A 72,089-nucleotide genomic window follows, 5' to 3' on the forward strand; every position below is an offset into this window, starting at 1 on the left:
TTAGTTCGAGTGTTCGACCCCACACAATCATATCGTAAGCTTGACATGACATGAGAGTAACATCATTTCTAAAACTCAACGATTGAATGACAAGCTAACTTCAATATCTAAAAAATGTTAATATGGCCAACCAACATTTCACAAAATTTGGTTTTTGGCATCTATGCATGAGCCCAACTTTTCCTTGGCCCGTTTAATAACAAGGTGTACTACTCATAACCTTGTTCGTGTTCAATTTAAACTAGTTTTGAGCTGAGTCAATATATGGTAGACCAATCTAGTTAAAAATCATGAATTTGATTTTCTTTAGTTGTGTAAATACATTTTACATATATTCCTAACAATTATCGAGTCTATTTAATTTGGATATTGAATGCTCGAATCAGTTGGACCAAAATCAAAATTAGAATTGAAAAAAGTCAGTTTTTGACAACCCTACCTTCCCTCCTTCTAAAGGACAAGTGCGTATCAACACCCGAACAAAAGGCGCGTAGCAATACGTGAACACTACTTTGGAAATTGAAATAGCCGGGAATACAATTCATATGAATTTCTCTTTCTTTCTCCACTTTATGTTCTTCCCTACAAAATAAACTAAAGTGAAGCATAGCGCAGTCAAATCTTATTATCTGCATGTCATTCATTTCATAAACAAACATAAAAATATAAAAAACATTGGGTTTTTCTTTTTCATTTCATTCTTATTCAACAAATTATTGAATTCAGAGTTCATCAGATTCTCAGAAAAAACTACTTTTCGGCTGCACAAAAACTACTCAGAGTGTATGTGTGTGAGTTGTTGCAGACATTAAACAATGGAAACACCCCCCCCCCCCAAAAAAAAAAAAAAAAAAAAAAAAAATTGACCTCCTCTTCACAAAGGCACATGGCTACCTCTTTAGCTTTGGTTTTATTATTACTTAAATTTTCTCTCTCCTACTTACAGATTGGACTTAGTACTACTACATACATACTTAATTTATAATTATATTTTTATAATATAATGTTTTATTATTATTAATATTATTATCTTTGTTAATCCTAATATAGTTTTTTCTCTCGTTAATTGACTGATGATTTCAAGACATGTTTATGACAAACTCTCAGATCTAACACAACCCCCCTTATTCATATTCATATTCCTATTAAAAGTCTCTTCCTTTTCTTCTTCTTCTTCTTCCATTATTTCACCTGCCAACAATATTATTAATTCTGTTTTTATTTATTATATTATTATTATTGTTATTATTATTATTACTCTTCCTAAATTCATAAACTTTCTCAGATTTTATTTTGTGTCATCATTTATCCCAATTCCCAGGTTAGATTCTTCTTACTTTTTCTCATCTTATTTAATTCCTTGATTTCTTGGTTTTTATTTTTTTCTGGGGTGGTTCAGTACTCATCAATGTCAACATATTTGGTGGGCAATCTTCATTTTTTCTTAATTATATGATTATGTCATGATTCTAGATTCATCTTAAATTTTTGCAGTTTTTTCAGTATCAATCTTGTAATACTTGTTAATTTTGTCAACTTTTTTTCCATTGCTCAATCAATTTTCCATTATTTACATCAAATAATTTGATTAGTTTTCAATAATGGTGGGTTTAAGTTATGCAGTATTTATATGGATTAAACAGTCTGTTTCAATCACTTTGTTGTTTCAGTTTAAGTGGGGTACTTTCATCCCAATTTCCCTTTTTCGTTCTTTTTACAAAAAGGGGAGTAAAGTAAAGCATAAAATAAAATTATAAATATTTACATGAGCTGATGATTATTTTTTATTTCTTAAAGAATGTTTACTATATTGATTGTTATTATACTGCAAGTAGTTTAATTTAATTTGATGAAATTATGTTGTTGTTTGATGTGTTGTGACAGCAGAATTCTGGTTGTTTTGTGTTTATAATTGGATCTTGGTGGATTGAAAAACCCTTTCCTAGGAAAAGAATGAAGAAAGACAGTGTATGTTGTTGTAAGAACAGTATTACATTGAATTGAAACAAGGGTTTATAAAATTGTAAAGTAATAGTAGGGATTATTATTATTATGGAGGATCAAATAATAGTGGATGACCATATGGATGTTGAGGAGGCCCTTAATCCGATGTGGCCGGATAATGTAAATGAAGCTGGGAGTCAATTCAATGTGGATTGGCCGCAGGAGGATCAAGATATGTTGAAAGAAGTAGCAATTAACGCGGGGGAGCCTCAAGAAATAGATTTGGAGCGTCTCCATGACATGACAGTAGACAGTGATAAGGGTGGCTCTCAACTGGCCTATCTTATGAAGCATTGGGAGTATAAGCAAGAGAATGCTGCTCGTCTCCTCAGAGAAGAGCTTGATCGCCTCAGCAAGCAAAGAGAGGAGGTTGAGCTTAAGAGATTGGAGATTTTAGAGGAACATCGTTTTGAGGAAGAACGAGTTGGGGCTGACAGATATTCTGTTTCTGTGTTGGAGGAGCTCTATGATTCCTACAAGATTGTTCCTAAGAAAAAACGCGATTCACCTGTTGAAAGTAATAAAGGACTCGAAATAGATGCTGAGTATGATACCATTGTGTATTGGAAACAAAGGGCTGTGATCCTTGAGAATTTGCTGAAGGAAAGCAGTCAGAGGGAGCAGATTCTCTTGGAAAAGCTGGACGAAAGCATCAAGAATATGGAGCAACAGTCCACACCGGTGGAAGAATTGTCACAGATGCTTAAAAGAGCAGATAACTTTATTCACTTCATTCTTCAAAATGCACCTATTGTTCTTGGTCATATGGTAAGGCTAGAAATGGTATACTATATCCATTCATTCACTTCTCTCGGACTGCCCTTTCTATGTCTGGGTGAGCAATTGCATTGATGCTTTCATCATGTGCATTTGTTTCAGGATAAAGAGCTGCGCTACCGTTTTATCTACAATCACTACCCAAGTTTTAAAGAGGAGGTAAGACTTTGGTGTGCTTGTAAAATTAGTGCCTTAAAGCTAGCTTCGTCCTCAATAATTCTGCACCCGAGGACTGTGTAATTCTATCTTCCCTTTTGTTTCAAAGCATCTTTCGTAGGAAAACGGTATGGCATTCCTCAACTTACCTGATTTTTTCAGGATATTATAGGGAAAACGGATACAGAGATCTTTTCTGGTGCTGGAGTGAAGGAGTCTCTAGACTTCAAGCGAGAAGTCTTAGAACGTGGACTACCCGGAAAGAGAGAGATAACATTTGAAACTGAACTTTTTGGGTCAAAAACCTTTTTGATATATGTAGAGCCTGTGTTTAATAAGGCAGGAGAGACCATTGGTGTCAATTACATTGGAATGGATATTACAGATCAGGTCAGGTCTTATTTCAATATTATGCCTTGAAATTTTGGTGGATACAATGCACAAAAGGCCATTACAAGTAATGTCTGAATAGGGTGTCCATTTTTTTAACAGGTCAGAAAAAGAGAGAAGATGGCAAAGCTTCGAGAGGAGATAGCTGTTCAGAAAGCCATGGAGACTGAACTGAATAAGACTATACATATAACAGGTTTGGTTAATTTAAGTGATTCATGAGTTATAGCTTCTCTTTGGCACATGGAGTTAACTAAAAGATGCTTTCTATCATTTTTTAGAGGAAACTATGCGAGCTAAGCAAATGCTTGCCACTATGTCTCATGAGATACGGTCACCATTATCTGGTGTTGTTAGCATGGCCGAGGTTCTAGCCACCACTAGGCTGGACAAGGAACAACGACAATTGTTAGATGTCATGATTTCTTCAGGGGATTTGGTCCTTCAGCTCATCAATGACATCCTTGATCTCTCCAAGGTTGAGTCAGGTTTGATATTGTTGACCTTGATGTTAATCAGATTCTACAAGGGCTGGTTTAAGTGTTTAATTGTATTGACTGCTTTCTGTTATTTATTTTTGGGTTATAGGTGTTATGAGACTGGAAGCTACCAAGTTCCGACCAAGAGAAGTTGTAAGGCATGTACTCCAGACAGCTGCAGCATCTTTGAAGAAAATGCTGACGTTGGAAGGATACATAGCAGATGATGTTCCGATAGAGGTGAGATCATTTTCTTACCATGAAATTAGAAATTCAGCTTGTGCTCTGCACATGACATACATTTCAACTCTATGTGCTTATCTAAGTAAAGCACCTCTCAAAGTGATAAGCTGTTCAGTCTTCACACTGATAAACCATCCCTGCAGTTTGTGGGTCTTGATCAGATCATTTGTAAATTTGTGCCAATCTTCTCCAATAGTATTTCTCAAATTTCATAAAGATCCTGGCTTAAACTCAATAATAAAGTATAGGAAGATTTTGGATTCATAACTTTGGGCCCTGCAGTGCTTTAATTTTACCATGCTATTTCAGTCCAGGTTTCCTGATGTCAGAAGTTGAATTAATCAATTCCGATATACAACAATAAACACCATGTGGTTTATATAAGCTGCTTACATTGATGCATATGATGTCAATCAACCCACTCACCCTGTCCTAAGCTGTAGCCTTATATAGAGGCATCTGGTTTATATTATTGTTAAATCTGCTGACGCGGAAACTTTTGGCTATTGTCAAAAATTTAGAACAATCTCATATATTTCATGTTTGCATGCAAACCGTCTGACAATACTTTCTTACTGTATCTTTTTCAGGTGATTGGAGATGTTCTTAGAATTCGACAAATTCTCACTAATCTAGTCAGGTATACAGAGAATGCACCTTGCGCTATCTGTCATTTTTTCTCTGTTCAGCATACAGCTTCTCTGGTAGATTAAAATCGTGTCATATTTATAGCTCAAAAGACACATATTTCTAATTTTAATCTGTAATTCTACTGCAGTAATGCCATTAAATTTACGCATGAAGGTAAAGTTGGCATAAGACTTTATGTAGTACCAGCGCCTTATTCTGGAGAAGAAGATCTCCATCCTGTCGAAAGACTCGAAACCAATACTGCCACAGATGAAAAAGGTGATTCTGATCATCCATATGGAGATGATCCTTCTGAAGCTCATAAAAATTCGGATGAGTCTGGAACGCCAGTCAAGAGAGGAGAATCACAATCAAAAGATGAAGATAGGCATCCCATTATATTTCCAACAACAGTATGGATACGCTGTGATGTATATGACACTGGAATAGGAATTCCAGGTTTGATTATTAATTCATTTCGTAACCACTTAATGTCAGTTTTCAGTTTCCAGCAGTAGTAGCCAAGGGTGTACCATTAACTCATTATATGTAATATTGACTAGAGCTAGAGCTGTATAATAATTTTGTTTCTTATTTGATCTCGTGTGTGACAGAGCACGCTTTGCCCACTTTATTCAAAAAATATATGCAAGCCAGTGCTGATCATGCTCGTAAGTATGGTGGAACTGGACTAGGCTTGGCCATATGCAAACAACTGGTAAATTTTGCTACCACAGTACATTTATAACTATCTTTCCTTTAAAGTAGTATTGATATTTTCGTGAATCAATTTCAAGCTATTTAATTATTTGGGGAAGCCCTGAAACTGTTACTTTAATCCCACTCCCAATAGTTATAATTCTGATAATTTGCAGATACCCAGAAAATTGTTGATTTGTTTTCTGTGCACAGGTTGAGCTAATGGGTGGACATATGACGGTATCCAGCAAAGAGCATTGTGGATCAACATTCACATTTGTTCTCCCATACAGGGTATCTCCTGAATCCGATGACCAGTCTGATGATCCTGATGAGCTTCCAGATGCTTCTACTCATCATGATGCAACAGCCACTGATGATCATACAGCTGGATTTTTCCAATTCCAGCCTCGGACATTGAGTTCATCTATGTTATCCCTCAGTGGAGAAAGCAGGAGCCAAAATATATTACAAAATAATTACGGATTTAGTATGCCTGACATCAACCCAAATTTAGCTTCATTGTCTCCTACTCATGCCACTCCAAAGGAGTTGGAAACTGAGCAGGGATCACATGAAAGTTCTTCGAGGAACAGTGGTGATAATGCTGCTGCTGAAATAAGTGGTAGAAATGATCAGTATGTTGGAGAGGAAAGGAATATTGGTGAAAACCTAAGATCATTGGATATGGAGGCTGGGTCTAGTGTAAGTGGGGGGCAAGTGGAAAAGACATTAAATGACCCTCAAGATGAACACCGGATGATGCAGAATCGTGATACAAGTCTGCAGAGTACTGCAAGCAGCGTGCCTGACGTACAGACACCTGAGAAAAAGCCTAAAATACTCCTTGTAGAAGACAATAAGATCAATGTGGTGGTGACAACATCCATGATGAAACAATTGGGTCACAGAATAGACGTTGTTAATAATGGAATTGAAGCCATTCGTGCTGTTCAAAATCATACTTATGACCTTGTTTTGATGGTAATGTAACTCTGACTTCTTCTAGTTGTGTCTTCTCTTCTAATAGCATTATAAAGATTGCTTTGTCGTACTTTCTTTTTCTCTGTTACCCTTATAAAGTAGGATGTGTTGCTCTATGGATAGATCATATAAAAAAAATTGCACTGTTCCTAATTGCCAATTGGTAGGTAAAGGAAGAAAAAGAACAAGGGCAGAATAAAGAAGAAAATCACAAAAGTAATATGTATTCCCATTCAATAAATAGTATACAAGGAACATACATCTAACAGTATGTTGAATCACATCAAATAGATCTATTCATTATTCTGTTCATTTTAGCATTAGTAGTCATTCTTCTTAAGAAATAGATTATTGTAATATAGCTAGAGAGTAAGTCCAATAATTGCAAAACACAAGTTTTGTTTGATTGACACAAGCAATATCTGCAGGATGTCTGCATGCCAGTGATGGATGGACTTCAAGCTACAAGGATCATTCGATCTTGCGAAGAGTCTGGCAGTTGGGATGCTGCTATGGAGGCAGGAATTGATCAACCTATGCATTTTCAGGATTCACCAGTGAATTTTCATTATCCACCGAAGAGAATTCCAATTATTGCGGTAAACATTTGCAATTTCAACTTTACAAGGTCCTTGAAATTGCAATTTAGTATGTTCTGTAGAGTGTAGAGTACATTGCACCATTTTCTCGTAGATCATTGTTGCTAAAATGAACCTTGTATCATGATTTGCAATAATAGATCTTATCTTTTAGTTAAAGATTTTTCATTTTGAAAAACTCCTGGTAGGCTTATAGCCTCATAGATTTGCTTTATTAACTTTTCACCAAAAACAAATAGATGGACTTAAATATACTGAGAAATGTAAAAGTATGACCTAACTAAGGGTTGTAATGAGTCTATTCTGTTAGCAAGCTACTCGAGCTCAGGCCACTCAGAATTCAGTCCAAGCTCGGCTCTAAACTTAGCTGAAATCAGCTGATTGAGCAGAGCTTGAATTTCTAGCATGCACTGGTTCAAATAATGTATTTGTCAAATGAAAATAAAAAAGTGACTTGTGATCCTGTGAGTAATAATACGAAGTACATAGTATAGGTCAGATATATGGGTATCATAGGTGGAGTTTTTTCTGAGTCACGAGCCAGCCCAAGTCTGAAGTTTCTGAACTGAAAAATGAATTTGACTCATTTTGAGTTGAGCAAGCTACCCAAATCTCTAGCTCAGTTTGGATCATTGTCTCTCTTATGCAGGACTTGAACCATGCAGTTTTGAGATGAAATCACATATTAGTGTTTCTTGTTGTAATTAGTTGTATTGCAGATAATCATTTTAATTATTTTTGATTTGATGAGTGCAGATGACAGCAAATGCATTATCAGAGAGTGCAGATGAGTGCTTTGCGAATGGTATGGATTCGTTTGTGTCAAAGCCTGTCACACTCCTAAAGTTAAAAGAGTGCCTTCAGCAGTATTTGCCGTGATGTCTTCTTGTATATTCATTCATCTGTACAGAAGTAGAATGTCTTTCTTTTTAGGAAAGTTTTGTAACCAAATGTATCATGTTTTTAGGAATGAGCATCTTTGTAAAAAAATTTTGCCAATTCTTTTACTGGTGGGAAAGAAATAAAAGTTTGCAGCTAAGCTGAATGGGTTGGAAATAAAAGTTTTACCTCGGAAAAGTTTCTTGTTTAGCAATTAATCAAGTAGCCAATAATGTATGCGACTATGCATTAGGATTTAAGGACTAAGGATGAGCCTTTAGGAAATTCCTACTAGCCAAATAATGCTTGTAAGGGAATGAACATCTGATATATCGTGATATTCATTCTTAAGCCCTTTTCTCTTCATCTTAAAACTGCTTTACAATGTTTGGTAAAATCAGATTTAAGTTAGCTATAATATCAAAATCTTATCTGTAAACTATGCTCAACAACGTACATTAGTTTTGACCAATAAACCAGTTTATTAGTGAAAACCAGTTTCAATCTGTGCAAATCAGTTTGATCAGTTCAAATCAGTCGATATGTTTAAGTTCAGTCTTTAAATGATAAGCAGGCAATAAAACACAAAGCCTTAATGGATTTACTGTACATATTAAAGCGTTTGAAGGAAGGACCTACGAATCCAAAGCCTTCTGCCTTTTAATTAGGTGGAGGCATTATATGTTTTGAGGAATATTTTGTAAAGAAAAGCTTCAGATAGGGGGTTTCATCGAAAGCAGTAATTTGTTGTGGGAAACTAGTTTTGATTCATGAAGATCCTTCTGTTTTAAGAATCCCTTAATACAGGAAGCCTCTTGAAACCTTACATAAGACCCTTTGCTTATTAGCTAAATCTGTAAGAATAGGCTGCAACTGTTGAACAGTTAGCATAGAAGAAAAAATGGCGGTGTAGCTTTGAGTCAAGATAAACACTACAAAGTTCCAAATGATCACAACAAATCTGTCCAAGCTAATACATCACTCCTGCAAACAAGGGACAACAACCTTTAAAATTAATTTATACTAAATAACTCATATTTTCATTTGCATAACAATTAAAATTAGAGATGTGAAGTTTATGCTAACTTGCATTTACCTTTCTGTAGTACAAGCCTGCAAAAATACAAAATTAACCACTCTTGATCTAGAAGATTAGACAAGGACTAGTGATCAATTTTCGACGACTATGACCTTTTTAGCATAGTTAGTTGCTGAGGTCCTCTTAAGCTAAATCAAGTTGAGACGTAATACAGTTTGACTTTTCATTCAAATGTGTGTACATTTCAAATATAGGACAATAACTATGGAAGAGGCTTGATTTTACTTTGCTAGTCAAATGCTTTGATTCTTCCATGGGACCAAATCCAACTCATTTTAAATCTTTCTTTTCGTTGAAAGCGAAAACTGAAACTATATGCAGCTGAAACTGATGGAATATGCAAACCAAAATACACACAATATGAATTTCCTTTTTTTCTTTTTTTGACAGCACAAATTGCTATTTCTAGCAAAAAAAAGCTGACATAAGCTCAAAATTAGCTTTACTGATTAACCCTTCTTTGTACTTCCTTAGTAATAGTGATATCTCAATTCTTAAACATCAAAGATTTTTATTTTACCTGTGCCTCTGGTCCTATCTTTGCTATTTTACGGGGTAGAATCGTTTTAGATTTAATTGGTAAACTCAGCCAATTTTGAAAGAAAAGTTGCATAATCAGGAAGAAGGCAACTGCACTATCATTAACTTTTACGGTCACATTATATAGGAACAGGAGAAATGGCAGTAAAACACTAACAAGAACAATAATCCAAAGCATCCAAATAGACCATTTTATTCCTTTCACTAAAGAAATGGCTGTAAAAAATTCATGTCATATTGCACAACATGTTTAAAGATGAGGTCATGTGCAAAGTCTAAGTATATCCTAGTTAGGCAGATAAGTAAGAACAGAATCGTGTTTACATTAAATAATGATTATACATTTTCATCGTACTTTACAAGTTTACATGGTCTCTCCTTGCATACCTAAATGAGCTACATCAGTCTATGCTGTGTATAGGTTTGTGCATCTGAACTCGACTTGAGCATGTTAGTTAGCAGTAACCTTTACATCTTCCAAGTTAACATCTGTTTTCTCTGGCAAAGGAGTTGGTTGTCCTTCATAATTATCTAAACCTCTTTCTGAACTATTCCAATACCTTGAAGGACTATTTGATGGTGTACCGAGAAAATTTTGATCTTGTGTTGTACTTTTTCTGAAAGTATGGGAGCTGAGATTCTTTTGGTCATAAACCCTCATCAATGTTTTAGCTCTAGTCCAAACTGAGGCACTACCATCAGTCCATACATTTCTATGCTCTTTAAGGAAGCCTGACAAGGATATGATGAGAGCAAACAACGCTGCAGCCACTGCAATTGTAAATAAGCCCCAAAAACTGTCAAGACCAAGGCTAGTTGAAGACAATGATGCACTCAAATCTTGGCAATCTGTATCCTTAAACCACTTCTTCTCCAATGCTGTCATTTCTTTTCCCTCTGTTATAGCTAGCACTCCGCGGGAAACATCTGATCCAAGAGGAGAACCTCTGGGAAAAACCTGCGGGCAAGGAGCATAAAAATCAACATTCAAGCAAATGAGAAAGACACATACAGATTAGGTAGAGAAGGCGAGTGCAGGCTTACAAATCCAAAGCCATCTGTCTTATATGTTGGTGGAACCATGGTATATTTAGAGCCATATTCTGCAAGAAAAATCTTCACATATGGAAGTTCATCAAATGCTGCTGCAATGCCTCCTTTATGTGTTCCCTTTTCTAAAAGTTCATGCAACTGCTCTGTCGTATTATAGGGCTTTAGGTTTGAGGGACTAAAGTTCATCTCTCTTAGAGAATCCTTAACAAAGGAACCTTCTAGAAACCCTACCACTTCCCCTCCTTTTATCAGCTCCTTAACGTCTTTAATGGTGGGTTGAAGCTGTTCCACTGTCAGCAATGAAGCCAAGTTTGCGGTGTAGCTTTGTATAAGAATGAGCACCACAAAAACCCAAATAATCACCACAAACCTTGTCAGGTTGCTGAACACATTAAAACCTGTAAAGTTGCAGAAAAAAAGACTTCACTTCCTGAAAACTTATTCAGTTCAATAGTCAATTTGAAAAAACAATTAGTCTTCACAATAAGTTGTGATCCAAGCAATATCTTCTTCTAGATGATTTGTAAAGATATAAATTTGTGAATTGTGATGCAAAACATGGGAAGATATACTGACTGTGTGAGAAAACCAGTGTTGAGAAGGAGTAATATAGACTCGTTCCAGCCTGATGCCCTGGTGGTCCCCTGAAATCTTCGTTTATTCGATGTTCAAGCACCCAAACTACAAATGCAATGAAGATAAAGGAACAGAAGGTTACAACCCATAAATCCCGTGTCAGGGGTTTAACAAAGAGCCAAGCCCGTATTTTCTGATTGCTTTTCATAGGTACTACCATTACGACACCAGAATCAGTATAAGGCAACGTAAAATCAACAAGCGGTGACCTTTTTGCTCGGATTGTTACATCTCCTACCACTGCATCAAAGTTCTGCATACAGAGAACATCATATATTAGCAAATTATGCTAGCATAATACTCTACCAAAACGAAAAATAATGCTGAGTCCCAATGATTAAAGGCTATTCCTAAGTCATATTTTTTCAGCACCATACAAATGTTGTACATTACCTTAAGGTAGACTTGTGAAACCAGTTTATCATAGCTATTAGTAGGTTCACCTTCTTTCTCCGTGTAAGGCACATAGTCGTATGGTACATAGTATGGCAGTGTTTTCATTACTGCATCAAAAACATCGATGCAGTATCCTGTAACTTTTGTTTTATTGGTGGCAGGATCTTGACTGACATTCACAAATTGAGTGAAGCCAATCTTAATTGGAACACCAATTTTTAACCTTTTACCATTTGGTGAAACTACCCAACCTTTGGGAGCAGACTTAGAGCCCCCAGGCCATACGATGGACTCAAGATCAGCCTTTACAAGGGCATGTTTACTGCTGCTTTCTGAAGTCCATAAACTAATTTCCTTCTCTTGACTGCCCCATACATTTATAAGCTGATAAGTTGGACATTGCAGCTGCCCTTCGTCTAGATCAAAGCTTCCTACAAGTCCCCTAAACCTCGACCTCAGTATCGATTGGAGTAATTCAGGACCAAACAACGAAACTCTTATATCAGAGATATCAGTTGATGAACTGGCAGCATTATTGTCAGCTCTCTGAAATGTAAAGTTAGAAATACCAACTTCTTCCACAGCTTTTGCAAGGGCAATAGTTGCATCATAAGCCCGAAGTCCATAAATGCTCATTCCTACATTTTTAAGGACAGGATTTTCTTGCTGAAATTTCATTTTCCATCTAGTAGTAAAATTGTCCAGCTCTTTTGTTCTAGCTACATAAGTTTTCACTCCCAGTACACCCTGCATTGACTGAATTACTAGAGGATCTAAAGACTCCAAGACATCGGCCACTACATTCGTGATGATCCATACATAGTCTTTGCTCATCATACCCAGCTTTTGTGCTTTCAAAAACAGCCGAGATGCCAGAGAAGCTGCCATATGGACTATAAAGACGCGATGAGACATAGATTTGAGCTTGTACAGCTCTAATTCTATTCGATCATTGGTGGCAGAAGATGGAATGACACTCCTATAAGGAATGTTTGTCCCAATCTCTTGCAGTTTATCAGCCAAGAAAGGTATGATCCCACCACCAAATTCATTAGCAACATAGACAGGTACAACTTCTCTCCATCCGAAAGATTGGATAAGGTCACTGATGGGTTGTACTTGGCAGGAATCATCCTGTGTTGCTCGAATGAAATACGGGTTTTGCGTGGGAGAAAGTGAAGGGCTTGTAGCAGAGTAGGAAACAATTGGAACTCGAGCTTTCTCCCCAAGATTGACAACAAATTGAGCCTCAGGAGATGTTTCTGGACCTATGATTGCTGTCACTTGGTCATTCTTCAGTAAATCCAATACTGCATTCTCAAAACAGGACTATTGGTATCAAAATTTAAACAATGGCTAATGTTACTTGTAAGTTCATTCATTCATGCCATATCAACTATGATAGGATATCACATACTCTTCCTTTCTTTTTTACTTGACCCGCTTTGACTTTTATACTATTCACCACTCCTCTTTTGACCGTGTTTTGTGAATAATTTGTAAGGAAAAAACATGTTCATGTTATAAGTAACTTTTATAATATTTATTTATGGAGAATTAAAGTTATTAATCGTTGAAGTTTCGCATTGGCAAGCGTGATAAAAGAAACAGGTCAAGTGAAAAAGAACAGAGGAAGTACTTCGTATGATACGTACTACACATGTATGTCACACTGTCATGTATCACTAAGTTATGTATTCGTATTCAAAGAAAAATTAATTTTAGAGGTTATTGTATCCATAGTCTTTCTAGAGGTTATTATACTGTAAGACTACACAACGTCAAACTTGAATTAATTTTGTTTGTTTCGTCAACAAAATTAGACCAAATGGCATAAAATTGTAGCTTTAATATGTGGTTCAACACTAATTCAAGACTTTTCTTCTAGTCAGGTATTGCGAACGTATGTTGTATGTATCTACACATCAATACAGCCACAACTCTTAGCACGCAATGCTTGATTGCGAAATATCCAATTAAACACACCCTTTGGCATTATACACCTCGTCAATTCATACTATATAATACTCTATCACACATTATTGGAAGTTAGCAATTAAATTATTGGAAGTTAGCAATTATGATATGGTCAACTCTTTCATTTAAAAAAAAAAATAAATGAAAATAAAAAATGGAAAATCGAGTCAACTCTATTAAACATTGTTAGATAGATTGTTCCTCCTCCATCCATTATTGAATGTTAAATTGTTGAAACAAGGAGATAATTCTAGATAGATTAAGGGAAAAATAAAAAGAAATTGATGAATAAAACCATAACGACAGCATTTAATAAACTTATAATTTTGCTATACAATCTTAAGTTAACTCTAATTTAAAGTATATCTTCCTTCAAAAAAAAATTTAAAGTGTATCTATACTTATTACTTTCGTATTTATAAACACAAATCATCACCGACATTTGTCTCATCCTCCTTTAATCTCACACCCCTCCTTTTTTAAAGCAATCCTATGTATCAAACTCTTTATATATTGCTATTTTCACATTTTCCATGATTTAGTATCTTTAATTAGGATAGTTTAACATTCATTTCTATATATGAAGTACATATTGTAGGTAATAGTGTTTGAGTTAACTTCATTATGGTCATCATAATTTGCCAAACTTGGATTTTGAATATTATTTGTTTTAGATTATGTTACGAAATTCGGGATTTGGTTATATTTATAATGGCTACGTACGTATGTACTGCCAAATGGGTGCAAAGAAATTGTCAAACCAAACATTTATACAAGTATTTTTATATAAGAATAAAATTTTGTGTTTTAAGTTTTAGTGGTATATACTTACTCTTAACTTGTATATTCGGTTGATATACTAGTCCTATACTCATATATTCTAGAAATTGGAAACTATCTAGGAATCCTAGGAGTAGAGGTCACAAACTGGTTTCGATCGGTATGCCTTTTTAGTCTAGTTTTGAATCGGTCTAAATTTATTAAACGTGGGTCATACACTCATACTACGTACAATTCACCTAAACCGTTCATCATTTTTGCTACTATTTACATACCAATGTTAGTCAATGTAATTCTCAATGATGGTAAATTAGGTTCTCATCAATTTTTATTTGGGATTATTAATCAAGTTTCATAATGTTCTTTTTTTTTTAATTTTTTTTTTTTAAAAAAAGAAAAAAAAAAGTTTACACCTAAACTCTTCATCATTTGTGCTACTATTTACATACCAATGTTAGTCAATTAAATTCTCGATGATGGTAAAATAGGTTCCCGCCAATTTTTATTTGGGATTATTAATAATGTTCTTTTTTTAAAAAAAAAAAAAAGTTTACCAAAAAAAAAAATTCTTGATAATAATTAATAATTTTACTTTAAAAATTAAAAGTAAAGAATCAGGTAAGTAGGAATTTAATTTTAATCACAAAACTAAAACAATCATGTCCCAAGTCCTAAACATAAACAAGTTTACCAAAAAAATATTTTCTTGATCAAAAGACAGCAGCAGGTCAGCAGGTTTAACTTTGAAGTCATGTGTTAACTCTTTTCATACTAGTGTCACTTTTTTACTTTGGGGCGAAAGAGTCCTGTACATTTGCTACTCATAACTGTTGTATATCTACTTATCTCTTTACACACACCTAAAGGATTTACACCAATCTTAATAAATTCACATTTTCTAACAATAGGCGTTCTTTACCTTTTATACACTCGTGTGTACCTTTTAATACTAAGCATATGTCCGTTAGCAGGGCTCTATAGAATTTTCTAGCCTACTTGAATTAATATCCATTTTCTCCGAAGATGGAGTTGATTGTTCTTCATAAATATTGAAGCCTCTTCCCGAATTGTGCCAAAAGCTCGATGGACTTTGTGGAAATGGACTGCTTGATGGTGTACCAAGAAAATTCTGACCTTGTTGTGGACTGTTCCTAAAAGTATGAGAATTGTGATTCTTTTGGTCATAAACTTTCATCAATGTCCTTATTCTAGTCCAAACTGAGGCACTACCATCAGACCATACGTTTCGATGCTCTTTAAGGAAGCTTGCCAAAGATATGATGAGAGCAAATAATGCTGCAGCCCCTGCGATTGTAAATAAGCCCCAAAAACTGTCAAGACCAAGACTATTTGAAGACAATGACACACCTAACTCAGGACAATTTGTTTTCTGAAACCATTTGTTTTCGATATCTGTCATTTCTTTTCCCTCAGTTACGTTTAGCACTTGACTCGAGACATCTGATCCAAGAGGGGAGCCTTTGGGGAAAACCTGTGGACAAGAAGCATCAAAATTAAGCATATGATCGCGAACTATATACCATTGATAGAGGATGAGATTGAGGACTTACAAATCCAAACCCATCAGTCTTATATGTTGGCGGTATCATGGTATATTTTGAGCAGTACTCTGCAAGAAAGATCTTAATAAACGGTAGTTCATCAAATGCTGCTGCAATCCCTCCATTTTTAGGCCCCTTGACAAAAAGTTCATGTAACTGATCTGTAGTATTATAGGACTTCAGGTTTGGTAGACTAAAGTTCATTTCTAATAGAGATTGCTTAACAAATGAGCCTTCTTGAAATGCAACACTTTCCCCTGTCTTTATCAATTCGTTAACATCTCTGATTGTGGGCTGAAGTTGTTCTATTGTCAGCAAGGACGCCAAGTTGGCTGTATAACTTTGTATAAGGATGAGCACTACGAAGACCCAAACTATGACTACAAATCGCGTTAGGTTGTTGAACACATTAAAACCTGAATGATTGTAGAAGAAAAAAAAAAGACGGTCATTTCATAAATATGTAACATTTCAAACTACTAGTAAAATACTGAGTGTGAGATGGAGGAAGAGTAACTAACTGTGTGAGAAAACTAATGTTGAGAAAGAGTAATAGAGACTTGTTCCTGCCTGATGCCCTGGTGGTCCTCTGAAATCTTCGTTTATTCGATGCTCAAGCACCCAAACCACAAACGCAATGAACATGAAGGAACAAAAGGCTGCAACCCACAAATCCCATGTCAAGGGTTTGACAAATAGCCAGGCTCGAATTTTCTTATTGTTTTTCACAGGTACAACCATTACAACACCAGATTCTGTGTAAGGAAACGTAAAATCTACTAGCAATGACCTTTTTGCTCTAATCGTTACATCGCCTACCACTGCATCATACTTCTGCAAAACAGTATACAACACCATCAGCAGCTTTCTAAGCTTTGTACTATTCTACATCAGAAAAAATGAACACAAAGTACTTGGGATGTAAGTTATTGAAGCAGCTTATGAATAGTGTGCATTACCTTGAGGTAGACTTGAGAAACCAGTTTGTCATAGCTGTTTGTCGGTTGACCTTCTTCCTCCGAGTAAGGGACATAATCATAAGGTACATAATACGGCAATTTTTTCATTACAGCATCAAAGATGTCAATACAGAAGCCTGTAGCTTTTGTTTTTTTGGTGGAAGGATCTCGAGTGACAGTCACAAATTGTAGGAAACCATTCTTGACTGGAACACCAATCTTCAACCTCCTTCCATTTGGTGAAATTACCCAACCTTTAGGAGCGATTGTAGAGTTTCCCGGCCATAAAATGGACTTAAAATCAGCCTTTGTAGCAGTAAACTTACTGTTGGATACTGAAGTCACATTTTTAACAAAACCAGTAGACGACATCCAAAACATGATTTCTTTTCCTGTACTGCCCTGCACATTTATAAGCTCAAAGGCAGAAGATTGTAGCTGTCCATCGTCTAGAACAAAGTTACCGCCAAGTCCCCTGAACTTTGACCTTAGTATCGACTGCAGTAACTGTTGGCCAAAACGCGACACTCCAATATCAGAAATATCAGTAGAAAAATTGGAAGCTGCATTGTTATTAGTTCTCTGGAATGTGAAGTTTGTAACACCAACTTCTTCCACAGCTTTGGCAAGGGCAACAGTTGCATCATAAGCCCGAAGTCCATGAATGTTCATATTCGCATTAAGAAGGGCAGGATTTTCTCTCTGAAACTTCATTTTCCATTTAAAATTAAAATTCTCTAGCTCCCTTGTTCTTCTTACATAAGTCTTCACTCCCAAAACACCCTGCATCGATTGTATTACTAAATGATCCAATGACTCCAAAACATCAGCCATTGCATTCGTGATGATCCATACATAATCTTCACTCATCATTCCCAACTCTTTTGCTTTTAAAAAAAGCCGCGATCCTAGAGAAGCATCCATGTGAACTACAAACACACGAGGAGACATAGATTTCAATTTGTATAGTTCAGCTTCTATTCGATCACTAGTGGCAGCAGGTTGGATTGCACTTCTATAGGGGATTCGAGTCCCAATTTTCTGCATACCATCAGCCAGAAAAGGTATAATCCCACTACCAAATTCATCAGCAACATAGACAGGTACAACTTCTCTCCATCCAAAAGCTTGGATAAGGTCACTAATGGGTTGTACTTGGTAGGAATCATCTTGAGTTACACGAATGAAATACGGGTTTTGTAAGGGAGAAAGTTAAGGGATTGTATAGGAGTATGAAACAATGGGAACTTGAGCTTTCTTCCCTAGGTTAGCAACAAATTCAGCATCCTTAGATGTTTGTGTCCCGATTATTGCAACAACTTGTTGGTTCTTTAGTAAATCCAAAACTGCATTAAGCAAAGTGAAAAGAGGGTTTATTACTTATTAGTATTTATTACAAATTAATTTTAATTTCATATTGTCCTAGTTAACTACTTGTATATGCTAACGAATATTGGTATATTGTTTCTGATAATGAGCCTCACATTGGTACAAAAAAAAAAAAAAAAAAAAAAAAAAAAAAAAAAAAAACAAAAAAAAACAAAATAAACTAGGCTTTAGCATCTCATCAATGTAACCATGGCTGATTGGCTACCAAAGTACCAATATAATACACGTAGCTCGTATATTCCTCATAAGCTAAGACGCTAAGTGTTGTACACATATAACATTATATCAATACATATGATGCACCACCCAATTACGTAATATAATCATATTAACTTATTAGATTAGTCTTGATACATATTTTTCAAGATAAACTTTTACACGAAGTTACTCTTATCATCATTACACAATAAAAGATACAATTTTAAGACAATAAATTCTACTCGAGTATTTAAGTGTCAATGTTGCACACGTTAACACATGCCTAGCTAGTCAAAATGACAACATGCAATGAAAATTGGGGCTTCCTCTTTATTGGTACACCACCAATGAAGGACTACGTAATTTTGATTTTTTTTTTTTTTTTATTATAAAGAATAGGAAAAAAAAACCTTGATTTCAATTTTTTCAACCCTTCTTGGCGACTTTTCTTCTAGAATTCTAGTCAATAAGGACGAAACTCTAATCCTTAGATTTTCTTCGTCAAGATTGTACACGTATTAATTAGTATTATGTACAATGTACTACTTTAACAAAAAATCACTCGCTATTACCGCCCTTTTGACGCTAAACCGCCAATTAAGGTATCACTTACAAATTTATATATAGAGCTAACTTGTGTTACGGAGTAAGGACACAGTCAATAGTACACTATCCCTATAATATATTATGTAGTCAACTCTACTAAACTTTGAATATATTTTCTGTTAATACACTACAATGTCATTAACAATAAGTCAAAAATACAAAATTTTCTTTTACTGATGTAATATATTGTAATTAATTACCAAGTATGATTCTTATAGGGTAGTTAGCTATTGTTGTAAAAACTTTGAAACACAATTAAAAAAAATAAAAACAATGAGAATAAATATTGGGAAAAATGGAAACCCCAACCTTTCACCGATCTTCCCTAAAAAAATCCAACCTTTTAATTATCCCATAAAAATCAACGATAATATTTGCTTCATTTATGCATTATGTAAGCACTACTATTTATATCAAATTGTAAATTACATAATTATAGTAGCATCCTTTAATTTCTAACATGTGAAGCTGCATTTATTTCCCGGCAAATTAGTCAAATTCCCGGCGAGTTGATTTTTAAAATTTGTACGTATTTAGCTTACCCCTTACTTTTCAATACTGTTCTGTACATACATTAATACATATAGCTAGTCAACTCCCATTGGCCATTGCCAATAATACTCCCGTACCAATCGAGTATTTTAATTTTAATTAAACTAAACATCATGATAAGACCAACTAACAAAACACCAAGAAAAGGCCAGTTAACAATGAATATCAATAGAAAAAATATATATACAATTTCTCCATATTTTTCTTCAAATCACAACTTGAAGATAGTATTTAACTGTGTACATACATATATACATGTTAACATGTACAATCTTCCATGAAAGAAGAGAGTTCTAAAAAGGAACGCATGTGATAATCAACACGAACACCAAGATTAAGATAGAGAGAATCATTTCCCAAATATAAAGAATTACATGACAAGAATTAAATTAAATATAGAACGAATGAAAATCTATGTTCATAAAAATTAAAAAAAAAAAACGAAAAAGTATATTATATAACCTCATATATGCATAAATGCATACGTACCAGCTTCCGTAGACATAAGAATATGATGGTGGTTGGAGTCTGTAACATGAAGAACAACCTTGGTTTTAAACTCAGGATGAGCATCATAGAAATCCGAAATCGCCATGTTAATGCAGCTCAATCCTATCTTCCCTTCCATGCTTTCCATGTCTAACACAACTCCTATCTTCACTGCTTGGGCATCAGCAAATACCAACCATTGTGGTTTCAAGGAATTGTTGTTTTGAAAGAAGTTGATGATCATTAGATAAAACAAACTTGTTATTACTATTGATATTGTTTCAGTTGATTTATTGTTCTTTGCCATCTTTAATACTTTTCCCCAAAATTGTAGTTTTGGATGAATGAAATTTGTTTCAAATAATTTAATAAGGTGTTAGATGTATTTATAGTGGCTACCACGTATTAAGTACAAGGAAAATGTCAAACTGGATGTGTATTTTTTATTAATAACTTTTCTTTAGCTTTATTATACAACTCGATCCCTCTGTGATTTGAAAGCTATATTGATTCAATATAGTCCCTCACTCCGAACTCTTTCCCAATAAATTGCTTAATTAAAAATAAAATAATTTCCTAATTGTGTCGGTTTAAAAACTAATTTCCTGAAATTTTCTTCTTGGAGGCGTATGCACCATGCTTGGTGGCTGGTGCATACGGATTTTTAATATTTTCTTTTATTTTTTTTTTTAAAAAAAGGTAGATTGAACATATATAGTTATTTTATAATGAACATATATATATATATATGTTATGTCACTTGGACTCTTCATTTCACCTCACGTACCCGTGTTAGACGCTCGACTCTCGGACATGGATAGTATGACACCCGAACACTTCACTTTTAGTTCAAAATCTTGGAATTATTTTACAAAATAGCCGAGTCGGACGTTTGGACACGTACCTGTGTTGAACATGGGTCCCGAATCCAAGTAACATAGTATACATGTTTCATCCATGTGAGAGTGGTTTGATTCTCACCCCAAGCAAGTGAGATCCCTAATTTCTCCTCTACTTGCAAAGGAATAATCCTTACCTTAAAAATAAAATAATAAATTGTATAGACTAATTTGATCTTGTAATATAAACTAGATATCATGCATTGACAACTGTACTTTATAATTAGTGTTTATTACGGAGTACAATTACAAGCAATAATAGCGTACTCTCTTATTACGAGTACTTTCTACGAAATTGAATGTCAAATGATACATTATACAATATACATCACTATTCTCTCTCTCATTAAATTTAAATCGCGAAATAAGAGTCAATTTTGCAACTATTAACCCTAGAATGAATCAACTCCTCAAATTTAATTTATATAAACCCTAATTTCATTTGAAAAACCCCCTTAAGATATTAATCCAACTGTTGGTAGTATTGTCAATAAAATTAGTATGGTCTTGTGCCAATTCGGATATTGAATGCTAAGTAGTAAGCACTGAACTGCTTCAAGCTTTCAATGTTGCAACTCACCAATTCAAGACTCAATGGCTGCTGAAAATAACAGAAAACACAGCCATAACAAGCTAAGACCAATTAAGTTAAATTAGTCTGTATCATTATTCATTAATTTGTTTCTCTAAACAAAAAAAAAAATGCAACGATTATAGATATCATTAATCTTTGGTCTTGTGTTATTATAAGTTCTCAACAACAACAACAACAAAAGAAAAAAAAAAATCAATCTTAGCTTGAAATTGATTACAACCTTATATCGACTAACATACTAGATCGACAATAGGGACAGCTGTGTTTTCCTGGAAGCCATTGGAAGATGCAGTCGCGATGAAATACATGGTTGCAAGTTGCAACGAACCAAGATTGTAGTATCTTCAGCCTCACTTGTAGAAATCTTCTCAAGGCAAATGGAGCATATAATATCACCATCACCTATAGATTTTGTGTGTATCAACGACTCCACGGTTTGTTTTTGCTTCATAAACACCGACGATAATATATCTTTGGAAATCTCCGAACATTTTACATTAGCGTGAAGCATAAGTTCCGAATAAACGCAAGTACCTCAACATCATCTCGTTCAAGAAATTTATGGTATTCAGGAGGTGCAAAAGGGATTGTATCGAAACTTATATTGGTAAAGGGTAACAATGATAAATTCTTTTGACGGTTATCATCTAATCTTTCATCAAAATCATGCTTAGTAATATACCAGTATTAGAACGGAGTTCATACAAAGACCAACAAAAAGGCCCTTTTTCAGATATTACTATGGTCTATCTCTAATTGGATAAAAAAAAAAAAAAAAAAAAAAAAAAAAAAAAAAAAAAAAAAAAAAAAAAAAAAACTCCTTACTATCTTATTCAGATATTACTTGTTGTAGAAATTATTACCGGGTCACAAAATTGCAACGAACTTGAACAAATTTCACTTCGAGGCCTGAACAAAATCAGTTTCCCAAAGTAATATTTCGACCCTGATTAAACACACCGGGTATCACGAAATTACCAGGAGATACAACGAAGACAACCACAATAGTGTGTAGTATATTTGTGGTCAAATGTAAAACAAAAATCAGATTTTATGATGATGAAAGGTAAGACTTTGCAATTGCTTTCAAGAGAAAATAAGAACAGTAGAATATTTTCTTGAATTATCTTTCATCATATGAGAATATCATATATATATATTAAAGCAAAGAAAACAGCCAAACCGTGCGAATAACTGACGAAAAAAAACCGTCAATTTGACGTTGTAATGTCGCGCCCGATCGGGCCGGCCACCGCCCGATCGGGCGGTTATGGGTGAGAAATTTTGTCTCCTCTCGCGCCCGATCGGGCGGTGGTGGCCCGATCGGGCGGTAAAATCCCAATTTTAGATATCTGCTTTCGCGCCCGATCGGGCGGCGGCTGCCCGATCGGGCGGCGGAGCAAAATCCCACATCCACCCTCGCGCCCGATCGGGCCTCCACAACCCAAACCGGGCAACAACTGGGTGAATGCAAATAACATCTTCTTCCTCTATACCGAGAGCTGCCATGCTTAATCAAGTTAAGCTTTACCCCTCTTTACAGAGTTTGCACTGTATTTGCTATATTAATTGCTTTAAAATTCTTTGTTTAATTAATATACAACACCTTATCCTAAGATATTAATTAAGCAACATGAAATAGTCTACAATACTCTAAATCATTCAACAATCCTCCCCCATTTAGAGTATAAGCCTAAACTCATTGCAAGAACATCATCATCATAAAAAACAATTTTGTGCATAAATGAAAGTGTACAAAGACTTGAACTCCCACTTAGTGCAATACACATTCCAAGAATACGTATCCATTCGGTGTCGTAAAACGATTGAACCAAAAGCAATACATATTGAATTCATGAAGATATTACACACACAAAATAAATTACTTGATTACATTTATACTTGACACGTAAAGCCATGTGTCCCTATCTATTCATAAGTACTTCAAAACTATGCCCAAATAGCTCCTTGAAGCGGCTAAACTTCGTACTTATATAGGTAGACTTCCAACATGCTCCTATGACAAAGCACTTAATCAGGAATTCTATTAAGTTTAAAACAACCTCTTTTCATCATAGTAAACCGAAACTTTACCTTGGATGATTAAACAAGTTCCCAATTACCAAATAAGAAAGTTAATCTTATTGAACTTAAGACCCAACGTCTTATTGGGCGTTAAGTTAAGACTCCCTCATTGGTAATTAACTAGGGCTCCAATCCCAGGTTGATTGTCATCCTTTTATTCACGTCTCTAGCCAATGCGTTGGTGAAACAATCGGCTAGATTGAAATTCGTTCGAACATAATCAATAGTGATCACACTATTCTTGATAAGCCCTTGGATGTAGCTATGCCGCACTCCAATATGCCTTGACTTACCAATATACACTTGGCTATATGCCTTAGCCAAAGTAGCATTATTATCGCAATGTATCACAATTGGCGGTATTGGCTTTTGCAACAAAGGTATCTCATGCATTAAATCCCTTAACCATTCTGCTTCTTTACCAGCGGAATGTAATGCAATAAATTCCGATGTCATTGTAGAATCAGCAATGCAAGTTTGCTTCTTAGATGCCCATGAAATGGCACCTCCCCCATATAGGAATACCCATCCACTTGTGGATGAATGATCTCTATTTGAAATCCAACTTGCATCCGAATAGCCTTCAACAACCGAAGGGTATCCACTATAGCACAAACCATAATCCATGGTTTTCTTCAAGTACTTCAACAAACGACGAATCACTTGCCAATGGAGCATACTAGGATTACTAGTGAACCTGCTCAATTGACCAACCGCATAAGCGATATCCGGCCTAGTACTTGTCATGGCATACATCAAACATCCTATAACTCTAGCATATTCCAGTTGTGAAAATGCATTACCTTCATTAGGTACCAACTTTATACTAGGGTCCATAGGTGTTGAATAAAGAAAGATCGAACTTTCACTAACATTAAACTTCTTGAGCACTTTCTCAATGTAATGAGATTGTGACAAGATCAACTTCCCGTGTTCTCTCTTTATTCTTATGCCCAAAATGACATCCGCTTCTCCCATGTCTTTCATGGAAAATTGAGAACTAAGGAAAGATTTTGTCATTTCAACTTGTGACAAATCCGTTCCAAAGATCAACATGTCATCTACATATAAACAAATTATAACACCTTGACCGTTGTCATCAAATTTGCTATACACACATTTGTCAGAATTATTCAACTTAAATCCATTAGACAACACAACCTCATCAAATTTTTGATGCCATTGCTTAGGTGCTTGTTTTAGCCCATACAGTGATTTAATCAATTTGCAAACCTTTGTCTCTTGGCCTTCCACAACAAACCCTTCCGGTTGTCGCATATAGACCTCTTCTTCCAAATCTCCATTCAAGAAAGCAGTCTTGACATCCATTTGATGGATCACTAGATTCTTAATTGCCGCAAGTGCAATTAACAATCTAATAGTTGAGATTCTAGCTACCGGTGCATATGTATCAAAATAATCAATACCAGGTTTTTGCGTAAAACCTTGTGCCACTAACCGGGCCTTGAACTTTTTGATTGCAACGAACTTGAACAAATTTCACTTCGAGGCCTGAACAAAATCAGTTTCCCAAAGTAATATTTCGACCCTGATTAAACACACCGGGTATCACGAAATTACCAGGAGATACAACGAAGACAACCACAATAGTGTGTAGTATATTTGTGGTCAAATGTAAAACAAAAATCAGATTTTATGATGATGAAAGGTAAGAGTTTGCAATTGCTTTCAAGAGAAAATAAGAACAGTAGAATATTTTCTTGAATTATCTTTCATCATCTGAGAATATCATATATATATTAAAGCAAAGAAAACAGCCAAACCGTGCGAATAACTGACGAAAAAAACCGTCAATTTGACGTTGTAATGTCGCGCCCGATTGGGCCGGCCACCGCCCGATCGGGCGGTTATGGGTGAGAAATTCTGTCTCCTCTCGCGCCCGATCGGGCGGTGGTGGCCCGATCGGGCGGTAAAATCCCAATTTCAGATATCTGCTTTCGCGCCCGATCGGGCGGCGGAGCAAAATCCCACATCCACCCTCGCGCCCGATCAGGCCTCCACAACCCAAACCGGGCAGCAACTGGGTGAATGCAAATAACATCTTCTTCCTCTATACCGAGAGCTGCCATGCTTAATCAAGTTTTTGCACTGTATTTGCTATATTAATTGCTTTAAAATTCTTTGTTTAATTAATATACAACACCTTATCCTAAGATATTAATTAAGCAACATGAAATAGTCTACAATACTCTAAATCATTCAACATTACTACTCCGTACAATTTATTTTAGGTAACTATAGGATATTATAAGATTCTTTTGTATTCCTTAAATAAATAAATTAATAAAAATCGTATATGATTTTGCAGTAATGGTTGGCCAAAACACGACATTCAAATATCAGAAAAATTGGAAGCTGCATTGTTGGTTCTCTGAAATGTGAAGCTTGTAATACCAGCTTCAGCAACTGGCATTAGCAATGTTCAGATTATATAGGATTGTTTGCGTCCTGAAACAAAGATTGCAGTACATTGACAAACTTTGATCTGATCATTAAAGAAAAAGAGGTTTGATAAAAATAACATAAAGGTCAGGAAACAAAAATAGTACAGAAGCATTGTAATTTGATGAGAAGCCAAAAAGAGTTAATTGTCACCCACTACAGGATGTAACCAGTTCGTTGATACATGAGAAATTGAGAATACAGTATAAGTTCCAAATGCAGAAGGTACACGTCTAGTAGATTTGTACAACAGTTCGTCGATTAAAAACTACACTAAGTCATTCATCTTTTGAAGCTGGATCCATCCCTGTTGAAGGGCTGTCGGCAAAATACTCCTGGTGCTTCAGGTTCACCCCATACTGTGAAGATGCATCCAAATTATATTAAATTATATCAGTAATTCCATCATCAAGCAGGAGTAATATAATCAAATGATAAACACGTGTTTAACAGACTAAAATAGGGCATGTCTTGAAGCAAAGGTAATTTATTTCAACATTCAAATTAAAATTCAGGATCTCTATCACATGTTCAAAATTTCATCCAAACATGCTGATGAATCTCAAGACTAATGTTACAGAAGAATCAATGTGGGGATTATTAGCAGTCAAGCAAAATACAAGGGCATAGGCAGCCAGAATTAATAAAATTGACAGAAAGTACCCCTGACATAGAGTCAAAGGGTAAAGAGCAAAGAGAAGAGGAAAGCAACATGACATTGGCTGGATATGAGTCATGACATTTTAACTTGCCAAAAATAACACCATATAGCAGCATATATATGAATATTTTCATATAGACTTCATTGAGAAACCTTTTGTGCAGAATTAATATCTTTTAAAAATTAAGTCACACAGAAAGTCCTAGTTTATATTTTATGAAAATAAAAATACATACTCCGTATCATATTAGCAATTGTAGCTCATTTCTGCTTGTACACAACCTATGTGTTCCTTTACGTTGAGATTCTCATCCTCACAAGTATCACGACATTGGACCAACCATATAGCCATATATATATAAATTACAGAAGAAATCCATTATAGGTTGCCTCCATTTCTCCTGAAGTTGTCAGAATTAGTCCTTTTCTTTACTAAACTACCACTTTCTGCTTGCTTTCTAATCCTTTTTGTTTGACATAAACTGCCTCTCTAGTTCTCCATGAGAAAGATACAGAAATTCGTACATTGCGAAATTCCTTCAAATGATCGATAGGTTTCTTTATGTGGAAAGCCAAATTCGATGAAAGTTGTATGTACAGTTTAGAGGAAGATCTTTCATATCACCAAGAACTCTAATCTTATAATATTTCTTGACCTCACACCCACATTCTTTAATCACTGTAGGGGCAAAGACCGCCAGGTTGCTCCACAGAACACTTTTTTCTTTTTCTTAATGTTCTTAAGGAAGTAAATAGTAGACTACTTATTAAGATTCGATTGCAAAGGTCACCCGGGCTTGGTCACTTCCCAACCCCTTTTGGAGGGGGCACCCCAAAATGAGGATCCCAAATTGCATGAGCAAGGTCTTAGTAGGAAAATTGAGTAGCTAAGGTCATCCAAACTTATGATCCTATGAGAATTAGCTATATAAAGAGAAACTACGAGTGAAAGAAATAAACAAAGAGTTGTCCAAAGCATTCTTTGAGAGAGAAAAAAAAAAGTAGAATAATGAAATGCCCAACGTCCAAGAAAATTGCATCAAACTCGGAAACTCCATGCTACTACAACGAATACTCCGTAAAAACTTAATATCAATGACGCTGCATAAACGTTTAGTTTTCTTCAATAAAAAGACCCTATACCTCCATTGCCTTAAATCAAATGTTATATGATCATCCAAATCCAAATTTCTTACTATCAATTCTTAAGACCATCCATCCAAGTTATCTCCGACATCTCTTGATTACATATAAAACCTCCACAAAACAAAATCTCCACATTCCTTAGCGCGTCATCTTCCAGTAACTACAGTTTATGCTCAAACCAACATTAATATTCTCCCTTATCCTTACATCCAAAATTCCAACTTTCTTACTATCATCCAATTCTATTCTTTAAGGTGATTAGTTGATTACTCAAATCCATCTCAATATACACATCTTTTGCAACACCCTCTCTAAGTTCTAACATGATCCTTCCTAAATTTCACAATCTTTCCCAAATCTCCATAAACAAAAGGCAATAAGACTGAGACTGCAAAATCTTTATTGGTCATAAATTCCACAATCCAGTCAGATAAGTAAATACAATTTGTAAGGTAGGGAATTCAGCAGCCGGAAGCTCATTTCGCAACTAGAGTACTACCTCCACATGGGGTTGAACATGCACTTTTAAACTCTTACCCTCATGGTATTGTCGCCTTGGCAGAACATGATTAACTAAATTAAAAAATAATCCCTATCTTCCCTTTTGGAAAAAAAAAAGGATGTAAATCCAATATTCTTGACAGCATAGTAAAGCCATGCTTTAAGGGTTCAACAAGAAAGTCAAGTCTTATCGTCTTCAACAAATGCATTGTGAATGAGAGAAGTTTTTTTAATAGAACCATGAGAGAGAATCCTAGAGAGAGAGAGTCCCCCTCCACCTCAAAGAAACCCCCTGATCCACCACCAAAACCATCCCCTGCCTTTTCTACCACCCTACCTCCACTATTTTCCTCCTCAAAATCACCCCTCTTTCCCACAGCTTCAAACCCCTTATCTTTCAAACAAATCTTGCAAGGCGCCAAAGAGACACCCATCCATTCTTCTTTCCATTTATTTCCAGCCACAAAACCACCTCCCCAATTTGATGAGAACTCTGAGGTTTTCATAGCAATCTCGGAGGATGAATATTCCTCACTCTGCTCTCCTTGGGCATCAGCCATAATATCAAAAGCATCGGGGAAATCGTTTTCAACGGATTATTACATTCAAAATGTCCGGAAAATTTGGAAACCATCAGGGAATTGCAGCACATTCCCAATTGGAAAGGGTTTTTATGTCACAAAATTTGATGTCAAGCAGGACTTTGAAAAGGTATTAAATGGAGGCCCTTGGTTTCTAAATGGATGTTTCTTAGCTACCCAACAATGGAAAGCGGGCTTCAAGCCTTCGGAGGAACGATGCTCTGTTACACCCATCTGGGTTGAATTACCGGAATTACCGGTGGAATTCATGTCGGAAGACATTCTACGGCGAATTGGTAACTCTCTTGGCACTTTTGTCAAAACCATCAGCAAATCGATGGAACAGGGGAACCTAAGATTTGCAAAAATTTTGATCCTTATTGATGAGACGAAACAGAGAAAATCGTCTATTTGGTTAGGTGGAATAAGGCAAATGGTTGTATACAAAGTCATTCCTTCCACCACAGGTACAGCGCCCGGAAAAGCAGGTACGACGGAGGATTCCAACGCCGTCGCAAATTCAGGAACTCTTGTAAAACAGAGTGATCAGACGTGGCAAGTAGTTAGAAATAAAGGGAAAAATATTACCCGCGAAATAAGAGAAACAAATGTGTGGGACCTTCCTCCTACAACTGGCAATCAAAATCTCTTACGAAATCTACCAGAAGGAGAAAATCCTTTTCAAATTCTTTCTGAAGACGCGAATATTGAGACAATGACGTGTCTTACTCTAACTGACCCTTCCACTGCTACTCCCTTGCCTTCCCTCTCTCCTCAACCCAAGCAGTCTTTTCGCTACCTCTGCAACACTCCTTCTCCTACCTCCCGCCGCCTATCTCCCTCTTGTCTCATCACTAGCCCCTTCTCTTTTCCAATAAAATTTTCAGACATGGGTATTAACCTAAACTCACATCTTTCCACCATTTCTCTAACCTTTCAAATTCCAAAAATCCTTTCTGATAATGACGAACCTGTCCCTGAACGACTACCTGAACAAAATCATCAACTTCGATCCCGACGAACTCCAAGATCAGGGGGGTTTTCTCCGCCCACCGATCACCCCTCCGTCGGTGATCACCCTACAACTCAGTTCAGCCAAAAATCTGCTCACAAAAACCAAACCGATAATGACTTACCCAGAAACAATGATAGACTTGACATCCTACTATGCTCAGGGTCTATTAGGAGAATGGCATGCCATTACTCCACGATCAGTGAGGAGCATCCTGCTCGACCCAGAAAATGTCTATCCCCTGTTCTCGAACCTGAAAATGGCAGCGCCGGACAACCCCTTCCAGTTAGTCCCGGCACATATACCATCACTTCAGGATGTGGGGTTACTCTGCAAACCTCTGGAAGTCCTGCTAACTTGGTGGGTGAAGAAGATGGACAGGGAATACTCCCTCCTGATAATCCCGTGGGAGTTGCAATTCCTACTAGATCCGGTGCCCGTTCTTCCGAGCGTAAGAAAGGCGCTGTCGATTACAGAAGAATGGCTGGTGCTCCAGTCAGTGTCAGGAACAAACAACGTCAAGCTGATGCACTTAGTTCAAGAGGCTCAGCAGCTCCACCTATCAATCGGGTGGGGAAAGTTGAAAGGAGGAGAAACAAGGATGTCGGGAATCAAGATAAAAATGAACACGACATCAATGTTCAGCAACTACCTGGGGAAGTATGTCGAACTCAACAACAACGCGGCTTATGCAACCAGAAAAGAACTCTCGAAACTACCAATCATGAAGCCGGGAATGAATATCCTCCTATGGAACGCTAGAGGAATTGCGAGGGATGGTTTCAAGAGGAACATTCGTCAGCTAATCCATGATCACAATCCTGACATCATAATTCTCACTGAGACCAAAGTTTCAAAATTAAGCTGCGAAGAAATTGTCTTAAACCTTCCTTACAACTCTCATGAAGTGGTGGACCCAATCGGCTATTCTGGGGGGATTCTTCTCTTGTGGAACTCGGGATGTCACAACATCTCAATTGTCTCCAAAGAACCTCGTGCTATACATACTGTAGTGCAGGTAAATTTTGCCCACTCCTTTCTTACTGCCCTTTACGCTTCCACTACTTTTAGAGGTAGAATTGAGATGTGGAATGACTTGAAAAATATGAGTGCTTCTGTAAATTTGCCTTGGCTTGTCTGTGGAGACTTCAATGAAATATGTTATGACCATGAAAAATGGGGGGGGAACCCCACCCTACCCATCAAATGAGATGTTTTAATGAAACAATTGATGCTTGTCACTTGGTAGACTTGGGTTATGTGGGTCACAAATACACATGGTTTAATAAACAAAAAAGAAATCCCATCTTAGAGAGGCTAGATAGGTTTTTAGCAAACAATGATTGGATTCATTTATTTCCCAATAACACTGTCAAAAATCTACCTAGAATGTCTTCTGATCATAACCCCCTCCTCTTGCAAACTGAAAACCAAGTTTTGTTTCCTGGTGACCCACCATTCAGGTTTGAACCCTTATGGATTTCTGATCTGGACTTCCTTCCCTTTGTTCAAAACAAATGGCATCTATACCAATCAAACTTGCTTCAAAAGACCTCACTTCTAGCCTCTGACCTCAAAATCTGGGCAGCAGATCATTCTTCAAACAAAAAAACAACCAAAAACAGAATCCTTGCAAGAATAAATGGAGTTCAACTAGCCTACCAAAGAAACCCAACAAACTCCTTCCTTTTTGAGCTTGAAGTCCAGCTACAAAATCAGTTGAACCAAATTCTTGACCAAGAAGAATTATTCTGGGCAACAAGAGCTAGAACTGATTGGCTCCTCCATGGGGATAGAAACACAAAATTTTTCCATTCATCAGCTATCCTGAGAGGGAAAAGAAACAAGATCCTTGCCCTGAAAAATAATGTAGGGGAATGGATAGAAAACCCTTCCCAAATCCAATCTCACATCCTCCAGCATTTCTCTCATCTCTTCACTTCTGAACATTCAACTAACCCTCCACCTTGCACTTCTTCACAACAAATTGACTGTTCTTCCATCCCTGGTCTTGCTGAGATCAAAGAGGCCCTCTTCTCAATTGGACACCTAAAAGCTCCAAGAATAGATGGCTTCCATGCTCTTTTTTTCCAATCTGCTTGGCAATTCACCCACCAAGACTGTCAAATGTTTGTACAGGAGGTCTTTAGCAAAAAACAAGTTCCTGAGGAGAGTAATAAAAATGTCATCTGTTTAGTGCCTAAAGTCTTGTCCCCATCACTTATTACCAGCTTTAGACCTATAAGCTTGGTGAATACTTCATACAAAATCCTCACAAAAATCCTGGTTAACAGAATAAGACCTCACCTTTACAATATCATTTCCCCAAATCAAAATAGCTTCTTGAAAGGGAGGGGGACTGAGGTTAATTACATCATTGCCTCAAAAATTCTTCACAAGAAAAGGGGTTCTAGGGGTCTCTTTGCCTTAAAAATTGATCTCGAAAAGGCTTATGACAGACTTGAGTGGATTTTCATTAGACATTGTCTTCTCTTTTTCAACTTCTCAAATGAAACCATTTCCCTCATCATGTCTTGCATAACCACTGTATCTTCCCAGATTCTCATCAATGGGAAGCTTTCCAGCCTTTCAAACCCTCTAGAGGTATTAGACAAGGAGACCCTTTATCCCCTTACATTTTCATTCTTTGCCTTGAGTACCTATCTAAAATGATCCATGAGGAATGTCAGCAGAAAAGGTGGAAGCCTTTCAGGTTTAGGGGGGGGGGGGAAACTGATATATCTCATCTTCTTTTTGCTGATGATGTACTCCTCTTTGGAGTTGCTAATCAGAAAACTCTAACTTCCCTTTCTAAAACTCTTGAAAATTTCTGTTCTTACTCTGGTCAGAAAATAAATGAAGGAAAGAGTCAAATGTTTTTCTCAAAAAACACCCCTCTTCAAATCATTGATGATTTTGAGCAAACTCTAAATGTGAGCAAGTCAAATGACCTGGGCACCTATTTGGGATTTCCCTTAACTGAGAAAAAGCCAAACAGAAGGCATCTGTCTTCCCTGATGAAAAAATGGGCAACAAACTCTCCTCTTGAAAATCCAAAACCTTATCCAAGGCTGGAAGGATAACTCTGCTTCAATCCACCATGCTGTCAATTCCTAGATATTTCATGTCCTGCATCAATCTGCCTAAATTCATTTTAAACAAGCTTGACTCCATTTGCCTTAACTTCCTTTGGGGGGGGTCCTCTGAGTCTAGGAAAATTCCATGGATATCTTGGAAAAACACTTGCAGAGAGAAAAGTAAAGGTGGTCTGGGTTTTTTAAAAAATTCTGATGCTAACCTCATGGGGCTAACCAGGTTGTGTTGGGTGGTTGATACTAGATCAAATTGGGCTGGGAATATCCTTTATGAGAAATATATCATGAATAAACAAAGGCCTACCCCCTTTAATAAAGGATCTCACATTTGGATGGCTGTAGGCAGGGGATGGGAGCTATTTAAACATAGCCTCCAATGGGAAGCAGGGAGGGGGGATTCAATTAACTTCTGGGAAGATAATTGGCTCCAAGCTGATCAAATTAGAAGCCTGTTGATTGGGCCTATAAACTTCTCTTCCTCTACTGTAACTCTAAACTCTCTACAAATCCACTCCAAACAAAATCCAGAAGAAACCATAGGATTCCAAATCTCTGACCACCTTTTTTCCAGAATAGATAGCATATCCTTGAATGAGTCTGATGACTATAACTTCACTTCTTGGACCAAGAAAGGTAGATTTGATAGCAGTAAGGCTAAAGACTGGCTATTTCAGCATGAAAACTGCTTAGATCATGGTAATAATCAGGGGTTTGAAAGCAACAAGCTTTATTGGGAGTGGAATAACATCTGGAACTGCCCTACCCTACCTAAGATCAAAACTTTTCTTTGGCAATTAGTGTGGGAGAGACTTCCTACTTCTGCAAACCTTTCCCAAAGACAAGCCATTCACACAAATTCATGCACCTTCTGTCCTCTAGCCATGGAAAACACAGAACACATCTTCCTTCTATGTCCTAGAGCCAATGAGTTCTGGGAAGCTACTGTGATCCCACAAGATCTGGAAAAATCAAACCAAGAATCCATCTCTCACTGGGTTCTAAGAAACCTAAAATCCACAAAACTCTCTCACCACAATATCCCTTGGAACATCATCTTCAGCTTCTCTCTTTGGCATATTTGGAAAAGAAGAAATGCATGGCTATTCTCTAAACAAAATACCCCCCTCAAAAAATCCACAACTCATTGCTTTTGGTCTGCTGCAGAGTGGTTCTACTCTTTAAACCAGTCTTGTAGATTAGAGAACAAAATTTCAGCATGGGTTCCCCCTCCTCCTTCCTTCAAAAAAATCAACATTGATGCCTCCTTTATCCCTCATACCAAAGAGACAGGCTGTGCTGGGGTTTGTAGAGATGACATGGGTGTTTGGGTAGCAGGCTTTAATTGGAAAGGGTTCTCCTCCTCCCCTCAGGAAGCAGAGATCAAAGCTCTATCAATTGCCATAAGCTGGATTCAAGACAAGGGCTGGAGCAAATGTCAAGTTGAAACTGACTGCAAATTTATTGTGCAGGAATTAAATGGAAGTGATTCCACTTATCTAACCCCCAGATTAAATGATTGCAGGCAGCACCTCCAGCAGCTAAATGAGGTCAGATTGCTCTATGGAGAAAGGGAAAAGAACCAGGTAGCAGATGTCATGGCAAAGGAAGCAAGGAAGAATTTACATGTCATGAATCAAGTTTGCTGGCTGCAATCAGCACCAGACTTTTGTAATAGTTATCTAGCTACTGACATTGCAAATATGACTATTACTAGAAACAATTGTGATGTAACTTTTGGGCTATCCCTTTTTTCTTCAAAAAAAATGCATTGTGAATGCACATGATAATACCAAATGTCAAGGTTTTTCTTCAAGCTCCGGATCAAATTTCTATCACAGTGGAAAGTGTTCACCAGAGTCACTTGCTCTATACATGGTTTCTTTTTTCACTCAACAAGTCAGCCACAAACAATAAATTGCTGCCACCAAAACATGAAAAAGAATTCCTCCCTACATCTTTTGGAGTTTCCCTAGTATACCTCTTTTGGGATGTCTTGGAAGTATTTGGATACTTTCCATGATTATACTATTAAAAAAATTTGCTTTTCTATTCAACTCTTGTGCAGGTAAATTGATTGCATTTGCATCTAAATATGATGGGGGATAGAGTTGGTTTTAGACTCCTAGAGAAGGTAAAGCTTCAAGGAGTAAAGGGAGATGAAAGTTCTTAATTTTAATATCATAATAATATATTTCATGTTGATGTAAATATTGGAACCTCCATTATCAGTAAGAAAGTAACCAAAAGTGCTATATTGCAAAAGATAAAATAGATCTCATTGACAATCCACTAAAAGTGCATTAGCATGAAATAACATTCAAGAAAGACTCTAGTCAAAGAACATGAACTACTAATGCCTCAATCAACCAACCATATGTTGTCCACCCTTTTCCACTGTTAAAATTTACACAAAATCTATGTTCGAATCTAGAAGACCATAAAAAAAAAACTCCATCCAAACTCCACCTATAATATGCAGTGTACACTCACTTATAGTGTAAAGCACGTCTGCCCAAACCATATCAAACACTGATATTTTCTATACACTTAAACATGCCAGGTAGCCATGATCCATCTGTCTTCACAGAAACAGAAACCTCCGCTATAACACATAGTAAGGCACTGGATATCACTCTTACCATATGGATACAAAGAAAACCTTAAAGCCAATACCTTCACTATGTCTAGGACAAACACTAAAAAACCTTCTAAGGATAAGAGACTCCCTCAACCAAAGCAATAGAATAGGGCAAGTCTAACGTGCAATTAAGCACATCAACAAGGGTAGAATGTAACTACAAGTTACATAAGAAAGGTCAGCAACAACAACAAAGAGCAAAGTATACATACAACAGAATAAATGAAATTATAGTATAGCCATGCAAAATTCTAACAGTTGAACATTGATTCAACTAGATGTTTAGATAGGTCAAAATTAACTTATATAAGACTAAAGCTTTTGCAGAGCGGGAGGTCCTGATCTGTAACCTAGTAAAAGTTAAGCTATTCAAACATTTAGGGATGGAAAAAAAAAAAGCTGTCTACTTAACAAAAAAGGTCAGCTTGACTTGTCAAAATATATTAAACAACTTAGTTCAAGCTATTTAGTAATTGGGTTGAGCTACGAAGGATGATGCCGCATAGTCAAGATGCAATTAAAGTTTGAAATACAATTGCCCCAACTTCTCGCTTAGTGGATACATAACTCTGCAGTTTTGTTTTTTACAAATTGACCTTCACGTTGAAAATCCTGCCCCACTCAGAAGGTCTAAGGTTGTTCAAGTATTGAGGACAAAGGCACCTTACAATTCCAAATCTATGGTTAATGGCTCTTCAATTACAGATCAATAAGCGTGATTAAACCTTAACATTATGGTATTATGTATAGCTTTTCTGATTTTTGAAGGCCTAATGAACCCTAAGTGGTGTTAAATATCAAGTAGTACAAGTAATTTAAGAAAAAATTCACAATTTGACTTGAGGAAACATTGCGTTCACTTTTAATCTTGAGATAATTTCATGTTTTTAAATCAGTAGAAAAGCAACAAACTTAATTAGGATTCTTTGAGGTATATTTCATTTTGGTTGGATACTTAGGGTTCTATAGGTATATTGACCTTCAATTACTAGATACTGAGATCAATCACATTATTTAAAATCAAGATAGACGTGTTAATTGCAAGATAGCAAGTAAGCAAAGATAATATTTTGTAGAATTTGAGTGACTTATAGCAGACGTTTGACTCAAGACCTTATTTACCCTTTTAAAATGCATAAAACTCAAGACCTTTTCAACAAGAAATAAGTCTCAAACATGAAGCTCTACATTCTTATCAGAAGCAATCAATAGGTGCCACTGTGCAAGAGCAATTTAAAATGCAATTACCAATGACTATGAGATTCATTTCTCTTTTCAGCAAGAATTTGTATGTTCAAGTTACTTTGTTGTTTTCTGTTTACACAGCCTAGGATTGTGCATAGAATTTGAGAATAGTATATACTAGTAGTACATATTGAATTAAGTTGATGTCATGTATGAAAGTAAAGAGAGATTAGGTTACACATTGAGTTCTGGATTGTAGTCATATCTAATTATCTAATAAACATAATCCTTTGATGAGCATTCTCCTAGGAAACCTAGGTTCTAGGGGCTCATCATCACAGATTTTAGTTTGTTGACTGAGAAATATTAATAGAATATATTCACATCACAACTGATTCCTAGCTCTTGTCTGAGATCAATGATTAAAATAATTCAAATCAATCAAAATATTTTCACATCTTTTTTCTTTTAATTCTATTAACAAAATACCAAAAAGAAAAGGGTGGAAATTCCATAATACTTACTACAGCTAACATAATGTTTAAAAGTTCATCAGCTGCCGTCTGCCATTAATCCAATTACTCAATAAAAAAAGTCTAACATAAAATGACAGCCTTTTCTGAATACAGAAGTGCCCTACTAATCTCAGATGCAAGACATACCTCTCTTAGAGCTCTTGAAAGGTCCTCCATTGTCAAAACAAGACGCTTTTCCTGTTACAGAATATTAAGATGTAAGAGACAATTGTTAATTTTACTCACTGCTATTCCACCAACCATAACCAGTAACCACCGCTTTAGTTGGGAGGGAGCGCGGAAAAAGGGTATGTTAAGGACACAAGCTCATTAGCAAAGCAAACTTAAACACCAGCATACCTTTTGCTGCTTATCTCTTTTGTCTTTGACCACAGATGACTGCCGGGCTTTGCAGTGCCTGCATTTATGTCAAGGCATAAATATTTGTCATCATGGTATTAGAATCAATAGTCAGCCTTCAATAACTAAAGCTTTAACAAGCAATACAACAGATGCAGTGGCACACAGGAATTATTTTGCTTTGTTCTTCAGTTAGGGAACTTCTTTTAATCTTTCAGGATGCTGAGAGCACAAGAAACCCGAAATTGTAAAAAAAGGCTTAGTTACATATGGTCATACTGCAATCATATCACGTAGTCATCCTAATACAGCTAGGGACCTGCTTTTAATATTTCAGGATGCTGAGCGCACAAGAAGCCCAAAACTGTAAAAGAGGTTGTTTCATTCGGTCATGCTGCTATTAATCCTATTATATCATCTAGTCATTTTAAGCAAACAGGAAGTGTTGTAAACAGGAAGAGGTACACATAAGCAATAAGGTTAATGATTTATACAGTCGCACACTATAAGAATATTTTAAATAAATAATTTTTTTATGAAAAAAGCTATAATTGAATGTGTCAACCGCAACATCATCTTTTAGCAATAGGGATAATGATTTTATATGTATACTAATAAACAAGTTAATATACAAACAATATAGGCAGAATAAAAATAGCAAGAGACATACTGGAAAGCATCGGTAGCAACTTCTGAAATAAACTTCTGGGTAGCAACAGCCACCAGTCTAATCCTGGGGAAAAAAGGGTCAGAAGTATAAATAAATAATGGCAGAGTCAGCAATTTATGCAACAAGAACAAGAGGAGGAAGCAATAAAAATAAGAACATCAAACAGAAAAATACCCACTTCACCTACTTGAATAAAACAAAAAAAAATATCTTACTTTTGCAGGCTTCTCCGTTCTCATATCTCCGTGTATACTCATGCATCTAAGGCTTTTCTAGGTTTCCTACAGTGTAATTTGGTTTCAGTTAGACTCCTAGTCCTTTAGTTTGTCAATGATATTGCCTTCGTTACAATAAATTTTGCTTCAATAATTACATCAATCTACAAATTTAGTGCAAACAAAAGTCACTTTATATCATCAATGTAATACAGGGGAATGTATGACCCTTAAGGTTTGCAAACCTCATGAAAGAGATTGATTGAAGTACATCATAGATCTCATAAACCCTATTGCACTTACGAAACTCTCTTGTCTCTCAGGTTGCCAACCCTAAGTTTGCCATATATATGGGATAATCCCTACACTGTTAGACTAGGTTTTTTTTTTTCCATTGATAAATCTAGCTGAATTCTTAATGTGTAAACGTGTTATAGTCTTGTCTAAAATTAAATCTGTCATCAATGCACATAGAGGAAACAACAATAAGCTCAATTTTCGAGTACCGATCCAAACAGTGAACTTCACACTACACACATATACTGAACTCAAAAAATTTCAACAAAACTTAAAATTTCAAAAATTAGTAATCTAAAAAACAGGCAACTAATGATTGCAGCAAAAGGGGGAAAAAAATCATCATCTAGCTAAACATGTTAAATTCATCGGAAACAAGAACAATTGCAATATAATCCAAGCTTTCCAATTTAAACAACTCAAATTTGTGCTTGGAAAATTACATAAGCAATATAAATCTGACAATTTAGCAATTATAATTAAAACTTTTGAAGAAAAAAATACCTACAATCGAACATCAGGACATTGAAAACCGCTTTTGGCAAGGTAATGTTCCACCAATTCATCAGGAATCTGTTATACAGAATAAACATCAAAGTATTGTCAAAAAATAAATCAGAAATCTTCGCAAAAATAATTAAATAAATAAAAGTTTTGAAATTACGGTAGGAGTGTAATCCATTAGAGATGCGAGAAATTCAGAGAGAGCGGCATCATCATCGTGTTTGCCTTCGCTAGTTTGAGGGCTCTGATTCTGATTCTGATTCTGATTCTGGTTCATCTTCTCTCTCTATAGTTCACTGCTACGATTCTGGGTTTTTCAATTTAAGGTTGAGTCGTTAGCGCTTTCTTTAATAATTTCTTCCTTTGCTAATTGTGGTATTTCTATGTTATGGTTTCCTCTTATTAATACTCTTCCGTGTTTAAGAAAAAGGGTAGGCTCCCGAGTCCTCACCATCCCGTGAAACACATACATAAAGCTAGGTCTGACTCCGTATAACACGAATTATCATAAAAAGAAAAACAAAGTAAGTCTAGGCATCGCATAATAGCATTTAGATATAATTTAATATAAATAAGTGTCAAAGTGCGTGTACTGTTCGTATATCGTACCTAAAACACTTTCTTTTAACATAGCACAACAAACGTTAAGATAAGTTAAATTTATTTATCTTATTTATCTAATGTACTCAAACACAACATGGTTAGTAGGCTTGATCGTGGGTCAAATCTATTTAATGCCAAAGAATGCAGACCCTTATGGCCCTATTCAAGGCATTACTCGTTACCATTTTAAACAATAAACATTTCCATCATAATCTCCTAATCCGAAAATTTTCAACCACGCAAATCATTCATTCATTAGAAATGTATATTTGATAAGGATTTACCTATAGAAATACAAGTGTTTTTTTAGAGGACCTATAGAAATACAAGATAGTCATATGTGAGTTGGGATAAATTGACTTTACAAATGAAAAATAGATAAGATTTGAAGGAAACTAAGATCGATGTGATATTAACATATATAATCTTGGGGGCTATTCCACCTATCATTTATTGATCAAAACAATTGGTGATTCGGTTCTATTTGACAACAATTACAGAAAAAGATGCATACAATCATACAGTGTGAACTATAATAACCACTGTTACAAATCTTTTTCGCTAATCAAGGGCTTAATAGCTACACTACTGGTAAAATTCTTATAAACATCAACTCAATGTTTGTAACATGTTTCTTACCTGGATAAATGAGAGTTTGATTCCTTACACTGTTACACAAACCTTATGTACGGATGTATTTAGAAATGTACTACGTATTATGCAACACCACTTCTGCAATATTATGGGCGTGTTCGGCACTAGCTTTTGGGTAGCTTTTAGGTAGCTTTTAGTGGTTTGACTTATTCAAACCACTACATAGAAAAAATTATGAGTGTTTGGGAATGTAGTGGTGGGGGTAGAGTTTAGGGGTTTGAAGTAGCTTTTGTGAAAAGTTAACATTATTAACTTTTGTGAAAAGCTAGGTAGCTGTTGAATTTTCTTCTATTTTTTTTAGAATTTTACAGTTCACAGCTAGTTTACCAAACACTCATACTAAATTATTTATTTTCACAGCTAACAGCTAGTTGACAGCTAACAGCTTCATATACAGCTAACAGCCACCAGCACAGCTAACAGCTACCTCTACAGCTATATTTTGCCGAACACGCCCTATGTAATTTTAGCTCATTTACATTGTATTTTCAAATATGTAAAAATGTTGTGAATTATAGAGAGGAGAATAAATTAATAATTTAAAGTAGATAAAAACAGATGAATGACATTTTTCAGTGGTTATTGACAACATTTATGTATACATAGGGATAGGTAAGAAGAGTTTTGTGTGCACGAATGAATATGTTTAACATGTTGAAATAAAAGGGGCCAAAGAATAGCAACTAGCTAGTTCCAATTGAACTTTTCTTCACTCTCAACATAAGCTTGTTATTTTGTCAATAGGCATATACAGAGTATGAAATTATGTATGTATGTTTGATCAATTTCACCCAAAAGACTAGATAATTGGCCATAAAAAGTCGAAAGAGTAAGAAAAGAGTAACGAATCATTATTCACTAGTAAGCACCATATATTGCTAATATATACGAAAGAACATAAATTGAACCCAAGATATGTGCATATGCAAGCCGTTGCAGCTGGCAAGACCTTGGCTACTTGAAACTCAAACTAGATTCAGTTTAAATATATTGATTACTGTAACAAAATTTGTATGAGCATTTATTATGCACCTAAACAGATGCAAGGACGAACTACCTAAAGGGACATCACCCAGACACATTACTGCATCTTTCAACGCATTTGATGAATCAATGAGCTCCAGAATTCCCCTCAATGAAGCAAAGACATACTCATAACAATTTCAGCAAGGACTACTCTGACTGGAACACGTTATAAGCAGATGTACAAAGCTATGTTCTACTTCTTCTGCCCGCCATAGCGTAATATTCCATGAACATCAACGATGCCGGGAGGAAATACAGGATCAGTAGCAGCTCTGACGGCAACCTTTGCAACTGCTGTGACATTAACAGGAGGAGTGAGCAAAGGCCCAACTAGTGGAACTTGAGTCAGTGGTTTTGCATGTTGAAGAACCTACAACACACACAGAAAGACAATATCTCAGGAAAATCTTCCACAACATAGTCCAAAACAATGCTCTAGCTAAGTATAGATTTATCTGCAGCTTATTACAAAGAGAGCAAGAACATGAAAAAGAAAACCTAAATATTAGCAAAGAATGGAAGCAGCATACCATCTCCAATGGAGATCCAATAACACCCAAAGGTAACTTCATGCTACCAACTCGGCGTGTCCCATAAATAAAACCAGGTCTCAAAATAACACCTGACAAAACATTGACAATCATTGTTCATAAAAGATAATTACGAAAAAAATTGAGGAATGGCAAGCCAAAGGACTATGAGGGTCAAACAAGATTAGTCAATTTATATGGTTCCCTAAATCATGAGTGAAGCTCGACAAACAACTAAGTCTCTAGATAAGAACAACACTTGATAAGATTGGAATATATACAATCATTTTAGAGTGAAACAGGCTCCATGTCAAACCATGAAAACTGCATACTCTTTGAGTAACCCATAAGATTTAGGTAACAAGCTTTACACACCACAGACAGAAAAGCTCTAGTCATACAGAATCCTTTTCTGGCTCAAAGGATTCTTGATTGCACATAATTTTTTTAAGGTTAAAAATGCAGCCAAATAATGTTATGCACATTTTATATGTTCTCTAGTATGTTTAGCGTCTGCAAATACCACCAGGAAGTTATATGAAAGCTCACCACCATAAGGAAACTTGGTAAGTAGCTCTGTTTCAGCTGCTCTCTGAAAAATATAAATAAATAAAGAAGCAAAATATCTAGTCAGATAAGACACTTACGCATTTAAATGCAACTATTAAATCTATGCATGTGCAAACAGAAAGTAGCAAAGCAACAGTGAAATGCAGGACACGTGTAACAACTCAATGTTAGTAAAATGAATACATGGCTGTATTATGATCATGAAATCACTTAATACTAGTATTAATTAGTTACAAAGTTAGCAATAGATGGAAGATAATAACTTCTCATTTACTTTATTCTTTGTAAAATCAATTTCAAACTGAGCTCTATAAATAAAAATGTCATAGAGCATATGCAGCAAAGCACAAGATAAAAATCATAAGCATTTCACATAAATTCCAGGAAGAAAAAAACAAAAGAAAATGAGGAAATGTTCCACATTTCCACAGGAAAGAAAATTGTAGAAAAACAGGGGTGGGATTGGGCAATGAACTGAGGACATCTGATACACAGTAACAGAAAGCAAGTACCACCAGAGCACCTACAAGTAAGTTGCTGAAATACGGAAGTAAAAGGTTTGAACCAAAATCAAGATTATGTAAAAGCAAAAACTTCTAGCAAAGAACATAACAGTTGTTTCAGAAAAAAATGCAGATCAGGGGAAACAGTCTAATGTGAAAAAGAACAGCAGGTACTCCAGGTAGAATGCACAAGGATTTATTAATGAGAAATATTTGTGTGCAAAAGAATGCTCAGACACATGCAGTCATGAAGGGAATATGGCAGAGGTTCATTTGACCTTGACAGAGAGCAATACTAATTTAATGCCAAAGTACCTTTCCTTCATAATAACCTCGCAGCAGGTAATTAACCACGCCAAAATCAGCAGCAGAGATGTAAACAAATCTCTTCACACCTGCAAATTGACTATGCTGTCAAATCTAGGTGGGAGACATCCTAAAACAAAAGAATAAACTTCGCTATAGAACAAGCACAAAAAAATATATATATAACAAAGAAACACAAGATATAAAAAAGAATATATTTGATGAAACAAAAAAAAAAAGGATTTCACTCTACTAGATTTCCTATAAGGACTTATTGTACTTGCCTTTCCAAATGGCACAAGTTTCAATGAAACTAATGATTGAGGAAGTGAGTTGAGCACTTGAGCCTCACAGTATATGTGTGTCCATTCGTTAGTTGTCCAATGTTGGATGAGGAGATAATTTACAGCAATAAGATTTGTGTCCACTTGATAGTTGTCCAATGTTGGATGAGAAGTGATAATTAACAGCAATAAGATTGAGAATGCCATTTATTTCTTTTTTTTTAATGGAATTATATTTGAACTAACAAGTGAGCAATGACCTGCCTTCCTCTCTACATCATAGTCTCAACTCTCAAGCATAAGAGAATCTGTAGGTTAAGAAGGCTGATTTATGGTGATTCATATTCCAGGCCTCCTCATAAAGTGCATTTAGTTCAATTACAATGAAGGGTTTTCAGCTTAATTTCAATAATTGTGCTCAATCAGGTTGACAAAGTTCTTAAATCCCTTTACAATGGGATCTGTATCTCCAATACACAATATAACTTCCCAATGTTTACACTGACTAGGGGGGACATAAATCTGGACCTTTCAACACCCTGCTTATTGTGCACATACTGAATGACTGTTCTTGTTGATGTAAGATTAAAGATTTAAAAATCTAATATGAAATATTTTTTTCTAGCCTACTAAGGCCATGGGACACCAACTACAAGAATTAGGAAAGCTATTGCATGGGATTCCATCAGAGATATCCTTCATGGTCTCATTTATATCCTCTATGTTTGGTAAAGAGATTATGTTAGTTGTCAAGGATGCAACAAGTTCTTAAAGTCCAATTATAATCAAATGATAACCGAAGACTTAAATCCTATGTTGAACCTTAATTCCATTTTTCTAGGTTTAATACTTAAGTATAAATCTACATGTCTGTAATAATTTGTCAATAATTATAGTTCGTTTCTTAAAAAAAGAAAGGGGGGAAAAGAGCGAAGTGTCAACAACTCAGCCATCAACAATCTCCATGATCAATAAATGTGATTGCAGATTATAAACCAATGTAGAACACGCAGATAGACACGTAAAAATACAGCATAATTTTTATATTTAAAGGTATGAAGTCATAGCCCCTGTAACAAAAAGGTAGATTCTGATGTTGACACTGAGACATATAAGCTGTTGGAAATTAATACATAGATGTTGCTCGTGATGCATATTTGTTTTTTGTTGTACAAGTTTTACATGATGTCAAGGTATTTAAGTAAAACAACGTGAAACGAAAGTAAGGAATGCAATTCAAGGTACCCTGTGGCTTTATGCAACTTGAAACGAGCCTTTGAAGGTGTTGCATGGCCACGCAGCCAAGTCAGGAAGCCAGAAGCAAAGCAGAAGTGCAGCAGGGGAACTTGTAGCTGCACATCCGTGCAGTCTGTCCAGAACTTCAACTATGTTTCTGATCTTCGTTGCACGTCTAATGCAATAATGTGAACCACTACATTATTCCTTTTATAATGCTGATTTGTATTCCAGATAGTATCCTTGAAATTCTTAGTATTTAAGTCAACATTGTATCCAATATTTGTATTGTAATAAGATAACCCTATTGTTTCTCTAGTGGGTCAATATAAAATTATTCAAAAGACATTTGATCATGTGCCTACAAGATAAATACGGAGTTCCAGACTCTGATTTCATTTTCAAAATCCTGATCCTCCAAGTGTTCTAAAATAAGCAAGTTCCAGGGTATGTAACAATTTTGTGCCTAAAGTGTTTGACTTACATGGATAGGTCAACATTGTTTCCCAATATTGTATCCAATTTTGTTATATTGCATTAGCCCTATTGTTTCTCTAGTGGGTTGATAATCACTATTAAACTACTAGGAGAACATTTGATCATGTGCCTAGAAAATATATACATCCGGAGTTCTGGAGTCTGGACTCTGATTTCATTTTCAGAATCCTGAACCTCCAAGTGTCTAAAATAGGCAAGTTCCCAGGGACTGAATGAGGACGATGGGGACGAATGAAGCAATGACACAGATACATATGTAGCATAGTTCTGGAATTCAATGTAAATTAAATCATGGTGAATCCATCAATAAACAGTTAAATACTATACCTTTCTCTGCAGCAGCTCTAATAGCATTCATGTTTGCAGTACCATTGATTTTATACATGTGTGAGTTAGACCCAAAGCCACCAACACAGGATATCTGCAAATATCATAGATCTGATTATGGAGTCCAGGCTCTACAGCTAGAGTTGCTAGCAGCTCTTAAAAAAATTCCTACAAAAGTACAAAAAATAGTTTGCACTGTGCAGCAAGAACAAAGTGAGACACATATAATTAAGCAATGGCCTCTAAATGGGAAGAGTAGGTACACGAATATTACAATGAATGGGAAAAAAAAAATAATAAAAATAAAAATAAAAAAATAAAAAAAACTATATATGTGGAAAAAACTGGCATTTATGTCATCATGTGGACAGTGATTTAAGGATCATAGTTTCCAATAAACAACCTGCAAGAACCCTATCAAAAAAATCTTATGGTTCAAACAAGAAAAAATTGTTTAGGAGACATACAACAGACGACACTCCATCCAGTGCATCTTTAATTGTTTCAGGTGAAAATAGGTCTCCTGCAACAAAGCAAAAATATAAGACAACATGCATTGAACATTCCCAATAGTACGTAGCCACAAATATGAAACAAACCTTGATGCCAACTCACTCTATCTGCCCAAGCTTCATTAATGGATGACCTTCCAGATCTAAAAGAAGAAGGCACAAGTAACATATCCAAATTATTGATTATGAAGAATCATATACCAACTTATTCATTTTAAAAATGTTGTCAATCAGTAATTGGTTCAGAACTTCAAATACAACCATTCAAGGAGAATAGAAAACAGCTAAAAGATCTCATGTTAAGCCTCCAGCGACATGCAAAGTTTGTATTGAACACAAAGTCTCTATACGTTCAACTTTAACTACCTCTTCACAAGAGCTAAAAGAAATGCTAAAAGAGCATCACAAACTCTAGCAGCTGAATATAAAGTGGGACACAAATAAAACCAGTAAATCCACTATCTACAGTTGTGATGGAAATGTTTATGGAAATACCTGCTCATGCTAGCAACTGACAAGCCATGTTCTAAAGCTTCTTTGCATATGTGAGAACCGACAAATCCATTGCCTCCAAAAACAAGTAGCTTAACCAACGCAACACAATGAATAGAGTCAAAATAAAAACTCCCTGGTTATAGGCAAAAAGTTGACAACTAAAACGGATTTTTCACTAAATCACAACAAAAACAAAGTACCATGTACATGAAAGTTAAAAGGAGATACCTTTTCAGAAGGGGGAGGAGGAACATTGACTGTTTCGGCTTCCTCAATTCTAGAGCCTCCATTGATCCCTGTAGATTCTGTAGACAGAAATCTACCACTTCTAGACATTGCTAATGTACTGGCAAACCAAAAGATTAAAGTAGGGTCAAGATGCAGGTGAATAAATATCCAAATTAGTTATATCCATATGTACAAAAAAAAATGAAAAAACTACCTGCAGCCTAGAAAATCATCAAAAAGAACTCTCTTTTTAAAAAAAATAAAAAAAATAAAAAAAAATTAGCAGCATTAAAGCACATGAGAACAAGTAGATGAGCAGATAACATCTCTTGAGATAAAATAAAAGAAAACTCAACACTGATGTATTTCTCATGCATTTTAGACAGTTTTATTCTCCTATTTGAGACCAGCGATGTTATTGATAATCTTTCCTCAATCTATATTTTAAACTCATCATGTTCACAGAAGTTAAATTTTCCCTTTAATTTGATAACTTTAGACAGCAGTCAAATTTTCCCTTCAATTTGATAACTTTAGACAGCAGTGAGCAAAAAAAAGTATGTTTTATAGGCAAGGTGAGCAATGTGTAATCAAGCTGATATGCAGATAAAATGCAGCGGTAATAGTACATGCCCCACATATTTATGGTCACTTATGTTTCTCCTTTTAATCGTCTCTTTTAGGGGGGGTGGGAAAGCAAGTCAAATCCAAATGAGATAATGAACTTCCAAGTTCTAAGCCATAAACCTAAAATTAGTTACTCCCTCCATTTCTCTACGATTGAACCAATTTAGTTTGTCTCTTAGAGTTTTCCCAATATCAATAATGAACATGAGATGCCACCATTTCACTCTCACAATCTCACACATAGTCGTACACTACTTTTGTCCCGCCAACTTTCTCTCTCGTCAACTCCACTCAACTTAACTTCAAAAAGTAACCATACTCCAATGGGGCAATATTAGAGGGACAAAGGGATGCGGGAACTGGCAATATATAAAGCAACAGCTTTAAAACAAAAAATCAAATAGGACACTAGTCCTCAGCTCCTCGCTATGTTTATAACAAATACATAGACCATTGTTCACCCCCATAAGCAAAATTCACAAAATCTATTGCAGATATCTCCAAATAAAATAATTATAGCATTCTCAATAAAAAAGTGTTTGTGTCATTTAGTAGAAAACAGGTTCGAAATTGATATAACTGAACAAGTTGGAAACCTTGTATATGGAAGTTTCTAAATTTTAAACCAAAAAACCCTCTAATGAAGCTGAGAAAGTCAGAAAGATATGAAAATGGCTTTGGAATTCCCATGAAGAAGGTTTCCAACTTAGACCACTGACAAGCAAAGCGATGTTCCATCCTATAACTAAATACTCAATTAGCACTAAGTAGAGTAACACTCTAGGCGACTAGGCTTATACATGGTAATTATGTTTCCTCTCCTCCAATGTAGGACAACGCACATGTGAACTATTGAAACCCCTTTGTTGTCCACATGTGAGTTGTCCCACATTAGAGAAAAAGAAGAGAAAATACCACCTAATAAGCTAGAGGAACAACTCCAAATTATTATCACCAATTGGTTGGTTTTAGTATAAAACCTCATCTTAGCTTGTAAGTGAATCAAACTCTTCTCTTCCATTTTCTAGGGTTAACAGACACTCATACATATGGTAGAATGTTAAAATTCTTCTGTTGTCCATACATGAGATGTCCCTCATTGAAGAAGAAGGAGACAAAATATCATCTTATAAGCTAGAGGAACTACTACTATCACCAATTGGTTTTATTGTGAACCTCTTGTGATCAATCACTCCTCGTTTTCATCTCTTCTAAAAATTTATCATGAACACATATATAGGGTTCGACAACCTCTAGAACCTTCTCCCCACACTCCTATACATATTCATATACCAACTACGGAAAGGCGTAGGGTCTCGCCTCAAATGAAGATACCATAACTCCTACCCATAAACCACAAGAATGTGAATTCCCCTTAAACAATTATCCAACACCAAATCAAGAGCTGCATTACAAATTTTTCCCTAGAAAAGAAGAAAAAAAAAATGCCAATTTTCACCATTGCCTAAAGGCCCTAATACGATAAACCGCATAATAAGTTCATTGAGGAATTTCGTCGAACACTGAGAATGCAATCCAATTACCGAAATATAATACAAATATGAAATATATGACTCAAAGTCATCACATTTTACAATCAAATATATTAAAATGAAATGATAATCACAGTATGATCAAACAAACAACAATCGCTCAACAACACAAAGCAAAATTAAGCAACTTATTAATGATCAATTTGTTTTAGGTTATGTAATCTACCATTAACAAGAATCAATAATCAACAATCAGAGAAAGAAACAGATGATCTTACTGCAATTTAGAAAGAGAAGATCGAGCTTGAATTAGACGAGACATGGTGATGAAATTTGCAGGAAATTAAACGTCGTAGCAAAAAAAAAAAAGGAAATTTTTGGGTTAGTTTGCAGGAAAACAGGATGATCTTGTTGGCTTTTTTTTTTTTTTTTTTTTTGGTTAATTTGCAGGAAAACAGGAGTGAGTGTTTGAAGAGAAGAGAAGAAGTTGAGACTCGAACACGTGGCGAATGAAGGTGAAGGCAGGTCTCTTACTAACATGTGGCTCAATGTCATCCTGTGGAAGGGTCCCGGTTTTGGTGTACTTCTAACTCCCATGAGATCATTAGGGCCAATGCACCGACCAAAATCGGACCGGTCGGACAGGATCGAAACCGGCAAAAGATCGGTAATGGTTCATTTTGTAAATCGAAAATTAGATTGTTATCGGTTTTATAATATAGTTATCATTTCTATTTGTATAGATTTTTAGGGCTTGTTTCGATTTATTGAATTGTGCTAAACTAAACTATACTGACTGAACTATTTGAAGCTGATCTAAACTGAACTGAATTTTTTGTGAGAGAAGGATATTAGAAACTGAATTGAAATTAAACTGAAGAGAACGTGCCCTTAAACGTTTTTTTTCACTATCAATATCTTCATTTACATATTATTACAAAGTTATTACACATGAGACCATTTTTTTTGTACTTCGTATGTAACAATGAGAATTATTAGTCACAATTTTAAAAGTTTGACCATAAAATAGAAATGGTAACTTGCACCATAACTTTATAAGTCATAACTATGTTATAGGACAGAATTTCTCAAACAAAAAAAATGTTACTGGTATAGGACCGAATAAGTAATTTGAATATAAAACTATGTCGTAGGTCTTGTTTTGAATCGGATTAGACTTCTCAATACAACATTTTTGCAACTATATTTCACTTATACTAGTAATGAACTTAAAAACAATGATGCATGCTATGGACAACATGATAAACTTAAAAACAGTTAGTCAATGAGAATTAAACATATTAACACTCAAAATTGTGCATCGACAAGCATACAAGTTAACATGGTGCAATGAGGAAGCACATATTCATAATATAATGCATAGACGATTAGTGAATCATATTCTTCTATGCCAAATTGCCTTTACAACATTCTTGCAATATAACCTCATAGTTTTTGTTATACTCTTTTAATCTGGTAGAGGAAACTTTATTAAATTACCATCATTTAAAATTTGTAATAGTGAAGTATTTTACAAGCATGTTAAATAAGGTCAATAGTTACAATAGGGTAATGTTTCTCATCAATTTGGGAATATATGCGCTACTTGTAAAGTTGTAAGAAGTAAGGACAATGACATATATAAAGAAAGCTAGTAAGCTAGCTCTAAAAATATAATTTATACGTAAAATATGCATGGGTGATTAATTATGTTGGTACAAATAGAAAGTGGAAGAAACTTCTGTTACAAAATACACAATTTTAATGAAGATTAAAAATAAAAGGAAGAATTAATTAATATTGTTACTTAACAAAATTGGTAGGTCCAAGAATTAATTGGCAAATGGGTGAGCCTAAAAATATTTTCTCCAATAAAAGCATCATATTCTAAAATGAAGCCTCAAGGAAAATAGAGAAATTGATTGGATTAAGATGGCATCTAATTATATATACACCAATGACAATATCTCACATCAAAAGTAAGAAAAAGGAGGGCATTTTTTTTTTTTGGTTACGGTGGGCAATATATTAGGTTAAAACGTAGCTAACATCAGTACAGTACATAGATATAGTATCAAAAGGCATACCAGCCATTACTTCCTAGGGAAAATGCCACGCAGGGCCAAAATGTACAGAATTAGCACCATCAGAATCAGAATTTAAGTTTGACAAAAGATTAGGCTGCTGACATAATACAACAAATTTTTCCAGCCAGTTGGGGTCAGGATGCTTGATAGGATCAGTCTTGGGCAGGAGCCTTGTTGCTTCCTTGGCTTGAGCATCCACTAACTTCAGCCTTGATCTTGCAACCTTGATCAATTTGCATCCCTGAATTTCCTGGATTAGCTCCCTGCAAGTAGTATATAAGTGACCTGCTTCATCAGTTGGAGTGTTCTGGTTATTAATGCCTAAGACAGCTCTTTCACAATCAGACCAAATACACACATTTTCCCAGCCCCTGCACTTAGCCAAATACAACGCAGCAAGGATGGCAAGAGATTCCGCAATTAGAGAACTAAAGGCTGCACAGTGAGAAGCAATCCCTTCCAGCCAAAGACCATCAGCTTGCTTGCACACACAAGCTAGACCAGCAGAAAGAGAAAATGCTTTGAAAGAAGCATCCACAAGAATAGTAAAAGGAGAGGAAGGAGGGGAAGGTTGTATTACAGAAGATGGGCAGGAGATACTCAAGGGACTGAGAAAGGCTAACTCATTAGCTAGCCAAGACGAGTGTTTAATACAAGCTTCAGCAGAGACATTCACTTTTTGGAACACCCATTTGTTCCTTCTGTGCCATATTTTCCAAGCAAGAATAGCAAAACAAGAGTTCCAGGGACAAGGAAAAGGGTTAGTTATCTTAGAGACAGACAGATTATCATTTAGCCAAGAGTCAACAGATGGATGATTGAAGAAGAGAGGGGGGGTTGGCAGAGAGTTCCAAATCTCAGCAGCTCTTGGGCAGTCCCTAAGGACATGTAGCAGAGTTTCAGGTTGAGAAGGGCAGAAGCAACAGCAAGGGGAGATTGGAACATGTCTACAACTGAGGAGGTAAGCAGTAGGGATTCTTTCCCAAGCAACCTGCCAAAGGAACAACTTGTTTGCAGGAGAAACATCCAAATTCCAGATTTTATTCCAGATATCAGAAATTTGCATGTGCGAGTAGCACTGATGCCAGAGATAATCATAAGCCTTTTGAGAGTCAAAATAAGAACCTCTACCAAGTGAGCAAAAAGGGATATCATCTTTATGATTGAAGAGAGGGATAGCATAGATCCATTGAAGGATATCAGGAGGGAGCTGGACAGATAAGTTAGAACAATTCCACCCATTTTCATCCAAAATTGCACTCAGAGTTAAATGTAACTCATGTTCAGGTATGGGGCCAGAAATAAGATCCCTCAAAGATCCCTTACCCAACCAGTTGTCAAACCAGAGCAGACAAGCCTCTCCCTTGCCAATCAGCCACTGAGTAAAATAAGCATACAGATTCCAGCCCTTACCCAGAGATTTCCAGATATGTGAGCCATACTTGAAAGAAGTTGGAAGCTCTCTTCTACAATATTTTTCCCTTACAACCCTGGCAGCTAGGTTATCAGAGTTATGGATTTTCCAACATTGTTTTGCCAAGAGAATGGTGTTTTGAAGAGAAGATTCCCTGAAACCCAGCCCCCCCTTCCCTTTTGGAGTACATAAATACTTCCAAGCAATCAAAGAACACTTTTTCCTATCACTGTCAGCACCCCAAAAAAACCTATTACAAACCTGATCAATCTGCTGGCAGGTTTTTTTAGGTAAGGAAATGACACTCATGGTGTATAGAGGGATAGAGAGGAGAGTGGATTTAATCAAGATTGCCCTTCCAGCCTTGGAGAGGCATTTTGCCTTCCAAGAAGACAATTTAGCTTTCATCTTAGCAATAACAGAACTGACTTGGGTAGGGGAGGGTCTCTTATCAGTTAAAGGGAACCCTAAATAAGTCCCCAAATCCTTGGTAACAGGGATGTGAAGAGAGGATGAGAAAAAATCCATGATGTGGGGGCTAGCATTCCTTGAGAAATAAAGCTGGCTTTTTGAAGGGTTCATTTTCTGACCAGACATTGCAAAGAATAGATCAAGGGTGTGTGTGAGGGCATGGAAAGTTTCATGAGAGGCCTCCCCAAAAAGAATAACATCATCAGCAAATAGCAAGTGGGAGATAGATAGAGAATTCTTCCTGAAACTGAAAGGGACCCAAGATCCCTCACTACAAGCATCATTAATTAAGGAGGAAAGGTATTCCATACAAATGATAAAAATGTAAGGCGAGATGGGATCCCCTTGCCTAATCCCCCTAGAAGCATGAAACTTTGCAGTGGGCTTGCCATTGACCATAACTTGAAAAGAGGAGGAAGAGATAGAACTCATGATGAGATCCACTGAGGGTTTATTAAACCCATTTCTAACTAGACAAGTCCTTATGAAGGACCACTCAAGCCTATCATAGGCCTTTTCAAGGTCTAGTTTCAATGCAAACCAAGCTCTACTGCCAGATTTTTTCTTCATTGAGTGAAGGATCTCACTAGCTGCAATATAATTATTCTCACAACCCCTCCCTGGTAAAAAGCTACTCTGGTTTGGAGAAATCAAGGAATGAAGAAGAGGTCTAATTCTGCTGACTAGGATCTTGGAAATGATCTTATAAGAAGTATTGCATAGACTGATTGGCCTGTATTGCTTGATGGTCTCAGGATGTTCAACCTTAGGGATGAGAGTAATGGAAGTAGAGTTGACATCCTCAGGAATAGACAGAGAGGAGAAGCATGAGAGAGCAAAGGAGAGAAGATCTGGCCAAATAGTTCCCCAGTGTTCCTGAAAGAACATTGGGTGGAACCCATCAATTCCAGGAGCTTTTAGCTTGCCCATAGAAAATACAGCAGCATGGACTTCATGAAGAGCAGGAGGATGAGAAATATTGATTGAGTTTGCATAGGTGAGATCATGGGAGGGGGGGCCATAGGTCTCAGAAGAGAAGAGATTCTGAAAGTAGGAAGCCACAAACTGATGAAGCTGGTCAGCAAGAATCAATTCCCCAACATCATTTCTAAGGTTTTCCACCTTATTTCTTCTTCTTCTAATAATCACAGAAGTATGGAAAAATGAAGTGTTTCTGTCCCCACAGGAAATCCAGTTAACTCTAGATCTAGCAGCCCAAAAGGCCTCTTCCAGAGCATATGAATCAGCAATTTCAGCAGCCAACTTTTCTTCTAAATTCAAAAGAAAACCATTATGAGGCTCATTTTCAAGAGCTCTCTGCACACCATTAATTCTCTTGTTCAGCAGAGCTATCTTTCTGAGAGGGTTGGGAAAGTGAGATCTTTCCCACTCAGAAATGACAGAGGAGAGAAAATTCAATTTGGAGAACAGGGAGTCCTGACTAGAAGGCCATGAAGAGTTAACCAAGCTCCTAAAATTTGGGTCTGAGTACCACATGGGTTCCAATTTGAAGACTTTAGAGAATGATTGAGAGGTAGGAGGAGGAGGAGAGGAGGTGGATAGCTTAATGGGAGCATGGTTAGAGGTGTTTCTGGGTAAGTGCAGGAGATAAGAGTCAGGGAAAGCTTGGAGGAAAAGATCATTTACAAAGGCTCTATCCAGCCTCTGGAGAATTGGTCTTCTTTTTTGTTTATTTGACCAAGTAAACTTGTTACCTCTAAATCCCAAGTCTGTAAGGCCACATGAGTGAATGCAATGGATAAATTTATTTACCCTTCTTAGATTAAGAGGACCCCCGCCAAGTTTTTCACTATTGCACATAATGTCATTGAAATCCCCTATGACTATCCAAGGAGCAGACACATCTTTTGCAAAATTTTCTAAATCACACCACGTTTCAAGTCTACGTTTAAGCTTAGGACTAGCATAAACAGCAGAGATGAAAAAGGAGAGAGATGAATTTTGTACCTTGAAGATACCATGAATAGAGTGGAGGTCTTTGCTAATCGAGGTAAACTCAAGATCATGCGAACTCCAAAGAAGCAGCACTCCCCCAGTCAGGCCACGGGGTTCAGCCAACTCAAAACAGCCATACGGAAGACCCTTGATTATGGATTCAGTATGAGCACGACTTGTCTTAATTTCAGAAAGGAACAGGATATCTGGCTTATGCTCAGTTATGAGATGATTAAGATTGGTAAGGAAACCTTTGCGAGCGATGCCCCGCGCATTCCAGGTAACCACTATCATCGGTTCAGGCAATGGATTTTGGGAGAAGATTTCCTTCCGGATTTGCTGGGATATCTGACCCCCCAAAGTTACAAAATCCCCCACTATTGGACTGTATACCTCCGTGTTCCTTGGAGACAGAGTCGCTTCCATTACCCATTCCTCCAACTTCGCATCGAAGATGCATGATGCTTGCACCTCTAGTTGCCTGAATTCCATCTGTGTCTCCGCAATTACTAGGGCATTGGTCGACACCCCCGCAACAATTGTTAGGGACTTGGACTGAAGAGTGTAAGTCGGCCGAGTCTGGGGTAACATAGGAGCCGGATCCATCAAGAACGCCAGAGGAGGGGGCACCACCCACGGCAGGAGTTGAGATTGAGCTAGGTTCATCCACCAAGTCGCGAGAACTTCCAGAACAGGGCAAAGAGCTTTCAGAGTCGCCAAATCCGGGAGGTGAGCAGGAGAAATCTCGCCTCCTTCGCTTTCTGCCATCACGATTTCCTGGTAAGGGAAGTCGACCAGGTAGGGGCGGAGAATGAACTGACGAAGCTGGCTGGGCGTCACCTTGACCCACCTGGATGAAGTTTTCAGAAAGACGTTCATCAGATTGATGTCCGTCTCTGGGTAAGTCGGTATTGGCGGGTCCAGAAAGACCAGTTTGAGAGGGGTTGAGACATTGGTTTTGAGAAGGATTGGATATGGAGGGGTCAGAGGGGGTTGCTGAAAAGGCAAATAGAATCTGGGATTTGGGGTTGATCTCATGATCTTTAATTTCTCCAGATGAGGGCAGAAATGAACTGTTTCCTCCTCCGATTCGCTTACGAACTGGAATGGGCAAGACCCCTCGGAGAATTGGTCGGAACCGTAAAACGACACCATGGTTAACGGGAGGAAGTGAGGTGGAATTTAGGTTATCAGAGGAGGGAGGCTGTTGCTGGGATTTAGGGAGGGAAGGAGAAAGTGAAAGAGAAGATAAAGAAATAGGGTTAATATGAGCCGTTGGATGGGGCATAGAAGAAGTGATCAGATGAGAAAAGGAGGTGGGGTCGGAGAGACTTCTAACCACTGGATTAGGAGTTGACTTAGTGGAAATCAAAGGCTGGGGATTTTCCACGACAGTTAGGCTATTTGACTTAGAATTCCCTGAATTGTTTACTGCTTGGTGAGAATAGGAAATACTTTTTGAATTTCCCGGCTTCAGGAACACCTTTTTCCTTTTTTGCGCAACTTTCTTCACAGGTTTTCTGCTCTGTTTCTTAACAACAGTCCAGGCACCCTCTTCTGGTATAATAGAAGAAAGCCCGTGACTATCTCCAACCTTGTTTCCTGGACCCTTGTCCCCCTGCGCACTAGGGTGGTCCTGATTCATTGGGGTGGCTGACGGGGTGGCAGACTTTTCCGGCTGAGGGGTAATCGGACATTTGGCCAGAGAGTGTCCAATAGAGTTGCAGAAAGAGCAAAAGGGGGGGAATTCTCCATAGATAACTTTTTGCTGGCACTGGCCAAGCCAAACATGGTGGCGGAGGGGTTTCTTTAAATCCACAAGAACTAAAATACGAGCTTGAAGGACTCGTTTCGACATAAGGGGGGAATTATCAACTTTAATAAATGAACCCAGAGCATTTCCCACCTTTTGAAGAATGGATTGAGAGTGAAGTTCAATTGGCAATTCCGGGAGAGAAATCCATATGGGAACGGAAGAAATTGAAGCTTCAGAGGGTTTAAAACCCGGAATCCATGGTTGGACATGAACAGCAAACTTACCGATAAACCAAGGGCCACCGGCGATGATAGCTGCCTGAAACTCCTTTGACGGCAAGGGGATGTTGTAGAAACCTTTCCCAAGGGTAAAGATTTTTGCTTCCAGGGGGATATTCCATAATTTCGAGACACTCTGCTTCAGAAAATCAAAGGATAGTGACTTGCCAATGACTTTGAAAATGATTGCAAACTGCCAAGGGGAAACGGAAGAGAAGAGGTCATTCTCAACCAGAGGGATGAAGATCTGAGAATCCGGGGAGAAAAGGGGTGGAGGGGTGGAAGCAACGATGGGGGAAAGCAAACTTGTCGGAGGAGAAGGCAGAGAGGGGGAGGAACCACTCACGGATTGGCTGTAGGATTTTGGTTGAGAAGGAGGGGGGTTAATGGTCTGAGCAGGAGGGGGTGGATTAGCTGACGGTTGGGGATCGCCGGCGGGAAAGGAGGGGTCTGGGGGGGTGGTGGAAGGGTCTGGCGGTTTTGGGTCAAGGGTCACACTATCACTCACTCCCTCACTTTCTCTCTCTAGATTCTCTCTCATTATACTCTCTTTAGCTAGCTAGCTAGAGTGCGCAATGGAATAGGTATAAATATGACTTACAAGGCCAGGTATACACCTTTGAATATTGCTATCACTTCACCATCAACTTTACTTTTATCTCTTTTCTAGTCTTGTTTCCAAATGCTATAACTTGAGTAAAACAAAAGCAAATGAGAAACGTGATTAAACTAGATATAATTTAGGGTATGGATAATTTAAAGATGACTTTTATCATTGCACTAAATTTGCAACTCTACACCCATTTATATTCTACTCTTTCCACGCTCTTGTGACTTTGTGAGTATATAAAAAAAAATAAAAAAAAATAAAAAAAAAACTTGAGAATTGAGAATTTACAAATTACATTCAATTAGATATAGAGAGAACGGGAGGGGTTGAAAGTCGGAAGTAGTTTCCTTTCCTAATCACCATTTTATAAAGAAATTGAGGCTCAACCTTTTCCCTATTCTATCCTCAGTTTATCGCACTTCTACTTCGTATTCATCTATCCAAGTAAGGCGTCAAAAATTATAATTTTTTATTGTTAATTTAGACTCTTTTCACTATCAAATTCTATAATTCCAATCAATATTATTGAAAAAAAAAATAACCATGTCGTCCTATCCATAATTTTTTTCAAGAAAGAAAAATGATTGTGCAATAACACATCACATATATTGATATTTATTCTTGAAAAGGATTATTATATTCACATAGTTGCAACCATATTGGAGACAAGAGAATCTATGGTTAATAAGTTCATAAATTGCATCATATATATTTTCATACATCTTCTTGGCCTCCTTTTTTCTATTAATCCACTATCAAATGTCAAACCTAAGCAGATACATATTATATGTAAAATATATGCCATCACTGTTAATAAAAAAAGATACGGTACTTAAGCAAATTCCATATGTTATTTTAATTTGTCTTAGGCTTATCCATTGTTTATTTATAAGAATATTTCTATATATTCCATATTCATTTCACTTGATCATATGAAATGACTTCATACTAAGCTTCAAGATAATGATGATGGAATAATTGCCAAACCTTCTTTTAGGAGTATCCAAATGACATAATTAATCTATGTTGTATAGATTTAAACTCCAAATCGAACCTTTTTTTGTATTGTCTAATCAAGGATTAAAACTAATAAAGTTATAAATGCTTCATATGTAATCTGATTAAGGTATAGTTATTTTTATATCTATGTTATCCAATTCTATTAGAGTCAATTAAACTATCAAATGATGGTTGAATTTGGTGCTCACGGGCCCCTAGTGCTGATTAATCCTTCAATCAATTATTATAACAAAAACTTTAATTTCATATTATACATATGGCCCCAGTAAAATTAAAGTAAAAGAGATATGATTATGTGAAATAGCAAAATTAATCAATATATAAGCTTAGGTCACATATCACTACCTGAAATAAAGTAGACTAAAAATATGTAGCACTAGCTTCGCTAGCACATCGTTTATTCACGATGGTATCTTGCTCAATAATATGGAATATACTTAGATTTCGACTAATCTGAATTCAACTAGGCTTAATTTTAGAAATTCAATTCGACTAGTACATGTTATTATGTTGTGTTTTTAGATTTAGAACATGTAATTAAGTCCGAATAACTTTCTTACTAGTTGATCTCATTTATATTTTATATGCTATAAATAACTAATGTTAGGACGTGTAAAAAGCATATAGTTTTTGTCATGATGTGCATTGAAATTGCACTAAAGGGGGAGAACAAATTGTTGTTGTTACTTTACCCACCATTCTCTTCTTTATACATCTTCTTTGCAGGTTAAGGAGAATGTATTGGATGATATCATCTTTGTTAATTTGCCCCCCAAAATAGTATTTGAGTGCGTTTCCACTATAACGTTTGAAATAGACTCGTGGGGAAGTTGATCAATCAAAGTTATAATATTGGAATCCGGATAAGATTTGCACCTAGCGTATGCTATATATACCTTCAATATTTAAAAAGTATCTATCGATAATAGTTTGATTTTTGACATTATTTACAAATTTTATTACTAATTACTACGTAATAATTTATATTTACAAAGATACATATACGTTTGTATTTATGAGGCTTGGTTAAATTTGTCTTAGCACTCACCCACATATGTTTTTTAAATATCAACTTTTTATAATTATAAATTTATAATATACATAAGTACACAATAAAGATAAAAATAATCAAAGTTTTACTTTAACAAGCATGAACAAGTAAGTATTAAAAAATTTTAGATGAATATGAAGTTCCTAATATCTTCCTAGCTATACTATGGAGTAATTAAAAATATATATATATATTTATGAGTATAATCTTTCATTCTTTCTCATTAAAGTGTTATTGCCCTGATTGGTACATCATGTACCTACATATATTTATCAACACATTTTATGATGAGGCCCATTGTATATAATTAGTGGCGAATATGAAACTAATTGTCCCTTTAAGTAGTCATTAACAAACAAAATATAATACGAAGGAATTTAATATAATTATCTTACCATATAAGTGCATATTAGTTGTTAGGTTAGCATTTTTATCGAATTAAAAATTATGTGATTACTTTTGTTAAACTTGGCATATACCACTATTCTTTAGAAACTTCTGCAAAATGAAACACGTACTTAATATTTAATTTGCTAAAGATAGCAAATCATCTTGTGACATTCATGTAATCACTAATCACTATTTATGTGGTGAAATGATGAAGCAAAAAAAGATATAGGAATCAGTTCATGTGGCTAAGTTTCATACATTTAGTAACAGAATAAATTAAAGTTACTTGATAGTAGTACTGTAATTAAAGCATGTTAAGTACACCTTTTGAAGCTTAATCAATTGGTTTGAAAAGTAACTAATAAGATATCGATCTATTGCTAGAAGTATGTATTGTATACACATTATCTTCACATTGTGGATGTCAATCAATGCATGGAAACTTTAGAATTTTATATATAAGTGACATTGTTTCTAAAGTCATATGTTTTTAGGCTCTTAGTTTATTGGAGGGTTACTAACCAATTTAATCCCGTACATACAAATGAGAGGAAGGGGATTAACATGGACCTCATGGTTAATTACTATTTATATTCTATACGATTAGACTAAACTTGTAATTGTTAATAATCATATATATACATCTGAATTGGTATGATCTGATTATTATTTTATGCGCTATCAATATAGCTTGATACATAATAATTTACTTTAAGCTCCTCGTTATGAATAATTAATTTGTTAATTTAAGTGTTGAAAATTTAATTGTAGGAAATTTTAGTTTAAGATTATTTGTAAAATAAAAAACAAAAAAATTAACCAAAACAAAACAAACTTGACATAGACGCTTAATTTGTGAGGAAAGTAAGGATGATTGATATAGGTGGTGTGACATTATTGGTTACACAATCATATGAATTACGTTGACATCACTGAGAAACAGAATAAAACATAAATGACGATGATGATCATGGTGATGAATGTATTTATTGGCCATATCATATGGGCTATTCCACTTTGCAGATAAAAAGTTGTCATTAACGATCACACTGTTATGTGCTAACTAAATTTGAGATAATTGACATCATAATAATTCATAAAATTTAAAATAAATACAAATTACAACGTAGAGGGTACGCAGGGGTATGTACTATTTAATTTTACAATAGATTAAGTATTTCATACAAAAAAATAGTATTTTTTTTTGTTTTATTATACATTTATACTATATAATATAATACGTAGTAAATTTTTATTCAACTGAAAATATAATATTGGTTAAAATCAAATATCAATATCAAATGGTGTAAAGTGTAAATAATGTGGTTTTTTTTTAAATGGAGGGGATATACCACATATGTATGCGTACATATATATTCTATTATTTGAAATTATTTTGGCAAACAAGGTATTGCTCTCTATACTTTACAACTTTAGCATCGATTCTCTAGTTGTGTTCATCAACATTTCTTTTGAGTTGAGAGGCCTATAATGATGTCAAATACAACATTAACACTATCTTTGTACAAATTTATTATAATTTTTTTCATTCAATTTTATTGATTTCTTTATTTGTAGCTGAAGAATGAAGGTATGGATTTTAGTGAAATTAGATAGTTAACGATCACTTGAGATTAAGTTGATTTGATTCAAAAGTGATTAAAATCAAATGATGACTTACATTTCAGAGTAGTTAATTAGCAAGTTAAACGTTCAACCAACAAGTCAATATGAATATGATGTTTTAAAAGCTCAATGAGCTAGCTTGTATGTATGTGACTCACACATGCACCGAAAATGTACACATTAAATGAAAACTCATAAATATATAGTACAAATACGTTCATCTAATTGTGTATAATTTCAGCTCAAACTTGTCTTAATCAGTTAATTTGATCGTAGTAGAACACTAGTACGTTAGTGTGCATGCTTTGGTGGGACTTGGAGGTCTCTTCTTATTGTCCATTATCGCACTCTAGTAGTCGTATTAGTAGCCCCTTGAAGGTTGCCAAGCTTGCATGTGAGTGGTCAGTGAATCCCTATTTACTGCATCACAACTAATAAATCAAGGTATTGTATGGTTACACAACTGATAGATCAAGGTATAGTGTCGACCACAAAAGATTAGAATTCTGATGGAAAGATCTATTAAGGAGATTAATAAGGTAATCAAGTCACTTATGCCATCTTGTAGGAAGTAATACTGCCTACAAATTTAGACTTCTTGTGCATTATTATATACATGTCAATCAAAATAGTACATACACCTCGATCATTTTTTTTCAACTTTAAAAGATTTAACTTTTCATGTATTTAGATGTCAACCAAACAACCACAAACCATTATAACTAATAAGTAATAACTATGTTGTGAATGAAATGTAGTAGGATGGGCTCCACCCGTCGAAACCATTTGCTGAGGTATACAACGGGCCTCCTATCATCTTTCACTAAATTGACACCATCTTGGTACATACATAGGAATACAAGATGGAATCAAAACAAAATTAAAAAGTTCCCTCTAAAATTGGTTTCAATTTTAATTTAACTTTTGTAGGCTTCTTTAGCACTAGTGCCCATCCTTTTAGGCTAGCTAACTCTTTCCAACAACATAACATCACTCTATCTGTGATCCTTTTAATTACTCCCTCAAATTATCTCTTTCATTTCTACTTTATTTTCTTTTGTTTTTTCTCCTATAAATACACCCTCACACCCCCCATCATCCACACTCACATTCATAACCCACCACCTAACATTCAACCACAACATAACAACATCAACAACAACCAAAACAAAAAAAATAACACCTTTTTTCCTCTGTTATCTCCCAAAACCAAAAAAACAGAACATACTTAAAAATGAGGATGACAACTACCTTACACGCCACCCTAACCCCGGATAAGACCTCATCATTTTCCATTGCCCCGGGAGCGACAACGGTGACTCCAAGATCACCTTGGCACTCGCCGGTGCCTTACCTATTCGGAGGACTAGCGGCGATGCTCGGCCTCATAGCCTTTGCTCTCTTGATATTGGCTTGCTCTTACTGGAGATTGTCTAGAGATAATGATCCTCAACAACAAAGCAATGAAGGAGGAGATTTGGAGAGTGGTGAGAAAGGTGAAGGTGTTAGTAAGATAAATGGTGCTCCTGTTTTTGAAGAAAAGATTGTTGTTATTATGGCTGGCAATGATAAGCCTACTTTCTTGGCTACCCCTGCTTTAATGCTCATGTCTAAGAGTAATTCTAATGATGATCATCATCTTAATAAGTTTGGTAATAATAATAATGTTATTGCTAATGATGATGATGATGAGAAGCCTAAAGAAGATGAAACCTCTCACCCACATGATTAATAATAAGTTCATTACACCAAAAAAAGGTAGTTTTTTTTTGGTGACACGGGTGAGGATTCTCTCTAGTTATTAGATTTCGAGAGTGGAAAAGGAGAAGGAGAATACGTGTACCAAATTATTAATCCTCCTCTAAATCGCCGATTACTGACGCATCTGGTAACTTGAGACGAATCCAACCCATCAATTTTGAAGTTAGTTAGATAATGACCCATATGGATATATATTTTTGTCCTTTACAATCTTGGTTTCCTTTTATTTTTTTGGTTGCCTTCTACTTCGTAAATGGTAGAGTTTTGGTTTAATCTTGCGAGAGATGTATACAAGAGGAGAGACTATCATCAACTCCATTATGTAATATTTCATGTCTCAGTTGATATGGAATTATATCTTCATTAATTACTTAAAATGACTTGTTCTGTTCTTGATTTTCTAGCTCATTAGATAGTTCTGAAAATAATACTCTCTACTTGGAATTATTATATCAAATTAGAACCACTTCTTAATTAAATGATATTTTAAAGAGTAAAATATGTAAACAATAAGAACTTGGGTCCATGAAATGTTTATGCAATAATCGTTAACATTTATGTCAAAAATTTGAAACATAAAAAAGAAAAACTAACTTTTGTACAATCTTGTATTAAAAGAAGGAAAAGGACAAATTATAACAAAACTAATCATACAAATTCAATAATTCATTTCTTGTAAAGTAAGTTTGTTATGTACACTCAAAACCTAAGGTCGTATATTAGCCTTTATATCTACTCATTGTACAAAACCCTTAAAAGGGGAGAAGAAAAGAAAATGCTCACAACAAAAGTTACCATTTATATTATATTTTTATTTATAAAATAATTAAAACATATTATTTAAAATGAATTTCTTTATACTCCATATCCATATACACGATACTTAAAATATTAGAGTAGCCCATATATCATAATTTACTCATAAATCAATTGGTGCACAAAATAAACTCATAAAATTTTTAGATATTGGGTAAGTGGAGAATATATTTGTACATTTATTTGTCTAGTGATTGCTTGAGTGACTACTGATTAGAAGTGGGGAAAGAAGGAACATATTCTTAAGGCAATGAAATGAATAAAAGTAGTGTAAAGAAACCAATTTGTGTTTAACTTTGCTGGGAAACGGATGAAGAATTACAGGCTGGGTGATGGGGCAACCCGCGGCCGACTGCCGGTTATAATGTACGGAGTACCCATTAGTACGACAACTTGTCTAATAGAAAGATTTGCATGTTGAGGCGAGGGTTCGCTTACCCTTCTTCCTAGGCCACTCTTGTCTTATCGGGGTTTTGGCCCTCTAAATTTAATTAGACATAATTAGATTAGGTTGAATTGCATAAAATTCCATTTATTTAGAAAGTACAATTTAAAATACGGGTTTTACCTTAATTACAAGTTAGCACATTAATAAAAACGTAAGCCCAAAGCAATACTCGTACTAAAATTAAAGCCTTCCTAATACAGCAGTACAGCACTAAATATTTGTCCAATGTGTTAATATTTAAAGTAGGATCAATTGTGCGTGGAGCCACGAGTTGAGCTCATCACACTGTAGTTAGAAAGAATGCCAAAACAAACAACAATCAACTTGTAAAAATTAAATTTAAAATAAAAATAGTTACTAATTTCAATTAATGTGTCAAACCTATATTATGACTAAAACTCAGTTTATGTTATGCGTTTAAGTATCCCTATTATTGTTATAAGGTTCACTAATTTATACTAGTATATAAGATTCAAGCTTTTGATCAATTTATATTAAATTAATCGGATCGTATTTTATATATATATATATATATATATATATATATATATATATATATATATATATATATATATATATATATATATATATATATATATATATATCCAAGGAGGTTCCACCTCAAAACCATATGGCAATGAGGGGAGTAGCCCCTTAGCTTTATATTGTGGTGGTAACTCTTGAATTCTTTCAATGTGAGATTTCATTACCACTACACTCTCCCTATAGTGTTTAGTATTTTAGTGTGGGACAAGAGAATGCTCACATGTGGGTTGTTCATGGGCTCAACACTCCCCCTCACATGTGAGCTGTCCATAGTGTTTGGCCCAGTATACCTTAGCCATTAAGGCCCCGATCGTGGGCCTGGCTCTGATACCATGTTAAATACGGGTCTGGGCCGCACCCGTCACGGGAGAGTGCAAGTCCACCACTTTACAAGACCAAGGAGGTTCCACCTCAAAACCATATGGCAATGAGGGGATTAGCCCCTTAGCCAACTCAACCAAAAGCTTAAGCTGATGGTTGAGGGCCAGGAATATTTTTTATACTCTATCACTCCCCCTCAGATGAAAGGCCCTTTGGGCTTGAAATGTGGATGCAACACAGACCCTCTCATACCCGGCGCGAATTAATTCCATTTTAAAGGAGGGGTGGATGAGATTCGAGCCTGTGACCTCTATGTCACGTTGGCTCTGATACCATGTTAAAGAACTAACTCAATCAAAAGATTAAGCTGATGGTTGAGGTCCAGGAATATGTTTTATACTCTATCAAAATATATATATATATATCAAAAATGAAATATAAACCATTAAGAACATAAATAAAACCCTTAATTTATCTCTAAAGAATATATATATCCTTAGCCAAAAACAAGCAATAAGCCAGAAAGGTGCAATCCAACTAGATATCAAACAATAGGTGTTGGTTTTTTGTTATGGTACGAAATTACGAAAAGCGTACTAGTACTACTCAACAGACTCAACAAAATGGAACACGTATGACTCAACAACCTTGCGGTCTTTTCATAAACCAAAATAAAACAAATATTATAATTAAAAATAACCTAAACAAAAATAAATACAACACTGTCGGTTTTTTTAATTTATTTTTTTCTCCATAATCAGTAGTCGATCACTGCTTCTTCGTACTTGATAGTTGATACGGAATATAAATAAATTGTTCCATGACATAATATAATATGCATAATGTTGACAAAATAGTCCACGCTTTTACTTATTGCTTGGTGGGGATTATGGAAGATATGATTATATGAAGATATGAGAATTTCCCCTATTCAATTGTTAATGTATATAATCCTAAAACATCCAGTTGCAAGAACACACTTCACACTACAGTATTTCTTCTGTTTCTTGTGCATAGATATAACAATATCTTAAGGCCAGGCTTACTCAAATATGATGAAGAGGATTCTAATGTTGGGCCCGGGTCATCCAACAACTTGTTGAGTCGTATGCTCGTCTTCACCCCACATTATTATGATATTGTCTGTTTTGGTATAATCCATAAATTTGTTTTTACATACCTTTTTCAAAAGACCACATATTAATAGAGTAAGTAGACACTTGAGGAGTTGAGGTTATCTAATCTGTTATGTTCACCTTATTTTTACTATGTTAAGTCTAATAAAATTCAATTAATTTCATATAAGATAAGTTTAGAAATATTTAAGTTATAATAAGGATTACTTATACATGTTCAAGTTACAATTAAAATAAGCTTGAACTTATTTTTCATGAACTTATCTTATCTGAACTTATTAAACCTTATCTGAACTTATTAAGCCTCATCTGAACTTATTAACCTTGAAATAAGTAGAAATAAGGTGAACAGAATAGAGCCTTATTAATAAGTTCAGATAAAAAATTGATATAAGTAAAAATTAGACGAATAGAACACTGAACACACGTAGTGTAACCCTTATAAGGATTGTAACCCAGGCCATGATATTATTATTCTTTCCATGTGGGACTAAAATTGCATACCCCAAAAAGTTTAAGAAAAATGGTTTTCCTTCTTTTATGAGGAAAATGTCTAGGAATATATATGAAGAAATGAAACCTACATTAAACAACTATTGTGTTATATACAGTATAAGTGATGTCCCGTGAATACAATCTTTGATTATACGTCCTTGATAGACGAGTTAATCAGATGTTTTTGTAGACTTTAAATCATTTAATTTGGCTTGTGTGTATAGATTGCATAGGTATATATACACTACAAACCATTTATACGTCCATCATACTATTTGTACGTGGTTGAATATGAATACGTGCTTTTAACATATAAGAGATTAAGTCAAGAGTTTAGGATCCACCACATATATGAATTTGAGATTTAGAGTTTAGGCTCCTCCACGTATATATACGAACCTTCATCAACTTCAAATTGAAGAAAATGGATCTCAAGCAAGAGTAGATACTCGATCAATCATCAAAAAATTTGGGGTATAAGATTCAATTCAATTATTCTTTGCATTTGCATTTGCATATATGCATGATGGGTAGCTAGGGCTTTGAATCTTTGATGTGTACAATAACTTATAAAAGAACATGTAATTTTGCAAGTAACATATGAATTGTAACTATCCATGTACCTTGATAAATAATATTTTCCCTAAACTTTGGACACTCTTTTATAGTGGTGCGTGGCCTGTGGGGGTGGATAATGACGTGCACTTTCCTAGTATCTTGGCAAACCTGCTTTGAAAGATATGGGCAAACCTTTCAGAGATTAAGCATATATATTAACTAACTTTGAGAGATGCATGTTTTTACATATTCCACTTCTTATATTATTATATAATCCTTCTCAGAATATTTGAGCAAACATTAAGATCTTGTTATATCTATGCACTAGAAACAGAAAATAGATTGTGTTTTGCAACTGGCTGTTTTAGGATTATATGCATTACAATAGGAGAAATTCTCATATCTTCATATAATCATATTTTCCTTACCAATCAAGCAACATGTAAAAGCTGAGAACTATTTTGTCAAACATACATACTTTCATTATTATTATAACATATTATCGCCTACCTCTTTGGCCTCCATCCCCTCCGCTACATATTTGATAAAAAGAAAATCAATGATGTGAAGGTTTGGTAGTTTTGAATTGGTGGCTATGTTTCAACACTAATAGTAGTAAATGAGTTATTCGAATATATGAATATATATACGTACGGACGTACCTAACTTATTGGCTGGCTTGATCAACTACTACTTTATTATAGGTGTTCTATGCAACTCAATAATAATAAATAATAATGAAGTTAGGATTTTGATTTATGATCCGGAGTAAAAGTAGAAACTAAACGCGGACATCCATTATCATCTTAAAGGGTACATGAGAGGAAAGGGGAAAAAAAAATCAAAGATTAAAAAATCACATGACACTTTAACACCATAATGCAACCAATTACCTTATTAGTATGGTAATTCATCTATTAAAGTCGGCAATGGAGTTGTCAAATCAACTAAATGATCCATTTATTCCATTTTCGGTGGCATCACACAATCCACGACTTTAATCAAGGAAAGAAAAAAAAAATGCAAGCACAACTTGCTAGTTGACAAATTATATGTTCTAGTAGTAATATATCTAATCCAAGTTATGAAATTATGTATACCTTTATACTAACGAGTGACCAAAAAGGTCAACTCTATCCATGCTGATGAATCTAAATCCTGGAGTTGGAAATCTTGGAATCAATACATGTTAGTAGATGCGACCTTTCATGTGTATCTTGAAACATAATACGATGCTACAAGTTTATGTATTGCACTTTCAGTTACATTTCCACATTTTGAACAGGCATGTTAGCTCTTTTTAGTGCATGGCAACGATCATTGATTGTAGAATTTTTTTTGAATCGAGTTATCATGTTTTCAAGATAAGGATTCTCTAATGATGAGTATTTATGATTCTCTAGAATCTTCACTCTTAAGAGCTTAACTGGTATAGTTGTATGTAAATCGTTGTAAGGGACGTTCAAGAAAAAAGTTTATAGGAAAGATATACAAAAATAATAGAAAGCTAATTATGTACCCCTTAGATTTAAATGATTAAATTGGTTTAAACTTACTACTGGTATATATAAGAATACATAGTAAGTTTAAACACTATTGTATATTATATATTGTCTAAATTTAACAACTTATGTGATTTATCAAAATTTAAAATAATTTCATTAGAAAGGACATATCACATATCTATTTATCAAAATTTTAAAATAATTCATTTGAAAAGGACATATCTTAGATTTGGATACTAGCAAGTAGCAACTAATTTTAATAAAATTAATTTAAGTATTAACTATATTCATAATCAAAGATGTTAACCATTCTAAACATGCTCCCGTGAAAAAAAAAATGTTAGGACTTTTGCAAATTTGCAACAAAAGGGAGTAACTTGTTTATTCAACAAAACAAATTTATTTGGTTTATTAATAATGTACGTAGTAATAGATTATCCACCTGGCACCTACTAGAGGTCTAGAGGGGACCATTGGACCAATATATGCAATGACTTTGTAAGACCAATTTATCGAAGTCCATAAATCACAACCTAAACACTTTTTCCCTTTGAAGGACTACGGTAATAAATGAGGCTCACCCTCTTTGGCTCTTTCTCCTCTCCTCACTCTTATTTGACCTAACATGATTCATTCAAAAGCGATTATATCTATGAATTTATAGTTAATTAAATAAACTACTAATACACAATGAACCTATACTGAATATATAATTTTTTTTATCATCCAAAATTTAGAATGCTATGCTCATGTTTACTTGATTTCTACTTCTCAACATAAATAAATACTCCATCTGTTTTTTTTTTTATTATTATTATTTTTTTTTATTTTTTTTTATCCTACCCACTTTTCATTTTAGGTTTTTTTTTAAGCCCTACCCACTTTGTTTTAATCTATTTGTAGATTTTACCCCTCCAATTCCACAATAATTACGCATTTTCATTCTATCTCTTTTATTTTAATCTCTTTTTTCTTACACAAACCTACCTTTTTACATTCATTTTTTTTACTCTATCTTACACTCACTCATATTCTTTAATTTTTAAATTGCGTATATATAGTAAATGAGTAGAATATAAATAAGGTGAACCAAACAAACCCTTACAATTATTATAAAACAGATGAAAAAGAAAAGTGTTGCGACTACTGCGAAATAGAGGGAGGAAATTTAAACTACCTCCGTTTCAATTATTTGCAACGATTTGACGTAAAGTGTGAGTAAAGATGTCTAATCGCTACAAGTGATATGTAACGGAGGTACTTCTAGTAATTATTACTATTAGGACTAACATTATAAACCAGGGTTTTCATTAACAGCTTAACACACATTATTTTACAAGTAGTCCGTCTTGTGTGTGGCTGGCCAAACTGTGTGACCACTTATAAAAAAAAACAAAGTATCTCCTGTAACACTAACCAAATAACCCCTATAACACTAATCGAGTTTCCTTATAAAAATGACAAAGTAATCCCTATTACACTAACGAAGTAAACCCTATTATATTAACGAAATAACCCCTGTGAAAACTGGCTGGTATGGCGTTATGCCAAGCCACTTATAAGGGTCTTGTTTGGTAGTAAGCTTATTGGGGGTATATTAGCTTATTTGACTAATTTTAGCTGATTGACTAGTCAAACAAGCTAATACAAGTGTTTGGTAGTAAACTTATTGAAAGAGATTATTCCACTAAATAAGCTCTTTTTGAAAAAGCTCATTTTAAGAGCTTTTTCAATTAGCTTATTCATTAATTATTGTGAAATGACACTTATAACCTCATTTAACTTAAAATTCTATCTAAATTATCTACCCCACAATTAGCTTATTGGTCATTTCGCATACTCAATCACCTTTAAGCTATCAGCTATTTACCAAATACTTTTATATAATCAGTTAATACAATAAGTTAGTCAAATCAGTTAATAAAATCAGATAGTCAAAATCAGCTAACTCAATCAGTTTCAGCTGTCAGCTTTCTCCTAAACAGGGCCAAGAATTTGTGTTTTACGAAAGTTTTTTTTTTTTTCCTCGCATAAACGCCTAAACGGAACTCAAAAATGGAGGCGGGACCCAGAGTGGATAATTGAAATGATAATACAGCTCGTTCAGTTTTCGAAAGGCCAGCCCAAACAAATGAGCGGCCCAAAGCCTCCAACTTCAATTATGTACGTATGTATCCCGTGGTCTCCAACCCTCATCTTTGTCCCTTTCAACCGCCATTCCCAAAAATCTAGTACCAACTACTGTTATTACTGTACTAATACACGATGCATCATTAACATCATCACTAAATTACCTTTTTTTGCTATAAAGTATAGGGTACTATGAAAAATTAATACTACCTTCGTCCCTTAATATAATGCATCTTTCTCTTTATTATGTGAGGAATAAATATTCAAAAGAGGCATTATATTAAGGGACAGAGGTAATATTTTGTACCCAGATTAGTACTCCAT

General features: G+C 35.4%; 5 protein-coding genes and 1 pseudogene across 5 annotated transcripts; 2 read left to right on the plus strand and 4 right to left on the minus strand.

The window, feature by feature from the left end:
* The first annotated feature begins 1,204 nt into the window (after nucleotides 1–1,204).
* On the plus strand, nucleotides 1,205–8,117 carry LOC145584569 (histidine kinase 5-like). The gene is made up of 13 exons (XM_081641387.1): nucleotides 1,205–1,321; nucleotides 1,888–2,772; nucleotides 2,884–2,940; nucleotides 3,100–3,327; nucleotides 3,430–3,523; nucleotides 3,609–3,815; nucleotides 3,916–4,046; nucleotides 4,640–4,689; nucleotides 4,828–5,138; nucleotides 5,294–5,397; nucleotides 5,592–6,362; nucleotides 6,791–6,961; nucleotides 7,718–8,117. The coding sequence occupies exons 2-13, from the start codon at nucleotides 2,053–2,055 to the stop codon at nucleotides 7,838–7,840; spliced, it is 2,967 nt and encodes a 988-aa protein (XP_081497513.1). The 5' UTR covers nucleotides 1,205–1,321; nucleotides 1,888–2,052; the 3' UTR covers nucleotides 7,841–8,117.
* A 1,724-nt stretch (nucleotides 8,118–9,841) lies between these two features.
* LOC145585933 (glutamate receptor 2.7-like) lies at nucleotides 9,842–13,983 on the minus strand. The gene is made up of 5 exons (XM_081642633.1): nucleotides 13,978–13,983; nucleotides 11,562–12,893; nucleotides 11,109–11,421; nucleotides 10,524–10,930; nucleotides 9,842–10,437 (listed from the first exon to the last, which is right to left on the minus strand). The coding sequence occupies exons 1-5, from the start codon at nucleotides 13,981–13,983 to the stop codon at nucleotides 9,931–9,933; spliced, it is 2,565 nt and encodes an 854-aa protein (XP_081498759.1). The 3' UTR covers nucleotides 9,842–9,930.
* Nucleotides 13,984–15,285: 1,302 nt separating this feature from the next.
* LOC145585935 (glutamate receptor 2.7-like) lies at nucleotides 15,286–20,383 on the minus strand (annotated as a pseudogene).
* Nucleotides 20,384–26,221: 5,838 nt separating this feature from the next.
* LOC145584571 (transcription initiation factor TFIID subunit 10-like) lies at nucleotides 26,222–39,940 on the minus strand. The gene is made up of 6 exons (XM_081641388.1): nucleotides 39,659–39,940; nucleotides 39,503–39,567; nucleotides 38,483–38,545; nucleotides 37,813–37,870; nucleotides 37,600–37,650; nucleotides 26,222–26,477 (listed from the first exon to the last, which is right to left on the minus strand). Exons 1-6 carry the CDS (start codon nucleotides 39,773–39,775, stop codon nucleotides 26,397–26,399), a joined length of 435 nt encoding a protein of 144 aa, XP_081497514.1. The 5' UTR covers nucleotides 39,776–39,940; the 3' UTR covers nucleotides 26,222–26,396.
* Nucleotides 39,941–41,618: 1,678 nt separating this feature from the next.
* Nucleotides 41,619–49,835, minus strand: LOC145585983 (uncharacterized protein At1g32220, chloroplastic-like). Its single transcript, XM_081642675.1, has 10 exons — nucleotides 49,669–49,835; nucleotides 47,271–47,388; nucleotides 47,043–47,131; nucleotides 46,635–46,690; nucleotides 46,503–46,558; nucleotides 46,036–46,129; nucleotides 43,700–43,779; nucleotides 42,861–42,903; nucleotides 42,312–42,403; nucleotides 41,619–42,151 (listed from the first exon to the last, which is right to left on the minus strand). The coding sequence occupies exons 1-10, from the start codon at nucleotides 49,710–49,712 to the stop codon at nucleotides 41,975–41,977; spliced, it is 849 nt and encodes a 282-aa protein (XP_081498801.1). The 5' UTR covers nucleotides 49,713–49,835; the 3' UTR covers nucleotides 41,619–41,974.
* A 13,338-nt stretch (nucleotides 49,836–63,173) lies between these two features.
* Nucleotides 63,174–64,198, plus strand: LOC145584572 (protein GLUTAMINE DUMPER 2-like). Its single transcript, XM_081641389.1, has one exon. It carries the CDS (start codon nucleotides 63,284–63,286, stop codon nucleotides 63,779–63,781), a length of 498 nt encoding a protein of 165 aa, XP_081497515.1. The 5' UTR covers nucleotides 63,174–63,283; the 3' UTR covers nucleotides 63,782–64,198.
* Nucleotides 64,199–72,089: the final 7,891 nt, after the last annotated feature.

Source organism: Chenopodium album, chromosome 16 (genome assembly GCF_948465745.1).
Source record: "Chenopodium album chromosome 16, dcCheAlbu1.1, whole genome shotgun sequence".
NCBI lineage: Eukaryota > Viridiplantae > Streptophyta > Magnoliopsida > Caryophyllales > Amaranthaceae > Chenopodium > Chenopodium album.

Coding starts and splice junctions, on each gene's coding strand:
- LOC145584569 (XM_081641387.1), top strand. CDS start 2,053: ATGGAGGATCAAATAATAGTGGATGACCATATGGATGTTGAGGAGGCC. Junction 2,773..2,883: donor CTATTGTTCTTGGTCATATG/GTAAGGCTAGAA, acceptor CATTTGTTTCAG/GATAAAGAGCTGCGCTACCG. Junction 5,398..5,591: donor TGGCCATATGCAAACAACTG/GTAAATTTTGCT, acceptor TTCTGTGCACAG/GTTGAGCTAATGGGTGGACA.
- LOC145585933 (XM_081642633.1), bottom strand. Junction 11,422..11,561: donor TTTCACAAGTCTACCTTAAG/GTAATGTACAAC, acceptor CTCTGTATGCAG/AACTTTGATGCAGTGGTAGG. Junction 10,438..10,523: donor AGACAGATGGCTTTGGATTT/GTAAGCCTGCAC, acceptor CCTTGCCCGCAG/GTTTTTCCCAGAGGTTCTCC.
- LOC145584571 (XM_081641388.1), bottom strand. CDS start 39,775: ATGAACCAGAATCAGAATCAGAATCAGAATCAGAGCCCTCAAACTAGC. Junction 39,568..39,658: donor TAATGGATTACACTCCTACC/GTAATTTCAAAA, acceptor TCTGTATAACAG/ATTCCTGATGAATTGGTGGA. Junction 37,871..38,482: donor GTTGCTACCGATGCTTTCCA/GTATGTCTCTTG, acceptor ACATAAATGCAG/GCACTGCAAAGCCCGGCAGT.
- LOC145585983 (XM_081642675.1), bottom strand. CDS start 49,712: ATGTCTCGTCTAATTCAAGCTCGATCTTCTCTTTCTAAATTGCA. Junction 43,780..46,035: donor TAGAGCTGCTGCAGAGAAAG/GTATAGTATTTA, acceptor GTCAATTTGCAG/GTGTGAAGAGATTTGTTTAC. Junction 42,904..43,699: donor GAGGTTATTATGAAGGAAAG/GTACTTTGGCAT, acceptor TATATTTTTCAG/AGAGCAGCTGAAACAGAGCT.
- LOC145584572 (XM_081641389.1), top strand. CDS start 63,284: ATGAGGATGACAACTACCTTACACGCCACCCTAACCCCGGATAAGACC.